Source organism: Anastrepha obliqua, chromosome 2 (genome assembly GCF_027943255.1).
Source record: "Anastrepha obliqua isolate idAnaObli1 chromosome 2, idAnaObli1_1.0, whole genome shotgun sequence".
Classification (NCBI taxonomy): domain Eukaryota; kingdom Metazoa; phylum Arthropoda; class Insecta; order Diptera; family Tephritidae; genus Anastrepha; species Anastrepha obliqua.
The window spans coordinates 61,730,600-61,802,688 of record NC_072893.1 but is presented as its reverse complement, the minus strand read 5'-3'; the positions used below and the strand labels follow the sequence as shown (position 1 = coordinate 61,802,688).

At 35.6% G+C, this 72,089-nt stretch overlaps 1 protein-coding gene across 2 annotated transcripts; it reads left to right on the top strand.

Moving 5' to 3' along the window:
* Positions 1-12,359: 12,359 nt before the first annotated feature.
* On the top strand, positions 12,360-63,401 carry LOC129239356 (trithorax group protein osa). 2 transcript variants are annotated; one of them, XM_054874806.1, is made up of 4 exons: positions 12,360-12,967; positions 59,693-60,916; positions 60,985-61,629; positions 61,819-63,401. In XM_054874806.1, exons 1-4 carry the CDS (start codon positions 12,965-12,967, stop codon positions 62,896-62,898), a joined length of 2,952 nt encoding a protein of 983 aa, XP_054730781.1. In that variant the 5' UTR covers positions 12,360-12,964; the 3' UTR covers positions 62,899-63,401. The 2 variants fall into 2 exon arrangements, with proteins under 2 accessions (XP_054730781.1, XP_054730780.1); XM_054874805.1 differs by having other exon boundaries at positions 60,985-63,401.
* Positions 63,402-72,089: the final 8,688 nt, after the last annotated feature.

The window sequence follows — 72,089 nt, the reverse complement described above, 5'->3', positions numbered from 1 at the left end:
TGTTTTGGTAAATATTGCACAGCTGCTGGAAATAGACAAACTCTACAGTCATGAAGGAGACTCGCAGGAAGAAGCCTGGCAAAATGGTACGCAAAAGAAGCAGGTTGACAGAGAAAACATGCAGAGGCAGCACAAAAGTTTACAAGAGCGTTGGATGAAGCAATACTTACACTCGCACGTAGCCAAGTTGGCTGAGCTGAGTCGTAACCACAAAATTTAATAACTTCCAGTGGTGGTCAACTCTATTTTCATTTCCAGATGAAGTAGCAGCACCTAACAACAAAAAGCGCAAATTCATAGCGCATAACGGCAACCAGCTACCGAAAGTAACCGCAACAAAAATACCAATTGCAACAAAATCAACCACAAGCGGGTGAGCCGAACGAAAAGCTGGTCAATGGTTAGAGCAACTTGAAAATTGTGCAGTGTCGCAAGCGCAAAATGAAATTACTAATGAAAACGACAAGCCAGTAGCAGGGACTTCAAAACAATGATGATGATGATATAACAACAAAATATGCTGACCAAACCACATTGGCAAATGGAGGCGCTACCGATGGCACGCCACTGCATACGCATACATATGTACACACATTGTTTGCAGGTGAAAATGCCAAACTGCATAATGGCACCAACAATAAGAAGAATACAAAATACAAAAACATTCCACTTGCTACATCCTGTTGAGTGTTACCACAAAAGCTGCAACCAAGCCGCAGGCTAGTAATCGAAAGCAAAAGTGATCCGCATATGAAACCTGTCGAAGTAAGAGAACTGTGCAGAGCAAAGAGCGCAGCCAAAGTTTATTAATAAAATAACAAAATAATGAAAAAATAATTACACTCAGAGCCGCCCTGAATGCCACAAAACAAATGAAGCATCATCACTGCAATGTTGCAAGCTTCAACGACGATTCAACTAGCATCAGCGGATGCTGCGGATATTTCGGTGAAGATGGCAAAACCTGTTCGTGATTATATGTTGCAACTAAAAGTCACACAATGCAACGAAATAGAAGAGTGAGGCAAGCCTCTGGGTAAACTACGAACCTCGGAGCAGAGCTTGCCCGCTTCACTTTACTGCGCGGCCTTCATGCAAATGAAAGCGAAATTTCATCCCGCTTGCCAGTAAGAAACCACAATAATGGGTATACAAAAACAAACAAAAAATAACACAAAAGCAAATAACAACAAAAGCCAAAACGCAAATAAAAAGTCCAGTAAACATCACAAACTTGTTTTTCCGTGTACCGTTATATTTCAGTGACTTAACAAAAGCCCCAACGAAGTAAAGTCGAAAAAAGAAATATCAAAACAATCATCATCGTTTGCCGGTTTCTTTCCTAGTCATGAACTGGTTGGCGCTCACGCACCAAACGCTCTCTTAACCAGCACTCGTATTCCCACTAGCGCATACAAGTATGTATGTGTGTGTGTACATATGCATGTGCTCATTTAACTTGCTTTGCCTTTATCTTGCTATGGCGCATGCGTGCGCGCTGTCAGCCAAGTGATACATGTAAATTGCGAGAAATTTGCATATTACGAAGCAGCCACGTTAAGTGAAATATTTCACCTTTTCGGAGAAAAAATGTTGCAAAACTGGTAGTGGCTGCGTGCTTACTCATCTCTTTGCGCTCTTCGCGCACGCCCCATAGCTCCAGCCGTTGTCATTGCTGTCTCTACTAACATTGTTGGCATTATTGCCGTTTTTGTGGTTTCGTTTATGTGGCCGCTATTTTGTTATGTTGTTGGCTCACGTTTCTCATTTGACTGTGCTGCTATGCGAGCGTCACCTGCGATGTAGCGCTGCACAGTGTAACGCAATTGAATTATCTACCTATAATTACAGTTGAACGCTTCTATGCCAAGTGGTCTACCTAATCAAAGGGGTTTTCAATAAGTGTGAACTGGTTTATTTATAATTTAAAACCATACTAATTTTGATAAAACTCAAATATTTTTTTACTCAATGTGAAGGAGAACCGATACAATTAAATGTTGAATATAATATCATTCAAATGGCATACGGGAACGAATCCGAACACGTTTTCTTTTAAATCGGGTATTATTATTATTATAGTATGTTCCTAGATGGGACATAGGGCCTCATGTTTGTAGGTGCATTACGTTTTTTGATGTTATGTTTTATTATGTAGAGTTATGTTTTTGAAGATGTGTTATGTTTCAAAATATTATGTGAAGTCATTTTATGTTATGTTGTGTTACGTTAATTATCCTTATGTTATATTATTTATGTTATGCTATGTTGCATTATTTTTTTTTTTTTTTGTGTGTTATGCTAAGTTACAATCTTTTTCTATTTATATGTTGTATTGTATTAAATTATGTTTTGTTATTCTACTATTTTCTGTTATGTTAAGATATGTTCCGTTATGTTACATTATTTTTTGTTATGTTGTGCTATGTATATTATAATAGTTATCATTAAAAAAAAATATTTTTGGCTGTACACCGGTTCTTAAACAATCTCGAGTTGTAATGACACGTAAAAAGAGGTTGTCTGTAAAGTCGGTTTACTGACGATAGTTTAACGTGACAACGTCATACGAAAATATTGATGGAATGGTTGCAATTTTCAAAACAAAATTTTAATTTTATTTGTTTGATAGATATTTTGTATGGATATAGAGAAGGAGATAAATGGAATTGCAATGGAATAGGTCAAGTTACATTTACACAAACGTGAAAAATGACGAAAAATTTATCAAATTCCTGAAAGATACCTTCAATTTCGATTGTGTATCAGACGTTAATAAGTCAACAACACTAAGAGGCACCATCATCGATGTGCCTTTTTCAAGACACTTTACACTCGAAACACTCCCTTTCATTTCCTACTTTTTCTATCATCGTCCTATTCCCAACAGAGAAATGGTTCATTATTATGCACACAGGAAGAAGGCATATGCAAATACAAGTATGTGAATTTATATACCTATATATGCGCATATACATACATATACATACATATATATGCTCACTCAAGTAGGACAGAGCCAGATGTCGAACGTTGCCGAAAGCGGGGACCGATTGTGCTCTTTGTCGTTCGTTCCGCGCTCTCGCTTACAGTTCAAGCACATTAGCTTACATTTGCTTGCGTACGGAATAGATTCGTATATTTGATATGTCCATATGACTTGTATGCATCTTTACATATAGATTTGTTCTTTTTGAAAATTGCGCGAAATTGTATATGTATACGCATGTTTATATACATATATTAGTATACAACATATCTTATAAGGTATGTGGTAAATATTTCATTTACATTTTTTCCTTCATATATGTATAATAAAAAAATTAATAATAATAACATTAAGACAACAGGTATTATTAACAAACTTGGTTTTATTTTAAATTCTTCAAGTAAATCAAATTAGTAATAATCAATAAGAAGGCATATGCAAATACAAATACGTGAATTTATATATGTACATATGCGCATATACATACATATATACGCTCACTTAAGTAGGAGAGAGCAAGATGTCGAACGTTGCCGTTCGTTTGCTTTGTTCGTTCCGCGCTTTCGCTTGCAGTTCATTCAAGGTAACGACAATGAGCAAGGTAACGACAAATGAGCAAGGTAACACTAATGAGCAAGGTAACGACACATTTTTTCTTGCGTGCAGCCGGCTAAATCGAATTATAAGACGTTATCACGTCAAAAATATACGAAAACGCTATTTTATGTCTGAGCTTTATTTTGGCTAAGCTGGGACTTAAAGTTAGACCACAAATGTACGTAGGTGTCATTAGACTGATTGAAACTTTAAGCCCTAAAATTTAGGGCTTTAAATTTGGTTTTTTTTTATTCTGTTGTCATTCATCAATTTATTGGTTATTGTTATGATACGTCACATTAGTTTTCTTTGTGTTCTATTATGATTCAAAATGTTATGTTATATTATGTTCTGTTATGATATATTGCATATCTTTTATTGTGTTATGCTACATCATATATCCTTATGTTATATTGTGCTATGTGTACTAAAATCGTTATCAATCAAACAACTTTTTTATCGGTACATAGGCTCTTAAGCAATCTTAGGTTGTACCCTCTTTAAAAAAAAAAAGACTACACTACCACACTAATAAGCTGCTGCCTAACGTCTAGCGATAGCATCGAAGAATTCTGAAAAAAACTAGATGACATTGAGGATATGACTGGTGAAATCAGAGCATCGGTAATTGCGGCTGGCGATTTCAACTCCAAAGCCATCGAGTGGGAACGCCAACTTCAAATTCAAGAAGCTGAAGGCTTCTGAATATGGCGCCCAGAATAATGAGATGAATATTGATTTTATAGCACGAAGTTTGCTGATTTTTCCCATAGACCAATGACTACAAATAATCTCACGAAAAGTGTTGAATCACAAATTCTTTGAAGCCGCCCATTTTCACATTTTTTTTTAATTATCAAATCGCCAAACTTTTAGAACAACAATTCAGTTGTTTCATGTGATATGTGACAGGTAGCCCTTCCAGCTGAAACCAGATGTATGTAGTTAAGATCGACTTCTCCCAATTTCGACCATAAAAAGTTGGTCATCGATTGTATTGATTATAGATCTATATCGTTCTCCATTGACAGAGCTACATTTTGGAAGTAATCATCTTCTTATTGATAAAAATCCGCAGTCTTGGTTATTGTAATGATTGTTAGTGAAAAATTTGTGGAAGCAGTTGGATGAAAATAAGCGGAAAGGATTATTTTCTAAAAATACAATTGGTTTAATTTTCAACCGAAAGGAGTTTTTTTTTAAATATAATTTAATGACTTGTAAACGTTGTTGAGGCGTAGATATTTCCTTGTTGAAATAAAAATTGCTTAATGCTTTAAAAACAAATGGCAGATCGTGCTTTAATGAACATCTCCGAAACGTCATGGAGAATCATAACATAGCCTAATGAAAGCCCTTCTATTTGAACGTTATCCAAAAACTTGGGATTTATTTTAAATTATGATTTCAAAATTTTAACATTATTTTAAATTGATTTTTTGTAGATTTTACTTCAAAGGAGGCCGGCATGGCCGAATTGGTTGGTGCGTAAATACCATTTGGAATTTACAGAGAGAATGTAGGTTCGAATCTTGGTGAAACAGAATCTTATTGACTATGCTGCCCTGAAAATAGGTCCAGATCAAAATTAGGAATGTTTCTTTACTTAGTTAAGGTTCTTCTTTTGTGAACATAACTGGCGTAGTTTGATTAAGCAAACCCAGCATAAAAGAAAGTAATACGTCTCAGGCTGCTTTTAGAGACATTCAAATGCAATCTTTCTAAGAGATTGAGACACTCCACTGATCTATTTTTTTGTTTGAGGTGGTATTCCTGTCTTGGTTTTTATTTTTTTATTTTGCAAGCTCAAGGCGGGTTTAACGATAAAATGACAAATTAAAATATTGCTTTTATTTTTTTCTTCGATATTTCAATTAGAAGTCATCTCCAGCAAATCTTGGCTACCCTGATCGACCTACATCAAGTATAGGGACTTAAAGTTGTCTGCACTTAAGCAATAAATAAAATGATGAAGGAGATGACTATGATAAATAAGGTGATTGATTACCTCTCCACACAACCTCATCTGTGAATACTAATACACTCCTTGTTTCTTCAAATTTTTCATGTTTCTTCTAAAAAGAATAAGTTGAAAAATACTTTCACGTATTGCAGAGTTTACCCATTACTCAATTATTTATACAACAACCCCTGATATCTAGTACTAGTTAAGCCCGCCGAACAAAAAATATTATCTCATCCTCTTCAAGGTAGATAGAAAATCTAACTACACTCCACACAGCTACGATAAAAAGTATGCGACGCCCAAAGTAATTCCCATCTGCTGTTGTTCTATAAGTTTATCATCGGGCTGCAGGTGGCATGCTTTAGAACTGTTCTCATTCGATAGAAGAATACGCTTTTCAATTTTGGGCGCAGCTCTAGAACGACCTGGCACTTCGATAATATTAAAATAATAATTTCTTGTAATTATAATATAATAATAAAATATATTAATTTCCGAATCAAAATGTTCATCAGTTTTTGTTATTTTTTATTTATTTAGTGATTTCGAAAGCATACTCTTAATCTTAAAATCATTTAATAACATATGTATCCAAATCTACTTTTAAATTTTTCATCAGCTTTTGCTAGATTTCAGGCCTTATGATAAGCATACCACCATTAGCTTCAACAAAATTTTCAAGTTTAAAGTCTCGAAGGCATGCAAACAATTTTAACTGGGCTTACAAAGACCTCCATCTGAAAGGCAATTAACAAATGTCTACATAATTTGATCCGTTTCTTCGAGTGCAGTGAAACCCAATTTTAGCAACCCTATTTTTAAAATGATGCGTCCAGCTAAATTTTCAAGTCCGGCAATTCCACTTCTTTGAGTGAGCAGATAAAATATTCAGCTTCATATGTTTTCTGTAAGCTAAATTTAAAATTTAGATAAAAATAATGGAGAAGAAGTATGCTACGAGTTACAAAAAACGAATAACAAGGGGCATTCACGTAATTCCCAGGTTGTTCGCTTGCATTACGGTTACCACCGACTTTTACGACTCGGTGGATTTACACCTTAACAGACGTTATGCGATCAAATTTCCATTTAGAGAGGACAGGGAAAATGGCTTAGTATTTTATTAAAATGGAGTCAGTATACATATCGACGGATCTAAACTCAACAACCAAGTACAAGGCGGTGTCTATTCGAATACTATAGCCATTCTAAGCTGAAGTTTTGGCGTTTAAAGATGGTTTTATAGCACTAAATAAAAACGCAATTAGAGTCAGAAATATCTACATATAAATATTTCGATAGTCAGGCAGCTCTGAAATCACTTGAATCAAGGAAACACTCTGCGAAAACAGTAGTGGAGTGTTATGAACAATTGAATGAGTGAAGAGAAACAGACAGTCTCCGGGTGCATGGCTCTGTGTAGAAGAAGGTTGAATTTGCTCAGAATCGCCCTTCTAGACAGCATCGCGGCTGTTGCATATATAAAATTAACCAGGCTAACCCGATTTATGAAGTCCATGAGATGGATGGATGGATGGATGAGTAAGGATGGGATAGTTCCGGTGGTATCACAAGTGGCCTCTATTTGGCGTAGGTACTTAGTAAGACAGCCACTTTTCATAACCTAATCTATACCACAAGTTGTTCATCTGTGGATATTTCAATTTAATTTAGTGGCGTTAAAATATTTTCACTCAGCGCCGAATTCCAATTAGGAAATCCACAACTCATTTTTTTTTTTTGTTTTGGGAATTTTTTCTCAAAATATTAAAAAAAAGTTATATGGACCCCAGTACCCAGTGTGCTAATTAAGTTAGGGTTAGATTGTATATATCTCGTATAAATAGTAATAATAAATTATATTGAATTTATGTTTAATGATATCTTCTGAACTTCACTCATTTTCATTTATTTTTTTTTTTTTTTACAGAACAAAAAAAAACCAAAAAGAAATAACACCTCTAGGGAATCAGGTAGCCTAACAACAACAACGATTATCATGAAACGGAACTACCTTCTTTCTCGTGCCATGGGTCAAATCTATAACAAAAAATGTATAAGAGAAATAAATCTGGGGAGATGATGTTCACGAATTATAAATTTCAGTTATTATTATTATTAATTTAAAAAAATTTGAGAATTTTGAGCAAATTAAATACCTATAAATGTTTCTTATACCATACATTTTTTCAAGGTAAATAAAAAAAAAACTTACAAAAATATTAAAAATATTATAAAACATTTTAAATACTTTACTTAAAAAATATATTATATATATCAGCTGTTTTTTTAGCTGTATGAGAAATATCAGCACTCATAATAATGGTTGGACAGCTGAGAATGGCAAACTGTGATGATATTTCGGTTGAGTAGAGTATTATGATAATATTGGCATGGCTCAATTACGTATGGAACAAAATATCGGCCAAATGGGCGCCGCAGGCTCGGCGGCACACCTCCATCCGATGGTCCAAATTTTCACAGACGTTGAGGCATAATTGAGGTTCTATTCCGTTAATGTGCCGAATTATCTCATCTTTTAGCTCTTGACTTATCGACGTACACCTTTTCTTTCAAATAGCCTCAAAGAAAGAAATCCAACGGTGTCAAATCGCATGATCTTGGCGGCCAATTGACATCGCCGCGACGTGAGATTATTCGGCCATCAAATTTTTCGCGCAAAAGAGCCATTGTTTCGTTAACTGTGTGACAAGTGGCACCGTTCTGTTGAAACCACATATCGTCCACATCCATATCTTCCAATTCGGACCATAAAAAGTTCGTTATCATCTCACGATAGCGAAAACTATTCACAGTAACTGCCTGATCGGCCTCATTTTGGAAAAAATAAGGCCCAATGATGCCGCCGGCCCATAAACCGCACCAAACAGTCACTCTTTGTGGGTGCATTGGTTTTTCGGCTATCACTTATGGACTATCATTCACCCAAATGCGCCAATTCTGCTTATTGACGAATCCACTGAGGTGAAAATGTGACTCATCACTGAAGATGATTTTCTGCGAAAATTCACTGTTGCCATTTCCTGCCACCATTCTGACCATTGACGACGTTTGAAATGGTCAAGAGGCTTTAATTCTTGAGTCAATTGCACCTTGTAAGCCTGTAAATGAAAGTCTTTATGCATAGTGTTCATCAACGACAATTGTTGGGCACGACGACGAGTTGAGGTGGACGGCTCTTCAACCACACTATCGCGAGCACCAGCAATATTTTCTGCAGTACGAGCTGTACGAGCATGCATTGGTATTTTCACATCTCCTACATACCCAGTTTGCTCAAACTTTTGCACAATTTTTCTGATTATACGCACATTTGGACGATTAAATTGACCGAAAAAATCATGAAGTGCGTTATATGCATTTGGATTTGAACGCCCGTTTTCATAATAAGCCTGAATAACTTTAAGGGGTTAGGGGTAGTCAGAGGCCCGAAAAAATGATGATTTTCACGAATTTTTTTTTGCTACTTAATTAATTTATTTAACAAAAATAAAAACATAGCATAAAAACATCATGTTTTAACTTGACTTCACCAAAATTTCAACAAAAAAAAATTAATAATTGCAAAAGTTATCGCGGTTTGTGTGAAGCCCGTTTCTCCAGAAGTCCCTTGCGGTGAACATCACAAGTCCTTGCAGATTCATCTAAAACCAATCGGACAAGAAAAATTAGTTTTATTAATAGATAATCTTGTGCCTGATCGAAGCTTTTTTTTTGTTTCAAAATGAACTTAATGGTGGCCTCAGAAAATTTTTTCCAGATTTTAGAAAAAAAACCAACAGTTAATTGTTAAAAAAAAATCGAAATTTTTGAAAAAAAAAAAATCCTTCGATCAGGCACAAGTTTTTTATGTTTTTCAAAAGCTGTATAAATTTTATTGAAAGCTACGTAGCGGTTTTTAAGTTAGAGTGTTCACCAGTTTGAAAAACATAGTTTTGAGAAAAACGCATTTAAAGTTTTGCTATCGGCTCCGGAGCGGCCGAGCGCCCTTTGTTAATTGTTGAATAACTTGAAAAGTATTTGTCGGATTCACTTCAAATTTTTACACAATATTTTTAAAACATTATACTTTAAGAAAATGCAAAAAAAAATCGATTTTTTGAAAATTCTGACTACCCCTAACCCCTTAACGCGTTGCTGAATTGTGTATCTTTCCATGATTCAAATTGAATTAGTCTGAAATTGAAAAATGTCAAACGAAATGCAGAAAAAAGCTTGACGTTTAGGTGTGGTTTACATTCAACATCAGCCCTTAAAATTTAACCACCCTTTATTTTGCCTATAAATGCATCTCGTGCACGAATTCAGGCCAAATGACCATCGTTTACGTCACATTTTGGCTGATTCGGCTCATTTAGATTTATTAGGTTAGGCAATAAGATGAGAAAAACCAATTATATGGTTTGAAATGAACTTTATTATTCAGTATAGTTTCCCTGAACATCAATACACTTGTTCGAATGAGATGCAAATTTATAAATTCCAACCCTGACTTGAAAATCTGGAAGGGCTGCAAAATACGCTTCCACAGCTGTTATGACCTCAGCATTTGATTGAAAATGGTTATTATGTCTGGAAACAGATGGAAGTTGGTGGATGCTCCAACAATTCAAACTTTAATTGATGGATTTTAGAATAGCTATCAAAATGCTTTTGTGACACGGTGCATTGGCCTGCTGAAAAACAACTTTTTTCTTTTACAAACTGGGTCTCTTTTCAAGAATTTTTTCCTTCAGCTGGTCTAAAAGGTTAAAATAATATTCAGAATTTCTTCTTTTACAAGTTTGAAAATAATGCACAAAAAAATTCCTTTGGCAACCCAAAAAACTGTTGCTAACACCTTCTTCGTCGGATTTTGGACACGAACTCGTTTCGGAGCCGAAGAACAAGTTTCACACCACTCTTAAGCCAAGTCTCAACCATAGATATGAATATCGACGCACAAAACCCACTTTATCCTTTCGAAAACGCTCTAAATGTTGCTGAAAAATCGCATTCGAATAAATTTTTTTCCATTGTTAGCGAATGCGGAACATGGCTTTCTGAAAACCAATACTTCAGTCATTAATACTATATTGCTTACACTACCCAAGGAGATACCTAGGGCATCTACTAAATCGCTTTCCGTCACTCGACGATTTTCGAATACGATATGCTGTATTTTTTCTACGACTTCTGGTATTGTTGCTGTTTCTAAACGTCCTTGATGTGGGTAGTCTTCAAGGCCTGTACGACCACATTTAACCCATCTTCCTACTGTATTAATTTATGGCGAAAACCCCTTATACACTTTCGACATTCATTCAAAATCTTCTTTGCTTTAAAACCTCCAAAAAAAATTCAATCACTGCGCGATTCCTGATTTTTTCCACAAAAGAACACTATAACACGTTGATACTAATGTAACTCGTAGTCGCGACGGTATACGTCCAGCATATTCAAAAAATAAATGCCATAAACTGTTTACCAGATTGTAATAAAAATCTTTTATTTATTTTTCCAACAATATTTTTGCTCTCAAACTCTTAAAAATGCACCGGATTTTCAATGCAGTATAACATCAAACTCTTCAGATATCTTTTTCAGTTTACTTCTTATTATACCCAAGCCTACAGGTAAAATAATTTTTAAAGTAATTGGCGCTTATGTCCAAACTACTCAGAAAACTCAGCATCAAAACGCTTGTACTCGTATTGCCCTTCGATCAAAAGTGAAACAAATTTACAAACCTCTCATGCTTTCATTATAAGAACTGAACTTGCTCCACTGTCTTGTGTTGTAAGCCACGTTATCATCAGCCGCCTTTTGACTTTTTGACTAGTGTAACTTGACTATTGTATGTACGGAACAACGGCAGCGTTAGCAGCCACATCAGCCGGCAATCGCTGTTGGTCAGAGTTGGTGAAGCGATGTCAGTGTCATGAACGACGGCTAAGCGACGGTGGCAGAAGCGAACGCTCTCCTGAGCACTTTGCTCTTAGCATTGTATTTCAAAACAAACCTACATACATACATACAGAAACATACTTATGTAGTTGGCTTAGTCGCTAGCCCATCAAAAATGCGGGACCGCAATTTGTACGAACAGCTGCTGCTGGTGTTTTGACTGCTTGACTGAGTGACTGAGTGACGTATGTGACAGTGCGACTGATTGTTTGGTCAACAGCGTGGCTTATACTTATATATTTGTTAGCGAGCATTGTGTCTGCGACGGAGATTCGTTTACTCTGCTCTTTTATTATTGATTTTTATGCGCATCGCATCTTTTATGTTTTTTGGGTTTAAATACTGATAGTTTTTTGATATTACGAATTTCCAAAGAAGTGTCGTGTTTTTTGTTTTTGTTTTGTAACACTTTCAATTTCTTTTGAGCTTCCTTTCTTCTCTTCACTTAGGTTTCGATGTTGGCCTTTACACAATACACAGCACACAGCCGAGTTGAAGGTGAAGGTGGAGCAAGGAAGTTTCACAATGCAGCCAGTTAGCCAAGAGTCTGAGTCAGTGAGAGAAGTCGTCGCCGCAATGGTCGGTCGATGAGTTGCATTTTGGAATGCCAACAGCGCCTATGAGCTCATGACAATAACAAAGCAATGTAAATTGTGCGATCTTCTGTAAGTAGACTGCGCTCTGCGACTGATCTGAAGCGTCGTATGTCATCTCTGCTACTGTTGCTGCTTCTTGCTACCTTTATCCGCATTTGCTGCTTGCCTCTGTAATTTTTGGCTTTTCTTACGGTTCGCTTCTCAGACTTATATTAGTAACTGATATCATCGCTTGGCAGCATTTTTAAATTGAAAGTGAAAAGCGACGGTCGTCGGCGCTTAAAACACGCTCGCACATCGAGCAAACGAAAAATACGCATACAGACGTAGTAGTAGGTCGCTGGTGGTTCGCGCTTCCAGGAAGTAATCGAAATACGTTTTTTGTTTTTTAATAAAAAAAAATAAAATAAAAATAAAAACTTTTAAATTCAAAATTCGGGCCAAAATTGGTGACCTAAAATATTTATAAAATATTCACAAATAACCTAAGTACAACAGCACAAAGTTGTTGCACAGGAAACACAAGTGATTGAGCCGTTTGTGTTGCGCGCATCCGTTTCCGTTTTCGTCGTCATTGCCATTGTCGCTGTCGCTGTCAACGGGCACCGCTTTGTTAGCTCCTGTTAACTGGCTTACCACTCGCGCGCTTTACACCGTAACTTAGACGTAGCCGCGTTCGGTTTACCAACGGAAGTTGTTAGTCCTTTCATCCAACGAATTCGCTTTTAAGCCGACTAGAAATAGGATACAACCACTACAACAAGTAAAACAAAGTAATACCAAGGATTACGTCAGAAATTCTGTTCGTGCTAAATTGCAAAGAGGAAAACACTACAATTTTCAACACAAATGGTAGGCTTAAAAAAATATAAATATATTAGATTTCCTTTTTCACAAAGACGTGCATGAATATATTAAAGAAAACAGACAAAACATCAAAAAGAACAGAACAGAAAATCAAAATGCAAATAAATCGCACAAATCTAAACAAGCAGGAAACGCAAAACATCAACTGCCTGTCAAAATGTACAAAAAGTATAGCAAGCACATAAATGGAAATCCTTGAGAGAATTCGCTTGTCAATCAAGCTATGCGGCAGCGAAAGAGTTGTGTGTGTGTGTGAGAGTGAGTGTACTTGTGAATATACTCGTATATTTGAAGAGTGAGTGTTTTTTTATTTTGTTATCCTTATTTATGTGTTGACAGGGAAAGCGCGAAATGTTTTTCAAATAAATTTTGTTACCCAAAAGGATTGAAACGTTTGTGTTAGTGGTTTAGTGGCCGAGAGCAGCCAACAAATAGAAAGCGCAGCCTGCGCAAAATGAATAAAGTCTTTAAAATGGCAAAGAGGTAGATTTTAGAAAAAGTTTTGATGAAAAATAATACAGAAAAACGTAAAAAAATTACAAATAATATAAAATAAATAAATAAATTGCTCATTAAAGACAAATGTTTAAATTGATATGGCTAGTGCAGTTTTTTTATTTTTACTGCATGCAAAAAAAAAATTATATATACATAAAAAAATTGAAAATGCCTTAATTATAAAAACTCTCAAAACTGATAAAACAAAAATAGTAATAATACAAAACAAAACAATAAAATATAAATACATAAAAAAATTGAAAATGCCTTAACTATAAAAACTCTCAAAACTGATAAAACAAAAATACTAATAATGAAAAAACAATAAAAAAACATTAATAAATTAAAATGAATAACTAAATTTTTTGATAATATAAAATAAAATTTCCGAATATAGCTTGGATACTAGTATTTTAATTTTAATGAGGATGAGTAAAAAATATGGAAATTTATGAAAAAATTAAAAGCAATGGCAGCTGATAAAATATGAATAATATAGAAAACCATAAAATATTAAAAAGAGAAATCTGTTGCCAAAATAAAATTTTCAAATATAGCTTAGAAACTAATTTCGAAAATTTACTGCAGATGAATTAAAAAATTAGAAAAATATAAAATATTTGAAAATGCAAATTAAAAATTATTAAAACTGATAAAATAAAAATATTAGTGAAAAAGGATTAAATGAAAAAACAAAAAATATTTTTAAAATAGTACATTTGAATACAGCTAATTTTTAATACATAAATAAATTCATAATTTTATAAATTATAGCTAATAATTTGAGTATAGATAATAAAAATATTAGTAGAAAGAAAAAGAATTAAATAACTAAAACAAATTTTTTAAATAATATAATATATTTGAATATAATTTGGGAATTAAATAATTTTGAGTATATACACAGATGAATAAAATACGTTAAAATAAATAAAAAATTTAGAAATCTCTTAGCTTTAAAAATTATCAAAACCAATAAAATAAAAATATTAAATAGTAAAAATAAAAAGCATAAAATAATAAACAAATAAATAATTGTTTTTTTAAATTTACTGTGGATGAATAAAAAACTTAAATCCCTAAAGTTTTTAATTTGAGGATTTTTGTAGCTCATAAAATAAAAATTTTATTAATAAAAAAACCATAAAATACCCAAAAAAAATATTTTTTAAAATAACATATTTAAATATAAGTTGGGAATAAGTTTTGAATATATGCTCCAGATGAATAAATCAATGAATGAATTTAAGAATAATAGTAATAATAATAATTTAAGGGAAAAATATTAATAATAAATCCATAAATCCGTAATATAATAAATAAGTAAGTAAACTCAGAATTTTTTTTAATTTTTTTAAAATGATTAAAAAAATTGTATTTACAAAATTCTAAATTCGAGGATTTTCGAAACTATTAAAATAAAATTAATAATAATAAATAAAAAAATATATATATGTTTCAAAAATATTTTGGAAGTTAATTTTTTAAATTAAATACAAATGAAATTAGGAAGATATTAAATATTTCGAATTAAAAATTATGAAAACTCTTAAAAGAAAAATAATAAAAAAATATTAAACAAAATTTAATTTTTAATTAATAATTTTGACTGTAACTGCAGATTAATAAAATAAATCAAAATTAATAAACTACTCAAAAAAAAAATTAAAAAAAAAAAAAAACATTTAAAAACTATCGAAAAACATAAAAGAAGAAGAAATATTAATAATAAGAAAAGTCATATTAAAAAATTAAATAAAGTTACAAAACTATTTTTCTTTAATTTGATGCAGATAAAGTGAAAATCTCAATTTATAAAATTTTTAAAGGTTTTCTGCTCTTCAAATAATATTTTTAGCTAGAGCCTGTAATCTATTTTTAAATTTAATTTAATTTAATTTAATTTAATTTAATTTAATTTAATTTAATTTAATTTTTAATTCATTTTAATAATTTTATACGTTCGTACGCGTGAATAGTTCAATGCACTAGTGACGAAATTCTAGTCAACTGCTGTTGGCATACCTGGGAATGGTTCATGAGATCGTGGGTCAAGGAATTCCGAAAAATTTTGCTGTAATGAAGTACAGCTTTAAATGAACAGTGCAGCAATTACATGGATTGTATGAAGTAAATAATATAATACTTTCACAAAAAATTGACCCGATAGGTGGCGCTAGGCTCAAGATATTTATAGTAAACTGGCATGAATTATTTAGAAAAGTGGTGTTTATGGTAAGGTTTATCGAAGCAAATGTTTTCCATTCGCAAGTATTCTATAGGATCCCAAGAAGCTATATTATAAGTACAACACTTTGCCAAATTTCGGCCAAAATTAGTCACTTAATATATTTTTGGAAATGAAGGGCTAGGGATATATCCGGTTCGGTTGTAATATTTTTTATGCAAGCACCTAACAATAGCTTAAATTTACTAAACTAAAAAGGCTAAAAGTAATTGACCTTAGGAAATTATACTTCCAATTTTGATGAAAGGATACCTTGTTGAATTCAAGCGAAAATATGGAAGCAGAATCATTGTATTCTTATTATTATTATTCAGATTTCACAAATTTAGCCTCTGAATAAATGGAGTTCTGCCCATTTGGGTGTAGCGCAAGTAATATTGCTGGCATTATATACTTTACGTACCTCTAAACGAAGAGAACTCCAATTATGATTAAATAATTGTACATACATCGATGAATTTATTAACTGTTACTCTTAGATTGAAATGAAATTGAAAGTTTTTAAAATAAATTTAATACATCGATTTAAAAAGTATCATACTTCAGTCTGGACTAGAGAGAAGCACTCTTTATAAATTCAAAACCTATTAGTTTCAATTGCTGCCATACAACATGCAAATTGAGATATATAAATTTTTCCTATGCAAAGTTACCTAAATTCAGTAAAAAATATTTGGGAAGCATATCCCGAAATGTCCCGAAAATTTTCGCGATGGCGGGAAATCCCGAAATCCCAAAACTTACAAAACTTACAAAGCAATTGAATGTCTTAATTGTAAAATTTTAAAATTAAAATCTTCGCCGGGCCAAAAGATATTAAGGCTGAAGTGCAAACCTCCTTTTATGCCATCCTTAACCTCTTGGTCGATGGGATTTTTTTAATGTGCATCAAGTCGTCTCAGTTTGAATGGAATAATACATAGAAAATACTAAATTTAACAATTTTCAATCCTTATTTTTTTCACAACCTAGAGTAATTGTAGGAAATATATTAAATAAAAAAATGTGTAAAACGCAATTAACCTTTATGAAAAAGCAAAAACAAATCTGTATTTATTGTTTTTATTAATACATGTATTTTTTTGATATTTCTAGTGCTCATTAAAAAATTCTGTATTTTTTTTTTTTATTAATATATGTATTTTTTTTTTTTTGATTTTTTTAGTGCTCGCTAATTTATAGCATAAAATTGTGCTATTGTACTTTTCCTAAAAAACAGTCCACCAAATCGAAAAAGTTATATTCTGTTCTAATAGAAGCAAAAAATTTTCAACAAAGCGCAATATTAACATACAGAGCATCCAAATATTTTCAAGAAACCAGTACAAAAGAGGTAAAAAACTTACTGTTTCACGCCTGAAAAAAAAAAATATATAAAATTCAAGTCAATAATCAATAAGTGAGCAATTTTTTATTTACATTTATATTCGAAAAATCCCTCAACAATTTCAATTCCATTCATGGAACCGTTTAGTTTTACATACTTCCCCCTTTGGTAGTTATTGCATTTAGCATTTTTTTTTTTTGCTTTTTTGGAACCGTTCACGCAACGCTAGAAGCAAATATTTGCGTCGAAAAATAGCAAAATCGAAAAATAAAGAACGCATAAATTGAAATTCAAAGTACAGCGAAAAAAGTGATGTAGTTTGCTTTTCTTTTTCAACGCAGCTTGGGAAAATTATCCGTTTGTAGACTTAATAGAGCGCATTGTAGTATGCGCACTCATACACACAAATAAACTGGTGTGTATGAAGGTCCTGCAGGGAAATTCGCTAGCAGCAAACTCACGTGCTTTTAGTAAACTCAGAATTGTGACAAACTCGCGTTGCTTGTCTTTTCCATATAAGGAACGGATGAGTATGACTAAGAAATAGGAAATATATACGACTCTGTGACTTTCTTGCTGCTTTACTACTAGTAGATTTTTACGTAATTATTTGAAGGAAAAATAAGGAAACATCTGGAGGGGGCATATTTATCAAAAATGACAAGAAAGCATATTTTCCCAAAATTAAAAAAGCGTTATAAAAATGTTAAAAACGGAATATATTTTTCTTCTTTATATAAATTTTCAACATTGAATAAATTCCAAAATTGAAAACATAAAGTTTAAGTTTTTTATTTCACTTCTTATCGCTCACTTCTTAACGCTCACTTCTTAATAAACCATATTTTAGAAGAGTTGACGGCAATGTCCAGATTACTTAGATCAATTGACATCGAATTGCTCAGATACTACTCTGAATACTTTCATCGATAGCTTCGAAGCTATAATTTAATTAAACAGATGCGACCTACTAGACGCTGCACCTCTTTTCCTATAGTTCCGTTAAGTAGGTAGGTCAAATGGTTTAAGTGCCACTCTGGAACTCCCGCCGTTTTGATACCATTATGAGACTTCCAACGGGCAGATATCTACAACCACCCAGAGCTGTTGATGTAATGGAAAAGATTGCTGGGATTTAGAAGAAAGGAGCACCCAGTAACCTTAATCGTTTAGCTGGCAAACCCGCAAGTTTACAGACATCTCAACAGTCTCCTTCTCGGATGCCGATGACCGGGTAGGAAGTCTCTGAGAGTAGTTCAGTCCCCTTCCAGGCAAGCTCATCAGCAGAGAGAACCAGTGTAAAAAGTAACGAATTATTTCTGTCATAGAAGTATGTTTAAAATCGCGCTCATCCTCCTCTTCACAAGCTGGGCAGAGTACACTGTCTGAGATGCCCAACCTTTCCATGTGATTCGCCCACAGAAAGTGGCCCGTCATCTGTGCAACCAGCTGTCTGCACTCCCCTCTGCTTAATGACGGAAGGGTTTGCGACACTCTATCAGACATGACAGGTAACATCAGTTTAGTCCATCTGCAACCTCTCTCAGCCTGCCAAGCTCACTTGTGGGTTGCAGCTACCCATTTGTTAACCGTGGCTATGATGGCCGCAGAAGGGAGTGGCAAAATGGGCTCTGGGCCAAAGAAGTTGGCCTCAGAGCCCATCTTAGCTAAGGAGTCAGAGGTCTCGTTACCCACGATACCCACGTGCCCCGGGACCCATGTTAGCATCAGGCTATTATGTCTACCGACAAAGTTCAGCCTGGATTTACAGGACTCGACTGCCCCTGAAGTAATTGGGGGGGCTGTCTAAGGCCATAAGCGCAGCTTGTCTGTCGCTGCAGACACATATAGATCTACCTCTCCATCGGTTTTCCACAACAAAGGTTATCGCTTCTTGAACTGCATACACGAATCGCGGCACCACTATCCCGCTTGACATAGTCAGCTGTTGATAAACGTATTTGTAGAATTTTATTTAAGGTTTTTCTACAAAGAGCTTCCTTCGTTCCATTCTCTTATCTAGCATCTTCCCTGTTTCCATTAGCGCAACCAGGTGTTTATTTATTATTTATCAAAACTGACTATCTTAATTCGTTAACGCAGTTAATGTAAAAATGCGTTATGCTCAATTACTTTAATTTTTCCATCTTATTCCGACTATGCGCCCAGTGGTCATCGCTATTAATCATCAGCATCATTCGGAGTAAACTTGTACTCAATAATTCTTGAAATTAAATCTAGAAACCACATAAGTGTTCAGCTCGATTTAAATCAGCAGCTTATCAGTAGTCATGTACCAAATTTCCACCAAAGCGAGTAAGATTTAAATATTTAAGATATTAAATTTAAGAATAAGTAGTAATGAATCCAAATTTGAAATGCCTAGCTTTAAAATTTACTATAAGTAAATTTCATACTTATTGCCTTTATGGCATTCCTCCAACGGCTTAATTTATTAACTCTTGAATGAGGTGCTCCGTTTTTTACACTATATCTGAAATCAGCTGATCTCAGCTATCAAAAATTGCGGCAAACAGCTGATGGATATTTTCTTTAAAAATTTGTCTAATGATAAGAAGTCCCAGCCATCACACAGTGCCACGAATACTTGGGCTTTTCGAATTTGATGTTGCCATACTCTACATATAGACAGATGTCGGTACTCGTTACTCGTTCTAAGCAAGCAATATAATTTAATACTTTTCCCTATTGGGTACATAAACACACTGAAACACAAATCCACAAAGAGATTTATAAATAAAAAGAATGTGAAAAAATGGAAACTAACAACTAAATTTGGCAAATGCAGCGCAAACAAGCCGCAATAACAAAAAACAAATCTAAAAATTGTTTTCTCGCCATTTCGTTTGAAATTTGAATAATACTCGAAATTCCTTGTTCCGGGTTTGACTGCCCGCTCGTCTATCTACGTCCAGTTAGCTGCATCTATTCGACACCCCACCACGTCACACATGCACTAACCACATACTTACATAACATGAAGTTGATTCGTAGTCAGTTCATCTGTACAATTTTTTTTGCACACAAATTTTAGTTGCTTGCAATGCTGCTGCCTGTGTTTTACTATTGTAACACTTTGCATTTCTGTGGATTTTGCGGTGGGTTTATCAATTTTTTTATGTCTATTTTAAACAGCGGGTTTATTTTTCCCTATCAAATTTGCCATACTTCAATTTCGTTACATTGTTTTCGTTTTCAGTTTTTAACTGTTTTCTTTTTTTATTCTTTTTTTTTTTTGAATTCCCGCTTTTGGCTTTTGTATTGCTTTAATTTTTCGAGGCACTTTTTGCTATATTTGTTGCAAAAGTTCTGCAGTTTACGTATGCGTATATGTTTGTACATTCTTTGTTGCATGCAACATATGAAGAAATCCATTTCCATTTTACGTTCAGAATTCACTATTCGGATAAATGTTTCGACAAATACTTGCAATGTTTAAAAAAAAGATTATATAAAAAGTTTATCGAAGTGAAATATTATAATGCATTTGTAGAAATGAAAAATAAATATATGCAGGTGTACATTAGAGATGTCCAAATTTGTGTGGATAATTGTAAATCTTGAAACTGTAAATCTTTCAGTTTTTATTCGAGAGCATTTCATTCTTTGAATATAAAATTTGCGTGCGATTGGTTTGGGTTTGGTGCTTTCGATGTGATATTTCATTTAAGAAAAAGATGTAAATTTTTAATTTTGGTTTTTTAACCAAGCAAACTTTAATGATTTTTCTTTAGCTCAGTAGCAGCCGAGTGCACCTTCTTCGTCTAAGACTCTTACTCGGCTACATTAAACATTAACTGTCTTCACCATTGAACTAAATAATTGCCATTCTGGACAACGATTTTTTTTGTGTAGAAAATCTGCAGTGCCTTTCATGAAAAAATTTTACAGAAATCAGCGAGAATTTCAAACCACTTTGAACGTGCATTTTATTATACCAAATTTTACTGCCTATAACAACTGCATACGCGCATTTTTCCAATAAAGTTGGAATAAAAAGTGTGTATTTTTGATTGAAATTTTCCAAAAAAATTTTTAACTTGGATTTACGTGACTTTTGTTATAGAATAAAATATATTTACAAAAAAAGTATCATTGATACTCTTAATTATGAAAATTAATTAAATTTTTTTTCTTCTTTTTAACTTCTTAATATGTGGTGGCCTCATCATTATGTCACTCGCCATAGGAAAGTTATGAGTGCAAATTTATATTTTTCTTTTTTGTTCTTGGGTCCTGTATGATGCCAGGCTACTTGGTATTGTTAATTGCCCTCAAATGAAAAAATGATTCAATGGGGTGTCTGCCTCTAAGGACAAATAATTTTTTGTATTTTCAAGGTTTTCTGAAATTTACTCAGAGATGTGGAATATATCATTATCACAAAGAAAATACTTTTACCACTTTCGAACAAAAAAAAATGAATTTTTATAACTAAATTCCGGCTTCAAAAGTATATGACCATTTTGGTCCAAAGTGATACCAGATCAGAGTAGGTATAAAAGCAAAGGAATTTGCAAATGCATATTTTTGGCTGACTGACTTAAAGAACGCGCAGATTCTTTGCGAGGCATTTCCAATTTTCCCGAGAAAATACTGAAATGTATATAAAAAAATAAAGGTACCACAATGGTCCTCAGGGCCACCAAGTGTCTTGCCCTAGGCAAGCGACCTGGCTAACCTAACCTAACCTTTAACAAACAGCGATACATAATTACTTCGAAGGAAGCAATTTCAACCATTTATTAAAAATGTATATATGGTATGTAGTTGCAAGGTGATCTACTTGCCTCAACATGTTTGTTCTGGAGAAACTTGAGAACGAGGTCAGAAGTTTGGTTCTCCGCATAAACGAATCAGGAAATAAATTTTTGTTCTCCGGAAAAGTTCCAAATGAATGTAAATCTGCCATATCGTTTGGCAATTGCACTTTTGGGCGGGTGGCGTCTTTCAAAAATCTTGGATCTATCATCTCCGGGGAGGCAACATTCAAACCAGAACATAGAGTGCGGCCGGGAGCGTGGGGTTTCTTTCGAATTGCAAGGCTCTAGGTTTCTGGCCTCTTTATAAGCTAACGAAACTGCAGCTCCATAAAAGAATAATTAAGCCTTGCGTTACTTATACCTTTGAAACCTACGAGATGAGTAAAGCGGATGAAGAAAAGCTTCACATATTTGAGAAAAAAATTCCACATCGGACTGGTGCGAATAGATCACGTCAACTATCAGCTATGTTACAATGATGGATGCTGAGCTGAGCTGAATGACTTCCAAATCGCCGGTTACATTAAGCTTCAGCATCTTAAGTGGACTGAACACTTCCTGAGATTGGAATCCAACAAAATTGCAAAAAAGATCCACAATAGCAAGCTGTAAGGGCCTTATAAAAGGGGTCGCCCAAGGGAAATCGGGTTTGACACAGTTGATGACGACTCCAAGACCTTTGCACGGGAAAACTGGAAGATATCTGCAAAGAAGCGAGATTCTCCGTCGAAGCTATTGAGGGAGACTAAGTCACGCCAACAATGATGATGATGAAATATGCAGTTTTATGACAAACTCCGATTTCATAACTTGCATAGTTAATGCAAAAATTTGTCGCAAGACCCGATTTTATCCTTTTATATTTTGCAAATGCGCATTTGCGGTCAGTTTTTAAACTAATTCTGACTGCTCACAAATGTGCTTCATACTTAACATCGCCATTGTCACCTTTCCGTTAACTTTTTGCTTAGCCATTAGCTAATTGCAGTTTTTGTCCAACGCTTCATTTCCACGCCATTAAATCTAGTACTTTCTTCAGTGACTGCAATTTTTTAATCTTTTTTGTTTTTGTCTTTAGTTCTACTTATTTTTTGTCTTTAGTTTGCCCTTTTTTTCAGCACAGTTTGTATTCCGTGCACGTGCAAATAAACGTATTTTTTTAGTGTTCGCAAATCGCTATTTACTGCTTCTTTAGCTGCACTCTCGGCTTACTTGAGATTATTTGCACACCTACTTCTTAATTTCCAAGCAACTGGTCGCTTATAAGTAGTTTGCTTTTTCTTAACTTTTTACAGCTAACTTTTTCGCGCTAATCACTTACGCTAAATTAAATACAAATGCGTGCTGGCAATTTCTTCTTTGTGTTTATTTTTAAATTTGTAAAGATGCATGCGGTTGGTGGTAGGCTTTAAAGTTGGGACTCAGCAACAGCAAGTGTTGAACCTCCTATATTTCTGAATGGTCAATTGTACTTCGGAATACGCTGAATGAAAGAAAAAAAATACACCTCGAGATCCTAGTCTTTCGTGCTCCCTACTCATCGCAGTACCTTATCCAAATCCAATTCTCCTAGTAAACTTTAGAGCTGGCATAGGCTGCGCCTATGTCATGTCTTATCCTTCCTTGCGCTATAGCATCACATTTGCGGGGACTGATCATGAAAACGACAGGAGTCAGTGGACCATATCTCATTCCTGTGCAGATGGTTACGTAAACCAATTTTCCGATGCACTCAAGAACTATAAGCACTTAACCTCAAAGCTAGACAACAGGTCCCTTGAAAGGTTTGAGAGAAAGATTATGCGGAAGATTTTCTGACCTTTGCACGTTAGTGAGGGCGAATATCGTAGGCGATGGAACAATAAGCTGTATGAGATTTACGACAGCATAGACATAGTATAGCGAATAAACATCTAGCGGGCCTCTTGTCAGGGTAATGTCGTCCGAATGGAGACAAATTCTTCAGCTCAGGAAGTATCATACTTGAGGATATAACAGCAGGTGGTAGCAGAAGAAGAGGAAGGCCTCCTCTATGTTGGATCAGGTAGAGTAGGACTTGGCCTCAGTCGGTGTGTCCAACTGGTGCCAGTTAGCACGAGAACGAAACGACTGGCGCACTTTGTTAAACTCGACAAAAACCACTTAAATGATTATCGCGCCAATCAAGAAAAGAAGAAGTTTGTCGAGGGAAAGAGAATATAGCTCGTTTATTTCCAGCACATTCGACCCAAAAATGTACCATCAAGGTCTGGGGAAGGACGGACACCTACAGAGATAAGGTTTTGTATTATCCTAATCTTCCATGGTGAGCTAGTGTCATTTCCATATTTTATACATCATAATTAGCCCTGTATGTCCCCGCAGCTCACTCTTACTCTGTATGAGAAGGAATTTTGCTACCACACTGGAGGTTTTTTGAAGATATACTTGTTTTGTAAGTGTCATACTGTATTGTTGGCTTTCATAAGCTTTATCAATGAAAACTTTGATATATCCGACTGTTCCCGATACGATTGGTTCTTTAAATAGGCTCCAAAGAACCAATTCATCTGCCAGTTCATTGCCTTGAATATCACATCATCCCGGCAGCCACATAATTGCGAGCTCATTCCACTTTGCAACGAAGTAGTTTAGCTCAGCTTACATTTCTGAACTATTTTTGAGGAGATGCGAACGGTTTCTAAAACCTTTAGAGCGGCTTAGTTGCTACTTGGTTGCCACAAACGCTGATTTTCACCTTCCGCCACGCTCTGCTACTCAAACCTTGGTATATCTCTACCTTTTTATTTAGCTGACAAAATTGTTCGATAGCTGAAAAGTTTTGGATCTCGACACTTAACAAATTGCTGCCTTTTCTTGTACAAAGCCAACAGAGCCGAGTAACCATTTGGTTTATGAAATCATCAACATCTGTAGACAGTCTATGTTAAGCGCCCCTTTCCAGAATAATAATAAAGTCTACACAGCATTAATACATCCATAAATAAGTAGTAAATAAGTTACGTGAAGCTTCTCTTCCAATTCGTGATCTTAGTCTTGATGTTGGAACAGTAAGACTACGTATGAGAAAAAACCCCATAGTGCTCTTACAGCCAGGGATCTACTGCCGCTAACTACGTAGGTTCAAACTCTCTATCATGAGGCTGATAAAATAGGCCGGATGCGTTATTTCTGGGTCCACCTATGTTGCTCAACTCTTATCTCTACAGTGGAGATAGAAAAATATTATGAAGCAACCAGTTAGCTTTTGCCACAGCAATAATGTAGAAATGCTTTAACATCAAATCATATAAGAGCACACCGTTGGAAAATTATACAAATTATTTATTGATAAGTTTTGACTATTATTTGTTAATTATTAAATTAAATTTTTTTTTAATAAAAATACAGTTGCTTTTATAACAAACTCTATATTGATCCGAGTTTCAAACTTGTAAAATTCAGGATTTGTAAAAATTCGACAGACTTTCCTCAAAATTTTAAAATTTTAACTCAGAATTTAAAAAGAAGAATCGAGTATTCATAGCCCACTAAATTTTAATATAATAAACTGCATGTTTGAAGTCGTTCAAAATTATAGTTGACTTTTGATAATTTTTCCCCTGAAGATGTTTCGCCTTACCTGCGTATACAAAAAAAAATGTCGTGCATTCGTTGTATGACAGCCTGAAAACCGCATTACTTTACTAGAAATGAAGATTAGCACAACAGATATGCTGGATATAGAATTTTGAAAAAGGTTCTTTTAGTTTGAATATTTTATGTTAAATAATAAATTTATTATTGCCATAGAAATTAGTGTCCTTCTGAATTGATTTCGTCTAATTAACTGCCAAATAATGTTTGATTCATCCGGTATATGTAGGTATATATGTAAATTGCAAGCACATCCACCAACCCAGCAGCATTCCAACCAATTTGAGCACACAAAAAAAGTAAATAAATACAAAATTTGGGTAGTTGCAGTCAACTTATTTTTAACAGACTTCCGCGTTGAGCAAATAGATTCGATGATTCCAGCTATCCAGTTAAATAAGGCAGAGCAAGAAGAGCGTTGAATTATGAATTGCTAAAGCAGCAATAATCGTAGAAAATTCAAATAAAAAATAATCAACGTGCAAACCCGTTGTGCTGGCTGCTCAATTGCAAATGTGCAGAGTTGCATTTGGCGGAGAACAGGAATTTACGCAAGCAAATAGAGCAGCACGAATGTAACTGCAGTTTCTTAATGTGTACGTACGTACATACATTTATCTGTATTTACATATGTACATACTCAGCACACTTTTTTGTAAGCGCAACTCACGAAAAATATACTTGAATCTTCTACGTCTGCCATTCTCCATGAACGGAACGGAAACGGAAAACGCCAATAGATAGGCAAGTGGATATATATATAAGTACGTATATAAGCATAGGTAGAGATACAGACACCAAGGACATCGGCACTCTTCCATTCAATATCTATGTATGTGTGAATGTGTATCTAAAAGCATAGCTGAATAGCTTTATTAAGCAGTCAATATCCCAGGTTTGTCATTCAGACAATCACGGCAAGACTTTCATTTCCGGCCACCGGACTAAGTACATCACGGCTGCAGTTGGCTAGAAAAGTATCACAAAGTTCCGTTCAATGCCGGCATTAATGAAGACAGAAACTGGCGACGAGTGGATGGCGGGTGTAAACCTTTTTAATTGAAATTAATTTTCACAGTTATCAGTTTGTTTTGCCAACGATGGCAGTGGAGAAATTTAATGGCTGCAGGCAGCTTAAAATAAGGCTGGGAATAAAGTGCACAGCACGGTGAATACCAAGCAGAAGCAATTGTGCGATTGCAATTAACGAAATAAATACAGACGAGTGGGTGAGCGCGCTATTAAGAAGAGATCTCGGAGTTCAGGCAAGTGCGCCTGGCAGGCGACAAATGTAAATAAACACTCCTGCAATTGCGGAACAAAACGGATGTGGAAGAGATTGGAAGGAGCGAAGTAGATGGCAAACGCCTGAAAGTAGACTTAGCGTTGGACTTTGAGCAAGAACTTTGAAAATTTATTTCCTTTGGTGGCAATTCTACAATGCTGTAAATTAGCATTGCCATAAGGAGTGGTGGGTGCATTGAAATAGTAAAAAAAAACTGGAGACAGGAAGGAGAGAATTTATTTTGCATATATTCCTTTCTTTGCATTTTTACAGTTTGGTATTTGTTTAATCACTTGAAATGTTTACACTTGCCAGCAGCTGTTCATTGACCCAAGAAAGTTGCGCAGTAGAAACGTAAAAGCAAAAATAGGAAGAATATAAAGCGCATGAAAAATAAGAAGAAGTAGAAGCACCCTAAAAAATGTAGGAGACCAAAATAGCGTGGAAAGAAATTAAAAAGTCAACGCTGGCTCCCTCAATTGGCTTACACTTGCAATTAACGCTTAAAGAAAATTGCAACAAACTACTGGAAGGGAATGAGCGACAAATTAAGAAATATATCTTAAATTGTAAATTTAAATTTAGTGATAATGGATATACACTGTAGACGCCAATAATAGCAAAGATTTTCGAACGCGGGATTTCGGGATATTTTCAAAGCAATTTCAGGATACCGAAATTCATCACCGGATTCGCCACAGAAGTGTTGTTAGGTGTTCGGCCAAGGTTAGGTTAGGTTGCAGCAGTTGTCCATTGTAGGACACACTCAGGTTCATGGCCCATTGGGATGCCGCGTGGGGAACTAGCCCTTATCCCTCCTGAAACCAATGTGTACTATTCAAATTAAGAGGGTGTTTGGCCAAGCTCCTCCATCTATTTGTGACGTGCGCCTTGATGTTGTTTTACAAATGGAGGGGCAGTTTTAAGTAGACTCTGAACGGCTGATTTTTTTTATTTTTTTTATGAGGAGCTGTTCAATAGCAGAAATACACTCGGACGTTTGCCATTGCCTGCCCAGGAGCGACCGCTATTCGAAAATACGTTTTCTTCCTTTTGGTGTTTCACGGAGATTCAAACCTACGTATTCCGAATGGTATTAAATTATGTTAAAAAAACAACCATGCAAAGAATGCAAATAAGAGGCACAATGTGGTAGTTACAAGTTTTATGTGATTTTATTTTGCTACGAAATCGATTTCAGGATAAATGAATTAATGATGCAGTTTTGAAATCAGCTCAATGTATCAAACTAAATCAAATTTCTTGGAAATGGAAAACCCTTTATTGAACTCTTACCTACTTTCAATTCGATAGTTAAAATTTTTCGTGAACCCGAGATCACACAGGAAACCGCGTATCTCAGCAATTGGCACCAGTGGTAGATTATTTTCAAAAATTCCATATCCAAAATGATTTGCGGTATTCTGTGAGCTGTATAAACATTTTTTCCTCATAATATTTCTGAATTTTTATGAGCGTTATATATTTTTTTTCTGCATAAAAATATTTGAGTTCAATAAGAATTAATGAGAATGATTCAAACACAAAAAAATTTAGTGCATTATGAAATGAAACTAAGTGATGTGGAAACACATTTCCGCACAGCTACTCCAATCAAAAAAAAAAAAAGGTGGATTCTTTGCATTGTGTTTTTGCTGTTTCATTTCTGGTGGACTCATTTTGAAATCTCCAAGCAAGAAAATCGCCTACGTGAAGATGTATCAACATCAATGGCTCTGCGTAGTCTAATATGACCTAATGAGACTTTATCAAAAATTTTAAGAAGCTTGCTGTGGAATGCAGACTTTTGAGCCGAGCCTGGTAGCAAAGTACATGGAGAGTGACGAAAAAGTTCGACCATCTACTCAATCGTATGAACTATTCTGAATGTTAACCTAAAGAACGAACGATACTAGAGTGACTACTACAAGGTGAGGCAAAACTAATCATCCAATTTTGCTTTGCATAACTTTTTTACTGAATACAAAATGATTTTGCGTGATGAAAATCATTATTTTGCCTTTTATAAACTCTATTGCTTGTCTGTTTGTATACTCTAGCTCCGTAGTTCACAGAAAGTCAGAGCAAAAATTACAAATTTTCGATAGGGTGATTAATTTTGCGCCACTTTGTATGGGCTATATTTTCTAAACGAATCCCTACATACTTTTTAAAGTTAGAAAGTAATATATTAAACGCTTTCCACTTATAGGTGCATATATACATTTTTATTTCATTTTACTTGAGTTTTATGAGCGGCTTTGAGATCGTAAGTATTAAGTACAAATATTCAAAAGCTGCAATTTGTGATTTTTGAGCTACTGATATTTATCTGTCAACTCAACTATTACGCCATCATAAGCTTCCACCAACATCCCTGTACACCCCCACCCACTAAATTTCTCAAAGGATTTGAAACTCTCTTATTATTATTTGCTAACGCGCCGGCTGGGGGCGCAAAGTGTCGAAACAAATAAATTCCATTCGGATCGATTCCTGGCTTTAAGCTTAATTTGCGATCATGTTTGCGAGGCGTGAGCTGTCAGGAATTCATCGTATATGCTTCGTCTCCAAGATCCTCTGGGTTGCCCTCTACGGCGTGTGCCTTGTGGATTCCAGTCTAAGGACATTCTACTAATACCAGTCGAAAATTTTCGCAAAGTATGACCAATCCATCTCCACTTACGCTCTCGAATCTCAATTCCAATTTGCTTTTGTTTACCTCGCGTGAAGAGCTCATCATTTGACACCCATTTATCGGTCCACCAAATGCGCAGTATGACTCTAAGGCAGCGATTTATCAGAGTCTGAACCTTTTTTGTTGTTTCACAACCATTGATTTTACGTCAGAATTAAATATCTTTGTTTCCGTGGTAAACTGTTTGGAGTAACATATACTTCTGACTGAGGCAAAAGATGCTTTGGCTTAATTATTCCGCTTTGAAACTCTGCTAAATGAGAATAAAATCCACTAAACCGAGTTTAGCATATCAAAATGCTTCAGCATCGCTCTAATGAAGCATATTTGGCTACAAAATAGAGGCACTCATTTAAGGGTACAGGCTGAATTGCTCTCCACCACCGACGTAGGCAGAGCGAAATTTCTCCACCGAGCCTGCTCCTAGAAGATATTGTACACCAAAGCTTGCACTTCACTCCAGCTCAGGTTCACGGAACATAGGTATTTCCAGTTCTAGAAGTCGTCTCCAGGCATTAGCTGGTCTCCTTCGTCTACGGCTATCTTAAGTGTTCCAGGCAATGCCAGTTTTTTTAGTTCTAGGTTAGTTTCTGTGCTCCTAATACCCCCCTAAATATTATAGCATTGCTTTAGGAAACTCATTTAGCCTGCAGATAGTCGAAATTTTTGAAATCTTCAATTTTATTTGTATTTTTACCAGCTCCAACACTAGTTTTCAAGTAAATTATTTAATGGCTATCCTACTAAGGTTACGCGAACATAAACTTCAAAAAAATCAACACAGGAAGTCCAGTATTCACAGCTTCAAAGATAAGTCACTCTGGAAGCCAGTCTACAAACTAGCCACATTCGGCGCTTCTTTCTACACTCACTTCCATATTCGTGAAGCGTGAAGTGCAAGGTGCATTACAAAACAGAGGCATGAAAATAGCATAGCAAATGCAAAAGTATACCGTTACATGCCCAAAAAATGAACAGGTTTTGAGTGCTATGTAGTTGTTGCACAAGCATGTATGTATGTATGTATTTAGGTATTGTTGATGCTACAATATATTTATACCGGTTTTGGAGCTCTTCAAATGTAGCTGCAATGCTTGTAGTTTGAGATGACCGACTCGACGGACAAAACTTTAATAATAATAACAATAATAAATACAATATATTACATAAGTATCGGAGTATGATGACAATGATGATATTGACTCGGCTGTGCAAAGCGAGATAATGGGAAAATGTCCAAGTGGAAGTCAAGCCAAAGGAGATGCCTTGGTTGCTGGAGCAATAAATACAGCTAATGCCGAAAAATAAATGTGGGAAAGATTCGTATTTTCCGGAAAGTAATTACTGAAATATTCAATGAGAAGAAGTGGCAGAGAGCAAGCTTGACGAAGAAGCAGAAGAAGTAGCGGAAGAAGAGGCAGAAAGACAAACATAGTTGCATATAAATGAAAGGAAGAGTTCATTAAATATTATTGGTGCCATATATGTATGTAATGGTATACAAATATTTATATGTAAGCAGACTTGTGGACGCCAACGAGCAAAGTATTGAAAACCAAAAATTGCTTTCAACAGCCGATATCAGCAACAACTCAGCCACAATAATATCATACATACCGACACAGTTGTATTGCCATGAAGATGCTCGTTAGTTGAGGGTGCACGAATTCGAAGATGCTGGCAAGGAAGAGCGCCGTGGCCGCGTGTATTGTGTTGCTCGTGATTGCTGTGCAAGCAAGTTGATACATTCGTACATATATTTGTATGTGCAAATATGCGAATGGCGAAAAGAAACTTTTACTTTCAGTGGATGTAGTTGTACGCAGATAAACATACCTCATTGCATAAATTTGTATGCTGATAAGTATTGGTCTATGTATATATGTATGTGTGTGCTTTTGACTGGCGTATCTGAGCATGTACGGGATGGCATTCAGAAACTTCAAATTGTTTGTGGTCGCAAGGCGTAGTATTGCTCTTGATGGGAAGATCTTTTAAAATTTCCATATTTTCTTCAACTGTGTTATTTGTTTTACGTGCGTACATATATACGTACCTATGTACGAGTATATATATGCATAAATAAATATGTCAGGTAGATAAATATGACTGCACGCATCACTATTTTTTCTTGAATTATGTTGCTTGTAGCTTTTGATGCTACATAACGTGTGCACCCTCTTTAAAAATTTCTTAATTGCAAGCACTAATGAAAGTTCCATTAAATTCACGTTTCCATTTACGTGGTCTCCAAATTGTCAGATTTTTTTGAAATCACTCAATGTTTTTTTAAAGATATTAAAATTTTAGTGAAAATACATTGCCTTTGTTGTTTTAGCTCCACTGCTACTATCTGTTCAAAGTGAATTGAGTTCAATGATTTCCTTAAACATTTATTTTCAGTAGAGAAAATTCCCTACTTTTGCACTGCATTGTTTCTTAATTGAGCAATAGATTTGATCTATTATTTCGAGAGCTTAAATATTTCAGTTTCTTTGTTTGGTTTATAAACCGCAGGAAAAAATTATAAGACCACGATGATTATGATATCTACTAAGGTAATAGTGGAAAAATAGTCCCAATATCGTTTCGCTGATTTTATGCAGAAAATTTTCCGCAATGCGCAAATTCTTGCTCTGCGCAAAACGAAATAATTATATCACCTAAAGCATTTTATTTTAATTTAAAAGTTTACAATGTAAGTTATTACAATAAAATTAATATAATATAAATGCTTTTGATAGCTTTAACTCGTTCTTATATTTATGTTGTGGCTTAGAAACAAAAATTATGCCCCGTGGAATAACTTTGTCTGAATTTAAGCAGAGAAAAATTTTAGCATGGAGAGAGAGAGAAATGCCAGAAATTGCTTCAAAATAAAAAAGAAGCAATACTGGGGTTTTACATTACTTCTACTTACAAGAAAAGTACCGATGTACCAAGGGAAGTGTTAAAAGCCCAAAACCTAGCGCTAAAAATGTTCGGGAAGTCAAACGTTTAGCAATAAATAAATCGAATAGCCTTGCTGAATTTAAATACACACCTAATTTGGAAGATGCTACTCTGTGGAATAATACTATCCAGTGTGCAACAAGCAAGCGGATTCTAGTCTAAAACATGTAAAACGAGTACCTAAGCCTAAGTTAACCGCACGACATAAATAGACCAGATGGTCATTTGCAAAAAAGTACCAATTTTTAGGAAGATGAAAAGGATTGAGTATTTTTTTTCCGATGAATAAATATTCAATTTTGACATATCAGAGATTTCCAAATGCATTGGCATGATAAACGGAAGAAAAATTAGGACAGAATCGCCTTTCGATAAATGGATGAAAATTGAGAAAAGAATTGCTCTTCATTTCGGAGGGTGTTCTATCAAGGTTTGGGTAGCCATTAGTGTCAAAAGCAAAACGCCCATATGTTTCATATTCTCAAAAATGAATATTGTTAAGTATACAGCGCTTCTAGATGAAGTACTTATTACTTTTTTTGATGATAATTTCGATGAAAAGTGGATTTTTCAACTGGATAACGCCAACATCCATGCTTCCAAAGCAACAGAGGAGGGTTTCACAACGAAAAAATGATAATTTTAGAATGCCTTGACTGCAGCCTTAACCTTAATCCAATCGAAAATGTGTGGGCAATACTTACTTAGTCGGTTTTCAAAGATTTGATAGCGCTAAAACTTTTAGAAGTGCGATTACTGTCGGATGGTCAAAAATTTATCAAAATATTATGAAAAACATAATCAAATCGATACCTCGACGACTTCAACAAATTACAATATAAACAAAGGAGGATCCAATACAAATTACCAAGCCGAAAAATATAAACTAACTCTAAAATTATATTTGTTTATTTTAAAAATCACATTGGTCTGATACTTTTTTCGTTCTATAGATTTTACTTTTCTTAATAATTAATTTAAGTTTCGAGTAATGTGTGCTTAGTTCTGAATATTTTTAAAATTTAAATAAATTTAGCATTAACAGTTTAAAATCAAAAGCATAAATTGTTAGCCCTAAGCTAATAATAAAAATATAAGAAATTTATTTGGTCTTATAATTTTTCCGTGTGGTGTATTTATCATTTACTTTCCTCTCATTTCTTCATTTCTGATAGTTTTAGCAAATTTTATTTTTTGCACAAAATTTCAACTTTCTATCGATTCTAATCATTTTGCGTAAAAGTCGTAGCAATTAAACTTTTCCTTACAAATTCTTCCTAATAGCGTTCTAATTTAATTGTTTGTGGCTTAAGATAAGTATCAAAGGCAGTAAAGAAGCGATACCTGCATACAAAAATGTCTGCTGAATACTAAACCGAAAATTGTGTCAGATTTTATAAATTTTCACACAATCAAATTCACACTTCTTAATAGTTGCAAATAATTGATTGAAGGTACAAATGTAGTTAAGGCATACTGTGTATGCGTGTATTTATGTAAGTAAGGGCATGTATGATATTATGCCCTGCGCGAAATGCGGGTAGTAGTAGACTGCATTTCGAATAAACTACCAGTGAGTGGTCTTATTCTGTAACTCGACTCAAAAATAAATTTACCCAAATTCGGAATTTTTGTACTCGATAACTCAACTTTCGCATTTTCAATAGTATTTGCTAATTAATAGTTTATTCCAAGGCGAATCTATTAAAGGTGGTACCGGTAATTGAGCTGATTTTAATTTTTCGCCTTGAGTGAAGCAAGGCGAATTCGTTATTTGTTCTCTACTTTGTCAATACTTTTCTTTGACAATCAAAAGTACAAAATATTGTTGTTGGCCTAGTGTCTCCACCTTTAATGAATGCACCTTGGTTTATTCGAAAAACAAAACTGGCAATGTTACTTGAATTTGTACGTCAAATTCATTCGAACTTCGCAAATAGCACTCGTTAGCTTTTGAGTTATTGAAATCAAGGCACAGTTATTGAAGGTGGTGGCTCTAGACCAACAACAATGTTTTGTACATTTGATTGTCACGGCAAGCTATAGGCGAGCTCGAAAACAAAAAATTAATTTGCCTTGTTTCATTCTGTGCCGACAGCTACATGAACATAGCGAAAGAAAAAAACAAATCAGCTCATTTACCAACACCATCTTTAAAAGATTCGCCTTGGTTGAAAGAGAAAAGAAGTAGAAAAATGCAATGTTTTAATATTTTTTTTATTAAATATTAACAAGTTTTGTCATAAAATACTTGTGCATAGGGATTTAGTAAGCAAAACCCAGCACATAAAACAAAGCGAATTCGGAATTATGGTGGAATTCATGGAATGGCAATCCAAATTTGTCCCAAGGCTACATAAAATGCGCGAAATGTCAAGCAAACATGAACAAATTTGTAAAGGAGGTTAAGTGTAGAGTTAAATGGAGATAGCCCTTCCGCGCGGCATGTAACCTCAAGGAAAAACGTAACCTTTGGTGTGGTTGTGCTAACCCTGCAAACCGGCCTTGCCCTACGCTTTCTACTAGCCTCTTTGTCCAAGGAATTTTAGAGTAGCTGTTGGAACAACTGCTGTAGATCTTAAAAAAAATCCATATCTCGTGAGCTATGCTTCTCAGTACATAATGAAAGTCTTACTTGGAAAGCCGCAAATTTTGCATGAATGTGTGAAGCTATGAAGTTCAAAAGCTTAAACATTAAAAAGTCTATACCCGGTCATATTGCATACATCATCATCATTCATTCATCTCCGTTGCGGAGCATAGGGCCAAAGTAAAATTGTTCCATTTTGTGCGATTCCCATTGTCAGGTCATTGTTTTGTTCACGGCTTTGTATTTCTCTTCGATGCAGGTCTGCCTCTTCTGCGCTGTCCGTGGGGCTTCTAGTCCAGTGCTTATCTACTGATTTCAGTGTCACCTTTCCGTAGGATATGGCCAAGCCATCTCCATTTACGTTCTCTTATTTCAGTTGCGATTGGTTCTTGATGGCACCGTCGATGCAATTCATTGTTAAATATCCAGTTGTCTGGCCACTAGATACGTAGAATGCATCGCAATGCGTATTTATCTTCTCTGCAATAATTCCAAGCTATTTAAATGATCCCTAATGACCCTTTTCGGTTTTCTTTCTTCTTTAATTTCTCCGTCTATCCACAATGCAACAGAATCCATTCTCTGTTTTGTAAATTACTTTTTTGATTAGTAAATTACGGAGAAATAAGTTAATTATTTATTCTATGTATTTTGACGTTTAGCACTCGAAAGCTTTGGCAACAGGGTGGCACAATGTTCGCAAAATTATTAACTCGATCCGAAACTCTTACAGAATGATTAAACAAATTCGAGTAAATAAGAAATAATTAGTAAATATAAATTCGAATAGAATAGATTAAAATCGTTAAATCAACTTTGGAATTGAGTTACAGAATGGGTTTCCAATTGGAAATCGCCAATCGCTAGCCATTTTTTGTTTTTATTTTCACATACAAAATAAAGAAAATTGCCTTCAAATGGTGGCAGTATCGAAGTGGAGGCGTTAAGGCACACAATTTCCTGAATAATAAGTCCTCTTTATTGCTCTACTATTACACAGTGCGACAAATTTCACTTTATTCTCACATATGAGAAAATCTATAGGTGCGCGTTACTCCAATTGAATGGTAATAAACATGCGTCTTGGTTCCGCCATCATGTCCGGATTTTTTTTAAAGGGTTAAAAATTTTAGTTGGATCCAGCATTAAAAATCATCTTAATTCCATAAAATTATATGGCATAGGCATATAGGTGGCAATTGAAACAAGAAGAGAATTCAAAAATGTTCTTTTTTTCATAATAATCCTTGCCAAAAAAGCGATAAATAAGCATGGGTATTTTCCTCATGGACAAATGGGTATCGAATGAAAGAAGAATGCTGAGAAAGTTCAGATATTCTTTTTTTTATGATAATCTTTGCCAAATGTGTGAAAAAAGTGATGTTTGTTTTTGTTTTTTTGTACCTTTCATCCTTCAATAGCCAGCTATTTTCACTTTTTGGCCACCTAATGGCCAACCATTTGTTTATTTGATACTGTTAAATAAAAATAGTTGATTAACACAAATATATTAGTTAACTTATGACTGTGAAAATGATGCATAATGAACTTTATCACATATATTTTATGGGAATTAGTCCCATGAAAATCTTCGAGATTGTTAAAGGACGAAAATTTCAGAACCAAATTGAACTAATTTTTTTGTGGTAATAATGGAATGAAAAGGAGGTTTTGTAATTAATTTTTGTTATATGTAAATATATAAACTATATAAAAACTATATATATATAAACTATATATTTATATAACTGCCACCTTTAACAAAACTCCTTCTCCTATTTATGGTGTGCGCGTCTTGATGTTTTTCCACATATGAAGGGAACAATTTTATGCCGTCTCCGAATGGCAGATATTTTTATTTTATATAAGGTGCCTTTTCATAGCAAAAGTACATTCAGAGGTCTGCCAAAGGCCTGCCGAAAAACTTTCTCTATCATTTGGTGTTTCATGCCCGGATAGTGGAGCCACGTCTACTACCGAATCGAGGTCACGCACCAACCCATTCGGCTATGGCGGTCGCCATGATAACATGTTAATTTCCATACTGATCCAAATTTGCTCTCAATAGAATTAGTTGTTCAGTACAGATACATATCTTAAGCTCAAAGCTCGCTGGCAGGCTATTAAAGAGCGACATGCGACCAAGTTTCACAGTTTAAAAAAATGTAAAGGCCCATTTGTTGGAAAATATTGTACTGAAACGCTTCTGTGGTCTATTCATTAATATTTGTTTTTCCCTTTTTTATCTTGGCTTTATATTTTTTTATTTATTAATTTTCTGATTAAAGCTTTTTTGTTGTGTTTTCTCTTTTATCGCTAAATAAATTTTGTCAGGCTCTCCCTATTAAGCCAACTCGGTGCGTAAATAAAAAGTTTTGTGAATTATTTACTGACCTATCTTCACAAATTGAAAAAAAATTAAAAAACAATAGAAAATAATTATAAATGTCAGTCAATATCTGATGTGATTATTTTGAGCGCGAATTTATTTTTTTTGTTTTTTCCCCCACTGCTTAATATGAATTAACTGATAACAGTTATGCTCAGATAGAAATGTATTTATATGCAGGTTTTACGTCACTCATTAAGAGTTTTTTCATGTTTTCATCTTTTAGTTTATTACCTACCCTTTTTCAAAATATTTCAAAATTAATACCACACAAATTTGCCTATTGCTTCAATCGAAAAATTACTCATAGATAAAATCATTAATTAATTCAAACATTTCATCCTCCATGGCTTGAGGGCTATTTCGAGACAAGAATGAGTTATAAAAAAAGAGTAATTTTCAAGAAATTTATTTATGTATGTACATAGAAATAGTGTAAATTGCAAAATAGATTACATTCCATAGAAATAAATATATATGTGTGCCTATGCTTCGTATTTTGTTCCATAATTGCTTTGATCAATGCCTTATGGGAATATGTTATATGCCACAAAGTGTGGAGTTCACGGCAAATGAATTTTATTGTTGTAGTCTTAATTTCGAAGAAAATGTAAAGCATCGAAGAGCAGCTTTGTTACTTGCCATGTAATATAAGTAGATAGGACCTGACAAATGGTATTTTCTTCCTTCAATACTTCTCTAAATGCTTTGAATGCCTCAGTAAATGCCCTTAACTTTTAATGATTCCAAACACATATTGCGTTTAGATTATAGAAAAAGCAACGCTATGAAAGGAGGCCTTCAAAATCTTGTATCGCAATGTACCACAGGAACTATAGCATAGGGACTTGTGAACAAGTATTGACAATTAAATTGCTGCTTACCACCATTTTTTTGACTAAACTTTAATCAATATTAATACTGAAAAATTACCTTAACTAACTCATATAAGAATTTTTTCAAAAACTTTAGAAGGTTTGACTCTTTGTATATATACTGCCAAACCAAGCAAAAAAGTGTAGAACTAGAAGGAAATACTTGCCCAAGAATATTCAAATCTTTCTAAATTTCTTAGGAAGATTTTAGAAAGGATTTGTTTTTCTTCTTTTTTTTAACAAAATTCAAAAAATTATCGGTAGTAAGTAATTCAGTAAGCTTTGCCGATAAAACAACTTTTTTGCTTTTAAAAGAAGCTATCCCCATTTCAGAGTGAGACCTAACTATTTGCAGTTCCATTTCTATTAGCTGCAATGCAATCTTTGCGCTTACTTACTTTAAAAATTCCAAGCATTCACATCCGCATAATCAAACCTTAACGAGTAAACTTCAGAAGCGCAAGACACAAACGCACAAAAAATTTGTTTACTTTAAACGAACGTAAATTAAAGCTAATTAGCATAGCAAATGCAGAAACACCAAAGTCGGAGTGGATGTAAGAAAAAGTGTTTGGATAGCAAAAACGAACAGCGCGCCTAGCAACAAGAAAATGTGGAAAAAAGAGCAACATAAAACTAAACTATGGAAAATATTTGAACAAAATCTCTGTAGCGACTTTTCACAAAATAACTTAACTCGATTTAACAGTTACCAGTTAATAGGCAATAAATTTTTATATTACACTGCAATATTTGAACTGCACTGCACTTGGATCATTGTACAAAATTACAAGTAAAAACACGCCCCTTCTTTATATTTTTTTTGACAGGCACCTAGGCGTATGATAATGTCAGTGCTTGGACTCCAAATTAGAATTTTTATGGTAGCATTAAAAACGATAGAATTTCGACCAAAAAATATTGAAAATAATATGTTTGACTTGGAACGTTTACAATAAGAAAAACTTTTAATATATTTCTTAGCGTGTTAAGTAATATATAAATTTATACGGTATTTTTTAGACTTTTTGATACGATTTTAAATAAAAATTTTATAATTTTGTATGCATTGAAGAGCATAAAGGACCTTTTTGGAATCAGGTGCTCGCAGTTGTGGCCATTTTTTGGTGACCAGCTGAGAATGTGTTTACTTATGGATCTGTACAATGGCTAGGACTTATTGACAAGACAAGTGACTATTTGTTTCTCATTTAATTTTAGTAATTTGTTTTTTGAAAATATGTTTCATTCTCTTTGAAAAGCTGCAAGCTTTGTGTAAGTAATAGAAAAATTTAGAAAATTATCATTAAAATTACATTTTTTAAGTACAATTTTTAAAAAACTTTCGAGTACGCACTGTTATTTCCCATTCAATGTTGTTCTAATAAAGTACAAATATCAGGTAGCTCAAACATTTTATTGATTTTTGGCGATTTTTTGCTGACGCTATTTGTAGTTTTCTCCACTAGCATTTCTTATATGGAAAAAATGCAAAAGACCAGTAGCAAAAAAAAATTTAAAAAATCAACGCGAAATTTGAGCCACTTCAAATGTACACTGTGTGACATCAAAATTCAATGACCTATAAAACTGCGTACTCGATATTGTCTTTTTAAATTCTGATTAAAAAAGTTTGAGGTTAAAATGAAAATTTGTGAAGATTTTTTTTAAGATAAATTTACACAACGTTTGAAACTAAGATTTATATGATTTTTGTAGGAGAATAAAATATATTTTTATTAAAAAATTATTAAAATGAAATAAAAAGCAAATAAATTGTTAAAACTAGGTTATTTGAGTATTCATAGCCTTAGATTTGAAATTCATCTTAGGAAGGCTGAATAAAAATTTTAGATTTGGCTGTGAAGAGTCGTGCATTGTTTGCTTAAAATTCGTCTTTATAAGGTTTGAGTAAAAAATGTAAATTTCGTCTGCGAAGGGTCATGAGTTACTGGCTCAAAAGCAAAACCTACTAAAATCAGATAAGTGGTTTTGTCAAAAATTCACAAATATGGACTTACAAAATATGTAAATAAATACGTTGTATGTAGATAAATAACAAAAAGACGACAAATAATAAAACACGAAAACAATTTATATTTGGTTTTTTTATTTGCCACTAGCAAGGAGAGTGAAAGTTTTTTTGTTTGCCTAACGATTGAGTGTCGCTTTGACGAATCGATCAATAGATGACTGATGATTATGACGGTGAAGTGAGTTTCAAGCGAAAACAAATAATTTGATTGGAAATAAGCAAAAAATAACATACCTGTAGTGTAACTAGTGAAAAAACCTACACTACGTTTGCCTACGCGCCTAAGTACGAGATTGTTAAATAATTTCACAATCACACACACATACATATACATTATAATGGCTTTTTTAGGGCTAAAAATGAAGCGGATAAATATCATACAGATGAGCGTTGGGTGGCTGCGTTGATTTAAGATGATCACGATGGGTATTGGCAATTTAAAAGCGAGGCAAATAAAAAAAGGAGCAATAATATGAAGCGATTAGCCGGCGATAGTGCAATAATAATCTCTATTTTTTATGTTTAAAATATTTAACATTTTTTATGAAAAACAAACACTAGATAAATATTTCCTTTAATAGCGCAATAATTCAGATCACCTCACAATCTGCTCGCATGCAAACTAATTACCGCTGGTGCGCATGCGCCCACTTAACGAATTAATGCATGTAATTACAACAAACACCGCTTTAGTATCGATCGTGCGAATAATTAACGCGTGAATTATGTGGCGCCACATATGGTTTGTATGTATGTACGTGTATGCCACTACCCCGGTTCACACAAGTGCTCGCATTTGAATTGTTTGCTATGCCCCCTGAGCTTTAACTCAGCCTGGTTGGATTGCTGGTATCTGTGTTGGCCCCAGTTTCTCTTTGGCATATTTGAGCATGCGTTCACGTCAAATAAACTGTTGTACGCGGTACTTAATTTCCACTATTGTCTTCATTTAATATGCTTAACACTTTTTCATTTCATGCATATGATCAGCAGTTACGCGCTTCGCTGGGAATCGCGATGTGAAGCGTAAAATACGATAAGTGACCTGGTTGACTTAAACAAAACAAAAAACAAAAAAAGTTGGTTTGTTTTGCCAATTTGCATAAATAATGACTTCATTAGGCAAAAAGTGGCATTTGAACAATTTAAATTGCATGCATATTTAGAGTAAGTTAGATGAGTGCGATTGTGTGTGTTAAAACGAGCAATGCAAAACATAAAAACAAAAAATCTATGTTAATATTTTGAAATATATCACTTTAATATATCCTAGGCACCTGAAGAAGAAGCTTGGTCTCATCCATAAAGGGTATATGCACCAAACTAGATGTTGCCTTATTATGCGGCCCACAGCAATGCGGTGCAAGTGCACTGGTCGGCTGCCCACAAGAGTTTCATTTATTTATCATCGCTGTAGTTTTCTTTAACAAATATTGCATCCCCGGTTTGTTGATCATATAAAATTATAAATCAAGTAAATATATTTAATTCATATCTAATTAAATCAGCTTAAATGTTTAGTTTAAATTTTCATCCTTATAAACGTTTTAGAATTTCCCCTAATTTTCCGTTGTCTTATTTGCGAGCACTACAAAAACAGCTCTCGGCCGTTAAGGGTTAAAGACGAACAGGTCAAAGAGATATTCACGTAATTTGCACGCACATCCCTTATTAGATGTTCGGCAACTTCAAGTAGGCGCCGGTTAGTAGATGGTTCAGTAGACAATTAAGCTATACCAACCGTAAAATTCAAAAATGTTTGTGGGTACAAATAGTCCCTATAATAACAGCATGCAACACTCACAAATGCTTGCCAAGTGATGATATTTCTCTTGTGAGTCTTAACGCCTGAAGCAAGTATAGAAATCTGACTTACCGATTTTTCACAGCTTTGTATACCTACAAGTGTAAGCCTCTAGCGAAGTTGATGATCAACCGATTTTCAGTTTTTATTAGTTTTCACTTAAAACGTTGAATAACTCAGTCAATTTCTAACCGATTTCTGAAAATAAAACCAAAATTACCCCTGTCATAGAATTAACTGTATTTTTTTATAGAGTGTAATTAAACAATTAATAATTAAATGATCAAAACTTCTCAATTTTTACGCTTCTACAATTTTGCAACAGGTTACATTGATTGAGCTGGGGTTTTATCCAAATCAACCAAATTATCTATTTCCTTAAAACTGCTGAATGCTGCTAGTGTTTTTCAGGTAGAAGTCATTGCGATCCTACAGGCATGCATAATGCTTAGGGTGATATTGAAATTTTTGCACAATTTATGTTTCAGGAAAGCGCAGAACAGATGGAGCTACATTTCTTCGTGTGCTATTTTGAAAACAAAGTTCGCAAAACTCCTCGCTATTTAAATTCCAAGCTCGTAGTTGTGATACCAACATTGGACTTTCGGCACACATGCGAAAAGCTAGACTTGCCATTTAATCTCCATTGAACAGAACATGTGGGGACTTTTCAGAGAAGAAGACTGTATAGCACTTTCTCTGTAAATTTCCGAGTTTGGCAGCTAGACGATTAAGGTCAATCCTTTTTCCACCAGCCTTCTTCACTACATCAACAGCTCTGGTTGGCTGTAGATATCTGCCCGTTGGTAGCCTTAAAATGGTATTTTTTTTTTTGTCGGGACAGACTAGCAAGTACACCACTCAGACACAATTAAGTCCATTGTACTGCACTCGGGTTGCCTTTTTAACTTTCTTTAAGTCTACTCGACCTCCAAAGAAATTTGAGTAGATCTTGTGGAGCCAAGCTGGTCGCTTCTCAGTGCCAAAGACTTCAAGCCTGATTCGAGCGAAGGCCGGGTAGACGCACATAAAGTGTTCCGCCGTCTCATCCTCCTCTCCATATGCTGGGCAGAGTGCAGTGTATGAGATGCCCACCGTTTCCATGTGCTTTGCCAGTAGAAAGAGGCCCCTACTCAGTCCAACCAGCTACCTACAGTCCCCTCTGCTTAGAGGTAGGAGGAACTGCAAGAGTCGGTTAGACATGACAGGTAACATCAGTTTTGTCCATCTGCAGTCTCTCTCAGTCTGCCAAGCTTGCGTATTGATTTGAGTAACCCGTTTGCTAACCGTGTCTTCGATGGCTGCAGAAGGGAGTGGCAAAAATATAAAATTGAAACGGCACTTGAATGCTGCTTGAAGAACCCTTTCAACCATTTCATCTATCTACTTAAGAATGTTTAGTAATTGGTAATAAATCGCTGTACTGATATGAAGGACTTGAAATTATAGAATATTGTAAATGACTGATAAGATTGCAGCGTTACTACTAACAGAAAAATATTAGCGGAACAAGAAAGTACACTCAGTTTTGGAAAGCTCTTTGGACAAAAAATCTGCTCACTCTCTGGGACCAAGTTTACAATTGATAACACTTATTGGTACTTTATACGAGGCACCCCTCGTACCATTGTAATAAATGTATTTTGGAGCACTCAATTGTAGCTCAATACTATTGAATTGGAGAGCCATTCCAATAGGCCCTATCCTCATTACTTTCAAACGTAGAGAAACAGCAAATGTTAGAATCAATTGTGATACCAAAGCCTAAAACTAGGACTCCACAAACCGGTATACAACTGGCGCTTACACTCCTTTATTGGACATTTGGGCTGAGTTCACTGAGCCTCCTATTGGTGGTGTTCTCCTTTAAGTTTTCTACAAATGGCCTTTCTGCATTTGTAGTCAATAAGTCGAAAAATAGCTCAAACATCAATTTAGAGCAAGAAATGGCAGCAGCTCTCCGATTCGATTTAAAAAAGAGGTTGTCTGTAAAGTCAGTTTACTGACGATAGTTTAACGTGACAACGTCATAAGAAAATATTGATGGAATGGTTGCAATTTTCAAAACAAAATTTTAATTTTATTTGTTTGATAGATATTTTGTATGGATATAGAGGAGGAGGTAAATGGAATTACAATGGAATAGGTCAAGTTACATTTACACAAACGTGAAAAATGACGAAACACTTATCAAATTCATGAAAGATATCTTCAATTTCGATTGTGCATCAGACGTTAATAAGTCAACAACACTAAGAGGCACCTCATCGATTTGCCTTTTTCAAGACACTTTACACTCGAAACACTCCCTTTCATATTTCGTACTTTTTCTATCATCGTCCTATTCTCAACAGAGAAATGGTTCATTACCATGCACACAGCAAGAAGGCATATGTAAATACAAGTATGTGAATTTATATACAAAATGCGCATATACATACATATACATACATATATATGCTCACTCAAGTAGGACAGAGCCAGATGTCGAACTTTGCCGAACGCGGGGGCCGATTGTGCTCTTTGTCGTTCGTTCCGCGCTCTCGCTTGCAGTTCAAGCACATTAGCTTACATTTGCTTGCATACGGAATAGATTCGTATATTTGATATGTCCATATGACTTGCATGCATCTTTACATATAGATTTGTTCTTTTTGAAAATTGCGCGAAATTGTATATGCATATGCATGTTTATATACATATATTAGTATACAGCATATCTTATAAGTATATGGTAAATATTACCATACATTTTTTCCTTCATATATAATAAAAAAATTAATAATAATAACATTAAAACAACAGGTATTATTAACAAACTTGGTTTTATTTTAAATTCTTTAAGTAAATCAAATTAATAATAATCAATAAGAAGACATATGCAAATACAAATACGTGAATTTATATATGTACATATGGGCATATACATACATATATACGCTCACTTAAGTAGGAGAGAGCAAGATGTCGAACGTTGCCGTTCGTTTGCTTTGTTTGTTTTGTCGTTCGTTCCGCGCTTTCGCTTGCAGTTCATTCAATGCAATGAGCAAGGTAACGACATATGAGCAAGGTAACTACATATGAGCAAGGTAACACTAATGAGCAAGGTAACGACAAATGAGCAAGGTAGCACTAATGAGCAAGGTAACACTAATGAGCAAGGTAACGACACATTTTTTCGTGCGTGCAGCCGGCTAAATCGAATTATAAGACGTTATCACGTCAAAATTGTGCTACTACTGCGTTTTCAAATAGCTCATAATAATAAAAAATCTGTTAGGACAAGACGCAGTTGTCGGTTTTATCTGTACCACAGTGGCGACCATCAATGGGCATTCCCTTCGATTCTCCCTTCTGAGCAAAACACTATTCAATTCACAATTATTGTTGTAGTCACAATGCAATAAACTGCTTGATAGCTACCCATAACCTCATGCAAATATTTTGATACTTAGTGCATCCAAATCTAAACCAACGCCATTTATGGCCTGGTATTTTAACTGCCGTAGCCGAAAGGCTTTGTGCTGGACAGCCACTTGGCAGGGGCCGTGTTCGAAAGCCACTATTTGCTAGAAATCCCAAATGATAAAAATGTGTTTTCTAATAGTGGCCACCCGTCGTAGGCAGTGGCAAACCTCCGAGCGTATTTCTGCCACGAAAATACTTTTTTTAAAAAATCAACTAACGTTTGGAGGTGGCACAAAATTGCAAGTCCCTCCAAAACTTGGAGAAGGAGCACGGTCGAACACATAATAAAGGATGAATATAATAATATATGTATAAGTACATCTTTGGGGCAAACTTTACATATGATTTATGATTAAAATTGAAAGACAAATCAATAATTGGCACGGACTCGGGAGATCGCATATTCAGTTGTTTTGCATAGATTTCACCGAATTTCAGCATTTAACTTAGTTATATTTGCTTTGAGAACGTCAGCCGATTGTTTTTATTGAGATAGGCTTGCAACTTCAGATTTCCTCTAGCGATGTCAAATCGGTAGTCAGTCTAGTGCAGTGAATTTGCACAATATTGGCGACTAATTCGCGTCACCTCCGGAAGAGCTAACCAAAGCCTGGAATAGTTAATACAGAATGTCCATTACGAAATTCGTTAACTGGCACGTAGCGCTGTCGAGCAACTACATGTCATTCATATCCCTATCGTTCCATTTGAGCCAAAAGAAATTGGTTACCGTCGATATATAGGGCACGCCGTTCACGGTGATGGCTTCGCCAAAGTCGTTTTTGAAGAGATACGCGCCCTTAACGCCACTGGCCTGAAATCCGCATCAAACAGTCATTTTCGGTGAATACGTTGCTACCTACTGACTTTCATCTAGCTTCCAATTGTCCTGAATAGAAAACTTTTGGTCCCTAATATAGCCATTCATCGAAAAAATTCTCGTCTTGCCATAAAATATTATACAGCCAAAATTTGGGTCTTCTTCCAAACGCTCCACAGCCCAGTAATCGTGCAAACGTGATGATGTCTATGGTAATCAGATTTAAGCTCCTGAACAGTTTCAATCAATTTGAAGTTTGCCCTGGCCACGGAATTAACTATCTATGGTTCTTCTGCCCAGTTTCGCTGGCAATTGGCGTTCTTTTAATTTACGGTTGCATCGAATTGGCCACCAAAAGTTGAACTGTTTGAAACGTCACCGTGGCTGTCATAGAATTGGCGCAACAATCACAATGTCTTCCCTAATAATACTCATTTTGATAATTTGGCATCAACCACTGGGTAACAAATAATAGATTTAACAGCAACTACTGAAACAACATGACCGCCACGGCTTGGTAGCGTCGACTCGTTTGCATTAGAAAAATTGTATCTGTTTTACGAGAAAAATAGCGAAATACTTTCCTAAGAACCTTATTTGCACAGTACACAGAAACATTGCACAGCAGCTATAATCTGAAATGAAGTTTTGCGTAATCACCCCACAACAATGAAAAAAAAAAAAAAAAAAAATTGTGGCCAAATATTACATCACGTCACAGCAATTCAAAATGCGCCCAAATGAAATCAAAGAAGAGTAACGAAACGGAAGCATGAACGTGAAATTGTGGTCAATAAAGCAAAAAGCAGCGTAGCCCTAAGCTATCACAATTATTGCTCATTAACATTGTTGCAAAGCAGAGCTGGTAAACAATATTTACGAGTGACTTTGCAAATCAAGTCGTTTCAGTAGATTTTGCGACAATATCAAACCAACTAAAGCAGAGCACAGAAAACCAAGCGACGAGGAAAGGGAGTTTCCATAAAGATGCGAAATACAAAATATTCGAACAAACAAGATTGCGTAACCACTAATAAGTGTACATACCGCGCATTGAAACGAAAGTGATTGCCAGCGCTGAAAAGGTGTGTGGGTCGGGCCGAACAAAAGGCATTAAATAGGCATTTTTTGCAAATATTTGACTGTGGCAGAAACTCTCTTCGCATATAAATAGTAACTCAAATAAAGTATGTTCACTAGACGTCGTCTTCGACGCCAGCGCCTGAGCCAAAGCCACCATCCTCAGTAGGTACACCCGCAACTAAGCAGCAACAACACGAGCAATGACAACTGCACAACGTGACTGATAAAATTAATGAAGGCTACGTCATAATCGCTAAATATACAAACAACTTTCACCGCGCAAGCTGACGATAAATTGTTTTGTTTATTTGTATGTATGTATGTATAGGCACGTCGAAGTTATGCGCTTGTATGTACATACATGTATATTTACATTTGCAAAGTTATTCGAAAACAACAATAAAGTAGCGGCGCTCAAAATGTAAATGCGCTATAAAATGTGGAACGAAAATGAGTGGCTCCCACAAAATGACATAAAATGCAGATGCAGTAATAGCAGCAATAATTAGATGTGTAGGTGTGTAATATTGCTGTTGCTGCCAGCTGTTGGTGTTGCTTTTGCTGTTGTTAATGCCGCGAAATAACAGCAATCATGCGAATAGTTCAAAACAAATGGATTCCCAGTGCAAATGTCAAGCTGTAAATGGATTTGAGTGTGGATAGTGAATATAAATTGCATACATACAAATATACAGGGTGTTTTTTTAGAGACTAAAAACACTTTAAGGTTACATTCTGTGTTTAATTACATGACGAAAGATACTTTAAAGTGGGGTTTCAACTCGAGCGCGCTAGACCTTGCAGCCTGTTTTAATTGTATCTTGACCCATTAAGAATATGTATCTAAAAAAAACTTTATATTTTAATACAGAAGTCTTATGCCTACAATTAGAGGTTTATTGAAAAGCCAAATAAAAGTGATTTTATTATTATTTCTTACAAGACACTTAAAACCAGTGAGCTAAGTTAAAAAAAAAAAATGATTTTATTATTATTTTTTTATTAGCCATTTAAAACGTGCGAGCGAAGTTAAAAAATTATTTGATTATTATTTTTTTATTAAACATTTAAAACCAACTTAGCGAGCGAAATTAAAAAATTAAAATTAAAATTATTTTCCGGTTACGCCATTTATTGAAAAAGCGCCAACTAAAGTGCCAACCTTCAACTACATTATTTTGGCATTTATTGTCAGCCGGTTATTTGTTTACTATTTTAGTATTTTTTATTATTTTGTTTATTATTTTAGAAACTAGATTTTTTTGAACCTTCTCACAGAATAAGTCAAACTTTAATGGATAGAGAAAAAATTAGCCCGGCAATTAAGTCACAAAGACTAAAAAGGGCGGTGTGAAGCTTTATCTTTAAGCGGATTTTATTAATGCATAACTTATAAGACGCACTGTATATAAATGGCTATGCATATATGTATGTATATCTTATTTTAATTGTGGACTTCAAGGACTGAGATAATGTCGTTTATTCCTGCTTACTACAAGAAACTGATCAACTAAGATTCTTTTAAATTTGTGTGGTAATGCAGAGCATTTTCCAATACGTGCCTTAGAATTTCGTTCCGCGCTGTTTAGAATCTGCAGATTTTACACGAAAAAATTCCGAATTTAGTCTAACTTGAGCTCTTTAAAAAAGCTATACCCTTCTTCACTGTTAGTTTAAGAATTTCAAACTAAATAAATATATAAATATAATCTTTAATTAGTTGATAGTTCAGCCTGCAATGGCCTGCTGGAATCGCCCGTGATAGCTTTTGGGTTGTTCTTATTCAAGCATAGGACTAAGTTCGCGTTTGACGAGAAATTACTATGCAATTATATTGCCGTGATATATGTGTAAAATTTCGTACATATCCCTCGGCAAAGTAGTACTCATTTCACGCCGTGAAAACACCGTTCAATATACTGGCAACATTTTTTCACGCCTATTCAAAATAAATCATTTTAAGTTGTACGCAAACTGATAGTTCATTTGCGAGCGAAGTGTCTGAGTAGGATATGGCATTTTTAAGCGAAACGTCTTCTCGAAGATATAAGTATGTAAATGGCTATATTTTTCTGTGTCAATATACGTAATTCAATACATTAAGGGGGTAGTATGGTATTTTTTTTTTTTTTTTTCATTTTTTTTTTTTTTTTAATTATTCTATAACATCTTAAGATTATTGTGTGAAAGTTTGAAGTGCATTAGAGTAAAATTGACAAAGACACAAAGGATTAAGTATTTACCTCTCCAACCGGATTTCACGCTGCCGAAAATCTTTAAACGCGTTTTTCTCACACTTGCCTTTTTTACGGTCGGTGTCCACTGTAGATTCATATCTACTGCACCGATTCTTTTCAAATTTGGTTTTTTTGTTTCTTTACTTTATTCACGAGGTAATGACGTCGAGTTTTTTTTTTTTAATTTTGTCATATTTTAAAACAACAAAGTTTTCAAGTTTTTTTTATGAAAAATCGGTGTTTTGACTTCAAAGCGCTTTAAAAAATTTAAAAAAAAAAAAAAAAAAAAAAATTCGACGTTGTTACCTGCGAAACTTTATTAGCTGATGAAATCAATTTGGTTTTTTGATTTTAGTTGATCCAGTAATGAGTTCTGAGGGACACCGCAATAAAACTTTTTTATGAGACGTCCGCGAAGATTCGCTGCCACCAACTCATTTCTTCATAAAAATCAATGAAAATTTCACACAATATTCTTTAAATATGAGTTTATAATGAAGTAATTTTAAAATTTTGAATAAATCAACTGTGTCGACAAAAAAAAATTTCGAAAAATATGCTTGTTTTACACCGAATTAACCATACTACCCCCTTAATTCGTTTAAAAACACTTTTCTTACCAAAATTTGCCATTACCTTGTGGGGCGATGCTCATAAATTTTGCCTTTCTTCACATTTCACAATCAATGATGCCAGCTTTTACGGCTTTGAAGTTAGTAGAAGCCTAAACTTCATGCATCTCTCATAGTTTCTGGTTGTAAAACCCCAAAAGTGTTTAAGAGAACATCAAGCCAACTACCTGTCGTACGACCCTGCATCTCAACATCCTCCCATCTTCAACAGCTTATTTTTTGCTTCTTTTGCTAGGTCAGACAATACTTGTTTGCCTAAGCCGAGACGTGCTCTGAACCTGAAGAAAATTGATACTCCCTTCTTTACCAGTTTGTTAGCAAACTCTTCTCATTCAGCGCCAATGTGTGCCGGTACCCAGAGAATACAAATTAACTTGAATGGGTATGTGAAGTATGGTCAGCTTCACTCAGGCCTGCCATCACCTGCGTATTTAAAAAACATAAGTTTCAATATAGAAATGGCAAGTATGAGTCAAAATTAAATCATGAGCGACGCATACTATATATGAAAAAAAAATTAAAAATGACTTGGGAGTTCAGAATTCATATGCAAAATGTTTTGGTTTTTTTATGTGAAGAAATTTTAAAATTTAGCAGATTTTCAGAAAACAAAATGCCGAAATATGTATAAATGTTTGCATATAAAAGGTGGCGTATAAAGTTAATCAACAACGAAATTGGATGATACGATGATGACGATATGCCTATAAAAAATGTCATATATGAGACCAATAAGTATCTAAGAATAGTCTTATTGGAACCAAAGAAGAGTCACATGGGAATGAGAAATGAGTCATATCTGCTGAGGTTCATAGGTAGGCAGGTAAGCTGACTGTCGCAACGACACACTTAGACCTTTCGTAGGCCCATTGTAATACCACTGAGGCTTATCCTTACCCTATGGGCTCCTTTTCAAATCATCCGGTAGCTTTAATAAGCGAGCAAAGCTTCGTTAGGTTTAGATGCGCTATGTCCGCTACATTACTCAAAAATGCTGTTACAAATGACCCTCCATAAGAAGGTAATCATCACCTTCATTTTGGAGGCCAAATTGAGCTCATTGTGAAGGCAAATGTTCAAAGCTAGGACTTCTCAGTGAACCTTAAGTGGAAAATTATATTTTCCTAGAAAAAATACTTTAAAAAATACGTTAAACAGTCAGCGTCAAAATAAGGTGTACACCAGATATTGAAAAGTGTTGACTCTTTATTTATTTATTTTGTAATTTCAATTATTTTTGTACAAAAATATAGTTCATCCAACAACAAAAAACCATAAAAAAATTAAGTTTCAAACTTTGCATAAAATTTGTAAAAATTCATAAACTTTTAATCGAAATTTCTAACTTCTTACTCTGAATTTCTGAAAAAAATTCAAGTACGAAATTTTATATTTCATTACATTTTGTGTAAAGTAAAAGTTTTCAGTAGGTCAAAAGTCACACTGATTTAAAAAAAAAATTTCCATGCGCCTTTTTGCTCATTTTCTCAATTTAACGCCTATTGCACATTTGTTTTAATGGAAGAAAACACCCAACACAGTCAGCAGAAAAAAATTTCAAAAATCAACCACTTGAAACGTGGAAATTCAATGATCTATACAACTGCATACCGTGAATTTTTTTTAAATTCTGAGTAAAAAGCTTAAAATTTTGATGGAAATTCGCCGAATTTTGTCTTGTGTGCAACATATATAATACAAGTACTAGGAACTAGGAGATGCAGTAATGGTATCAAAGGCCCTAAAATAGGCCCTAACACCATAAAATTATTGACCGGCTCAAATGTCGGTATTTTCACACTCCAACTTTGAAAACCGAATTTTCGGAATTTTTTCCAAAAACTATTGTTTTTGTTTTAAAGGGCATAACTAAAGTTATTATACAGTTTTATAGGGTAATTAACAGAAAAGTTGGTATCTTAGAACTCCTATAAGCCAGTTTTAAAGCCCTTTCTTAATGTTTGGTGACCTCTTAAATATTAATACACTGAAGTTGGTAATAAACTGGATAAAATAAAAAAATTCAAATTGAAAAACTTAACTAAAAAGTTCATGCTGGAATATAAATATATTATAAGAGAAAAAGGCACATTGCACCAATAAAGTTATTAGAGCAGCAATGAGTTGCGCATAATAATTATGAGAATTCTGATTACATTTATATGTATGTATGTGTATATACTCATATGCGCATATTTTGAATGGTAGGCAAATAAAAATGTATTAATGCATGAGAAAAATTGTGGCTCCCAACAAAGCGCGTGGCAACCTACTGTGACAGCCAACAACACTCACCACCATGCAGGTACACAAAACAAAAGCAAAGCAACAACACCACGAGCATGTAACCATGGCAGTGGGACTTCTCACACTGACATAGTACATATTTAACAAGGCTGCGCGTGGCCAATAGCTGTCACTGCAAACTGGCATATCACCAACAATACGAATATCAAAGTGAGCTGTTGAAAATTTAATAAAATCAATGGGCCGCAACAGTAAACCGCCCGCCAGTCGGCATTAAATGCCAAAAGTCAGCCGCAAACCATGTGGTAAACAATAAATAAAAACTGCCACAACGCGAATGACAGACAAACAACACAGAACAAGTGGCCGTAAAATTCTGCTGCGAAACAAGTTTAATTCGATAGCAACCTCTGCTGTTGATATGAATAAGCATGTATTCAATTAGATATGCATGTGTGTGTGTAAATGCCCGCATTGACAGCAGCAACGCACAAAGTCAATGTGACCAACCGATCCGCTGCCATGACAAATAAAAACAACAAAATCAACAAACATTAGCACCACCACAATCAGTGACCCCAAAATTTGTTGGCGGTTAGGCGCACGGTACTCACTGTGCTGATTGAGTGTGCCACACAGCGGTGCGCATTAGTTTGTTGGCACTGCTACTGTCTCTTTGAAGTGCCAATTTATTTTCCACCCACTCGGGAAGCCACTATGAATCAGCAACCAGTCAAACCGCCAGTCAACTAATGCCGCGCTGAAGCACCTGCATTTTCCATTTGTTGTCGTGGTTTTATTTTTTTTTTTCTTGCAAATTTCAGTTTCATAATTAAATTGCATTTCAAATTCGGTTTGCGGCGCGACCTAACAGCCGGGGTTGTACCTAGTATACTGCGGCGTCACATAACGGACCACCAGCATCAATGGGCCACAATAGCGTGCAGCATGCCATGGTAGAGCGATAGGTGAAAGTGCGCTGCTGCTAGTGCTTCATATATTTTTTGTTTTTATTTTCGTTTTACGCGGCAAATCCCAACTATGCACACGTACGTGCATACATACAAATGTGCATATATGTATTGGTAAATATATGTGAGTAATAAAATAAATAACTACGCACATCACACATCTTTTATAAATATATGCAAGCGTAGTGGTATGAATGTGTGCGTGAGTGTGTGGAGACTTTGTGTGATACTGCACACCGTCCACATTACAGTGGACCGTCGAAAATTTAGCGAAATTTTCTATTGAAATTAATTTGATTGTAATTAACCAGTGATATCATTAAACAACTCAGCTCAACTTTGAGGCAGGCAGCGTAGCGCACCAGCTCGCTCAACTGTATGGGTATCAACTGAACGCTTCAGTAAGTCGACAATGCGATTTACACCTCCCTTTAATGAATACGAACAAATATAGCAGCATTTTGATGAGAGAAATTTTAGTTTAACTTTAATATAAAAGTAATTTTATATTTTTATTTTTTAATGAGTGTCACTTGCAATACCTTCAATTCGATTTTGTAACTTTTAATGGTTAAGTTTTCTATATACACCCTTTAAAAAAATAATAGCTACACTTCAAAACTCATTGCTCTTATTAATCTACATAACTTTTTTTATACTACGATGTAAAATCTGCTATTGATTTACGGAGTTAGGCTGCTATAGAAATGAAAAAAAAACAAATCGGTTTTTATTTTAAAGATGGAGCCAGAACTTCAAAACTGCTACTCTATCCGTGCACTCTAGAAAACTAGGCTTCTTCAAAGAAACCATCACCAGTATTCGCTTTTAATATAATTTAAAACAAATTGCTTATACCTTTTATGCCACATATGAATGGATAAATTAGTTTGAAGAAAAGGAAATCCATTATAAAAATATTTGCGCAAACTGTTATGGTCCATCCTTCGCTTCTGGGCTATGCTGCGACTACTAAGATGCCGATCGACTTTGAATATTTTTGTGATTTTATCTACATTTTCATCATTACAGACATTTTCTTTAACATCAAAAATTGCCTGAACGGAATCGACGAAATCAAAATTGCAGTATCGGCACCATAAACACTATTCATAGTTTCAGCGGCTAGCTTGCATTTTCGCCTTTATCAAAGAAAAACCGTGAAATGGAATGCATTTTCTCTGTCTTGATTTCGATGGATAAAACCCTGTGACACAGAACTGAATAGAACAAACAAAAACCAGCAAAAGAAACTTTTTTAGTGTGAAATGTCAGCTTGGCAACGAGCATAAACTTTACAAGATATCGATCACTACGGTTATCTACCGATAAAATTGTGGATTAATTTTTTCCCCCCAAACTAAAATTTATTTCATTGTCCCGGTAGGAAACTGTGCCAAAATATCCTTTTTTCCGCCTCTAAAGTGGCTGCAGGTGCTAAGCTGGTTAAAAAATGTTTTGAGGACAACAACACTACTAAGTGCTGAAGCCACACGCCGAACTTAAATCTAATGAATTCGTTGATAAAATAAAAAGTGATGATGTATTTCGCTGCTTCTGCTAGTAGCATGCCGCCATGACTCCATACCTCCATGCGTCCATACGAACTGAACTTTTTCCACACCTTTTTTTGACAATTTTCGCGCACCTTCGTGTGCAAAGTCAGTTACTGATTTTTAGGGAAAATGGAATGAAAATAATTTTATTTAGCTTTTCCTTATATTTCGGGAAAAGAGTCAGCTGTATTTTTAGCGTATTTTTAAATAGAGATGTGTGTTACAATAAAATTCTTTAAATGGATTGAAATTTTAATTTTTTTTTTGAAAGGCATTTGATAGTAAAAGTTTAAAGGCTATAAATTTGATTTAGCTATAAAATTACCTTCTTAACCTATTCACTTACTTGCTTACGAGCTGACTTGTCTTTCCTGATTTGCTAAATTAAAAAAAATATCAATGAATTGCGCAAAATTGCTAATTTTTACAAAGAATCAACATTAATACTTCCCACTGCATGAAAAATAATTGTATAATAATTTGTACATCTACTAGCTGTAATCATGTCTACATTCTTATAGCACACACTGCTACTCACTAGTTGGAAGCTTTGTAAATTTACGTATATTCGATATTTCAGTTATTACAGCTAGACATTCTTTTATTAAATTTAAAATATCCAGCTAGAAAATTCAAATATTTCCAACGCAAAAATGTAAAGGCATAAATGTTTAAATAATTGCTAGAATATTTAATTACTATGTATATCGTCAGTGCAGCATTTTTCATTATTGGACATCTTAGCGACTCTTTGACATTAGTTTTAGTTTTTTCCCAGTAACCTTTCACACTGAACGCAATAAATAAAAGTTACAAAATTCATTGGTTTAGCAAATATATTTTCAAGGTGGAATAATTGAAATTGTCGCTTAAGTCAAAAAAGTAGAATATTTTCACATGCAATAACATTCCTTTGGGTTGTAAAATTTTGCAAAAAAGCAACAACATACATATGCACTTTTTATTCATATTTTAGCTGTGGATGGATGTGACGCCATTTATTTATTTTTTTTTTTATAGATATTACGCCCATGTTAGTGCAAACATAGATACAAATATCGATATTAAAAATGAGGAAATAGAAAACAAATTTATAGCGCAATATTGAAAAGTCAGTAGAAAACATGTTTCAATCTCGAAACTCGGTCAGAGAAGAAACAAAATAACTATACTAAATAGAATATAAAAATAATTTTTGGGAACTGAATGTGAAAGCAAATAAATCACCAACGCACATATGTTGAAGTCAATACCTACAAATATACATAAATAATTTGGTATTTCTTATTTGTTTAAATATAGTAAAAACAATAAAAATAATTTCCGTACTAAAGTACGGAGGCCAAGCCAAAAAAGCACATAAATATTGCAAGGAAATATAACTTTTTTTCCTTGACCAACTGTTGCCAATTAATTTGTAGGACAACTGTGCCAATGTCGTAGTATCCTCAAAGAAAATACAGCTCCTGTTGACAAATATTCGGTAGGCAGGTAGAGGCTACGCATACGAGTACACCTAACCCAAAAGAAAGTATATTATATTTTTGTTTTGGAATTGGAGCAAATTAGTTGGGTGCACATTAGTAAAGCTTCATGGTAGCATGGATAGCAACATATGGAAAGTTTATGTGTGTGTACAACTAGCAATATTGGGTAAGGAGAAGTGCTGTCAAGAAGAAAAATGTTATCATTATGACAGTAAATAAATAAAATGAAAAATGGCGTAGAACAACACGAAATGAATGAAAATGTTGCAAAACTAGCACGTAGTAATATTGGCAAAGGCAACTAGGCGACGAGGCCTGAATATACGAGTAAGAAAGTTATTATTGTTTTGTATAAAAAAAATTTGAAAAGTCATTAGCACGAATATTCTAAATATGCGAAAGCAGTTGGCGATACATTATAGAGAAAGAAATTAAGTGAGACAGAATAAAATGAAATCAATTCAAATGAAATGGAATCAAATATATATATATAAAAAAAAAAAAAAAAAAAACAATTTAACTAAATAAAAAAACAATGTATAAAAACAAAAACATTACTATTAAGTAAAAAATTCAAACGCATTGATATGTGTTACAATAAACTGCTATGATATGATATAATTGAAAAAGTGAATGCAAAATAAAAACTAATAAATAAAAAATAACCGAGAACTGATAATTGATTTATAGATTTTTAAATAAACCAAACAGGTGAAATTTATCAGAAAGTTAAATACGATTTGGTATATCTATATGTGGATATTAGTTTTTAATATGATGTGACACAATATCATGTGATATGGAAAGATGTGACATAATATCATATGACATGGTATGGTATGATGTGATATGATTTGATACGAGTATGATGCATGGCAGGATGAAATTTATCAGAAAGTTAAATACGATTTGGTATACCTACATATATGTGGATATTAGTTTTTAATATGATGTGACACAATATCATGTGATATGGAAAGATGTGACATAATATCATATGACATGGTATGGTATGATGTGATATGATTTGATACGAGTATGATGCATGGCAGGATGAAATTTATCAGAAAGTTAAATACGATTTGGTATGCCTATATGTGGATATTAGTTTTTAATATGATGTGACACAATATCATGTGATATGGAAAGATGTGACATAATATCATATGACATGGTAAGGTATGATGTGATATGATTTGATATGAGTATGATGCATGGCAGGATGAAATTTATCAGAAAGTTAAATACGATTTGGTATGCCTATATGTGGATATTACTTTGTAATACGAAGTGGCACAATAGCATGTGATGTGGAATGATGTGACATAATATCATATTACATGGTAAGGTATGATGTGATATGATTTGATATGATGCATGGCAGGCATGATATGCATATTTGGCATGATATCATATGTATATGTATATATGAAATGATATGATATGTTACGATATGGTTTCATATACGATATTTGTCATGATGTGATATGATATGGCGATGGTATGATTTGATTTCATGTATGACAGGTTGTGATATATTTGATATCATATATATGTGTGCTTTAATACGAAATTATGTATAATATAATAGAGGATTATTATAGTATATAAGGATATGAAACAAAAAAAATATATGGTTGGAATTTTGTGTTTTTTGGCATGATGTGATATCATATCACATGATATATTATGATATGATGTGGTATTATGCGATCTGATTTTATATCACATGATATGTGCTGACGAAATATGTTATAGACAAAACATACTTAAATAGATGAAGTGATATGTAGATGGAAAAATTAGGGTGCAGTCGCACTACAACCTGAAAAAGGTATTTTTAATCCTCGTAATTAGCCTCCGGCATTAGTTTTTAAGCGTTACACAGAAGTTGTATTTTCATTCTGTCTGGCCAAGGCTGTATGTTTCCAGAACATATCCATCAATCTACTTAATCGAACTAATCCGATCGATTCATGTGAAAACACAATCGTTTGCGACCAATTATGTAACTAGTAAAGCCTATAAGACTCTAATGGGTAACCAAACTGCATCGTTTTCAGAGGTCCCCTAATGTTTATTTCGTACTTAATTCGCTCTAAATACTAAATACCCATTTAAATATGGATAGCAATCAGCTCTGACGTCTTACAAAGTCGTTTCGCGATCTGCCTCCTTCCAGCTTGCGGCCGACCTCATTGCTTTCGATCTGCAGTGGGCGGTATGTAGCATAGCGCAACTGGTTTTTTTTAGAAAATTATATAAAATTGCCCTGGTTTAAATATTTCTTTTTTTTACATTTGTATGTAAATACATTATACATTTATATATAAATGTATACCTTTTTGCCTATTTGAAAAGATTATAAATAAAATTATAAATAAGTGCATACAGAAATAAATTATCTCATTTCCCCAAAGTTCTGCAACCTCCTGTTCATGCGTCTGGCAGGCTTTTGTTTGCTTGCTGCAATCAACAGCTAAGTGAACAAAGTCTTCATATCTGTATGTGAAATATCTATTAAAAAATAGTTAAATTTTTGCATGCCAAGCAGACACTCAAAATTTGTTCTACAACTTCAGAAAAGGTTGGATCACGAATAACGATGAAAAATTAAAACCTTGGCAAACGTCTGCACGACAATAATAAAAACGAAAATGTAGTTGTCTGAAACGTCAGAAGCTCATAAATGCCTAATATGCGTGACTCACGAGTGATGTTACAACAAGTTGCATACCAAATGGATTAGCCGCAGGGTTGCAGCAAATCGAGGTGCGACCGAGAAAGGAAATGTGACTCTTTAAGAAAAATATCTGTACTTGCAACAGTAACAATTTTAAATGGGAAAAACGTTTGATTGGGAAAAAAGCGTTAGAAAGCCTTTTTATATGCATTTTATTTTCTTGTCACGTAATTTAGCTATTTAGTAAGCAGCTTCTCTTAGCTGCATGCACGTGCATGGTGAAAATTTAAAGACACAAGAAAAGATACTACTTTAATTTAATTTAAAGTTAAATAATTCATTTTTTGTACGAGAAATTTTTGAACAAACTTACATTCAACTCTTTCGTTTCTCTCCCTCTTCCAGATGATTTTGCGGATAACAGCGCTAACGCTTTTGTTAGCTGCCTGCCTTAGCGATGGCGTTGTAGTAAAGACGCATCGAGATGGTTTCGATACATACGGCCCGCCTCCGCCATCACGGCCAGCACCACAATATGGTCCACCACCACAACGTCAGCCTCATCGCGAGTATGGTGTGCCACAGCAGATACCCTTCCGTGAGTATGGCCCACCAGCGCTCAAATATGGGCCACCCAAATTTATCAGCGTAGGTGGAGGTAGCGGTAGCAACAGCTTCTCTTCCAGTAGTAGCAACAGCTTTAGTAATGGCTTCCATGAGCAAATCAAATCGCATTTCGGTGTGCCCAAACCGTTCTATGGACCTCCACACATTCAGCATAAACCAGCATCCAACTATGGTCCACCACAAGCACAATACGGTCCACCACCACGACCCGCTCCACAATACGGCCCGCCACCACCAAAACCAGCACCGCAATATGGACCACCACCACGTCCCAGTTATGGTCCACCACCACAGTCCTTGCCCTCAACGCTACCCGCGCCTTTATTCAAACCAGAGCATTCACCGGCTAGCTCGTATGGACCACCACCCTCGGGCCCGTTGAATTTGCCACCAAAACCTGTCTATGGTCCGCCTAAACCTTCTTACGGTCCACCTTCAGGACCTGGTCCTGCTAATTTCAATAAAGTACCTGAAACAACGATTATATTAGCAAATACACTCGGCGGCGGCTCTTCCGGTGGACATCATCATGGCGGCGGTGGCATCATTAATGGTGGCCATGGCGGTGGTCCAGTGAAGCAGGTGCAAATTCAAATCGACGCTTCAGGTCATACACATAGTGTTAGTGGCTCACAAGCTCCCTTTCACACAGCGTGTGATGGTTGGAAACCAATACCAGCACCAGTGGGCACCTATGTAGAGGGTAATAATATTGAGACCCAATCCGGTTACAGTCACGTCGCGCAAGGTAGCTTCGGTACACAATACAGTGGTGGCGCAAGTCTTTCTGGTGGTTCCGCAGGCAATTTCGGTGGTGCTGTCGGTGCAACTGGCAGTGGTGGTAGCATCGTTGATGGACTGACTGACGAGCAGCTCGTAGCAGTAGCACTGCAATCAGGTGGCTTCGACACACACATACGTGGACCAGACCAGCCACCATCTGGACCGGCAAGCAACTTCAAGCAACAAAACATCAACTCCATTGAAACCGATGCCCTACAGGTGAGTGTAGAAAATTTGTAAATATAGTTGCAAGAATATGAGCAAAGCATTTCTCTCCATCTTCGCAGATTTCACTCGGTGTCGGCGATGATTCGTACAGCAAACCACCGCTTGACTCTTACGCGCCAGGCTCAATTCACGCACAAAAACACAATAACATAAATGGTAATGGAGCACTAGTTCCACCTTTAGACAGTTACGGACCACCGCCCAGCGGTAACTATTTGCCACCTCCAAGAGGAAACTACGGACCGCCGCCACCGCCACCACCGCCTAGCGATAACTATGGTCCTCCACCCCCACCACCTTCTGGAGATCTCTTTATACAAGAACAACATGCATCCTCATCATCCTCTTCCTCCTCTTCCGCCCAAGCTGGTCTGCAATATGGATCACAGTCTGGCAATGTATTAAATGTACCAACTCATGGTGCTTCACAACCCAGCCGTCCAGTGTCATTCCGCCCACCAGTGCCCCCAGGTCTACTCGAGTCCATTGGTGCTACAGTTCAGCATTTGGATCAGTTTGGTGTAAAACCACCTGCCCAGCCGCCCACATACATACCACCAGCTGCAAATGAAATTGCGGAACACGGTCCTGGTAATCTAGGTCCCAATTTCGGTCCTCCTCCACCGCCGCCGCAATTAAACGTGCCTATCGGCGTTATTGAGCAACAGCTTCCACAATTGCAACCGCCTCAGGGCTTCGCACAGGTAAATCAACAAAACCAACATCACGCACAAAACATACAACACTTCCACCATCATCAACAACAACAACAACAACAACATCAAATACAGCAACAATCACAGTTTCAACAACAGCAGGGCTCATTACAGCAATTTCCACCATTGCTTCCACCACCACCACAATCCCAATTTCAATTTCTACCACCTTTGCAGGAACTACATGGCAACTCGCTGAACCAGTACGGGCCACCCTTGCCGCCTCCACCACCACAAAAGCAATATCTACCCCCACCACCACAACATGAACGTCCCCTTCCACCACCACCATCCCTACAATACCTGCCACCTGCGCAAACAGGTCCAGTGACCTTCCAACAACAAAATAGTGCCACCTCGAGCTCTAGCTTCGAAAACTCCTACGCATCTTCGCAACACAACGAACAGTTCATTCATGCGCAGGCTTTGCCATCACTACAGGAACCCCGATTCACACAAGTACACGACTGCGGCCAAGGGCCAAATCTAGTTGGTGCCAGTTATCAATTGCAGCAGCAAAACCAGTATCAACAGCAACAACAGCATTCGCAACAATACTCGGCCTCGAACTCAGTCGCTAGCACTTCGGCGAATGCCTATAACGCTATCTCACAGAGTATTCCCGTTGCTGAGCAACATACGCAGTTCCTGGAACAAGACAGCTACGGAGTACCGCCAGCCGGTAACAATCTAGATCAAGACTATGACGGCTATGCTTCACAAAAATCAGCTGTAGCCACTTTGCCAGATGGTACCGATCCACACGATTTGCCCGGTTTAGATGGACTCAATGTGATATCAGCACAAAAGTCACAATCCTTTCGATTATCCCCAGAGGATGTAACTGGCGCTGCACATGCCCAACACGAGCCTATATTCGAGTTGGACATTGCGGGCAATGGGGCCAAGTCGATACAAACCGAGCAAACCGCCAATCATGAGGAAATACTCTCAGAGGGATTACTGCAATCTATATTGACGGCCATTGAAAAGCCACAGTCCAATAATGTACAACATCGGCATTCCGTGCAAGTGGTTAGCGATCAACACAATGAATTCTATGGTCACGGCGCGCAAAGCCGTTCCGATACGGCCATTCATGAGGATGCCACACCAGATGATGAAAACGAACCTGAAGTGGCTGAGTCTGATAAAGTTGAAGTGCAAGTAAATGCCGATGGAGAAGAAGTGGCGACTGTGAAAGAAATTAAACCAATAGTGGCAGCGGAAGTAGAAGAAGATGAAGCGAAGCATTAGCTAAAGATGCAAAGAACGAATTTCTATTAATGAGTACCTATTGATATGGAAACCAGTCACAATAGCAGCGCAAGTCCTATATGCGATATGACGCAAGGATGTTAGTACGATGCTACTTATCATTAATATTCTCACAAAACTAATTTATTTTAACGAAAAAGTAACTAAATTTCCAAGGGACACTATATCATGATAAATCACTCAAAAACTTTCTGTGCAACCAACCAAAAATGTTGCCTTTAGTTTTTAAGCTCTTACGACGCACAATTCTATTTATTGCATAAACGCGCCACTCATGCCTCATATTGCACCAGTCATCCATTATCAGTTTTCATTAAAGTTGCCATATGTTATTGTGTATAGCTTTGCCTTTGTCCTGCGAAAATCTAAAACCAAAGTCGTTTCTATATTTTCGTCATCATTGGGAATAAGGACATTTGGCAAAACGGAGAGAGCATCTTTTCATTGAATAAATAAATAAATAAAAAAGTAATGGTTTATGAGCAAAAATCATGTAAATGTATATGTATGTAAAATTAATTATGATAATTTATTTATAATAAAATTTCGAAAAAGTAAAATCTCAAAATGTTGTCTCTCTTTAGTAAACTAAAATCAGCAAATCCCTTGGGTGGATGTGCCACTATCAAGTCATACAAACAAAAAAGAACAAATTAAAAGCTAAATGAGCTGACATCAATACCATCAGCCAACAATTGTGCGCTCCTATAAAATATAGTGCCTGAGTGATTGAGTTCAGCGGCTCACAATATTTTCCTGCAGCAGGTCAAAGTAGCTATGCGACAGTGAGACACTCTGTCCCAGTTCTGGCAGAGTTGAGGGTATTGGTCACCATAAAATTATACACAGACGTATTAGTTTTTCGGTGATACCAAATTCATAAACTGGGGCATATAGACCAATTTAAATGTTATCGAAAGCAGCTTTAAAATAAGAAAGAAGATGGGCCATGCCGATTCTCCTTTCACAGGTATTTTCCAAGACTTAGCGTTTTCTGAATATTCGGTCGATAGTTGATGTTTCGGTTGAATTTATAGTTCTTCAATCGCATTACAGCTGGTCGCACTTCGGGTAATGGAAAGACAGTCCCGCCGTCAACGATTGGTAAATCGGGATATTCACCTTTTTTGTGACATCTACTGCTGTCACCAGTAGAAGGAAATAATGCTCCAAACATCAGTCAATGCTGCGATATTGAAGTTTCTGCAATGCGTAGAACTTTTTGTATCTTAAGCTCTTTGCACGCACGTATTTTCGCCTATCGGATAATAAAGTGACATTTCTCATAGTGTCAATTGTTTCTTCGAGCTCGCCAAATCCGGTTACTTCTTCGGCGGCGGTACGCGGAGACCGAGGACTTTGGCACCATTGCTCGGGCATACCGGCTTGTTCTGGAAAAATTTCACAGACAAAGAGTGACAAACTTTCTGGGTGTCTATTATGATTGCTACTTTTCGATATCGAACATTCTTTGCGTAGTTACACTTATGGATTTTATCGCACTAACGCGTGTGTGGATTTTGCCTGCAACAAGAAAATAGTCCGATCCGATATTTGGTTCTCGGGTCGTACGTAGGTACAACACTTAAAGTGTGTCTTCTGTTGTATCTATTGTGATATGATCGATAAGTTTTCGTGTTTTTCGTCAGGATTTTACTTTTTTTCTATTGAGGTCTGCTGCTGCAGGCTATCATGGTTCGTGCTCTACTAAAAGCATATTAACGCGTGTGCTGACTTGGCACCAAAGTTCCTTTCCGTACTCACCTTGGCATTAAAGTCGCCAAGCACGACTTTTGTGTCGTGGCGTAGGCAGTGCTCTTATAAACGTTCCGGGCACTCATAGAAGCGGTCTTTGGTCACATCATCCTTCTCTTCCACTGGGGCGTGAGGGGTGGAAGAATCTCGCTTTGATGCGGATTATGGCGAGACGTTCGTCCACTGGAGAGAAGATAAGTACTTGGTGACGCAATATCTTTCCACAAATCCTTCACTGAATTCACGCTTCTTTTGAATGACAGCATGGAGAAATGGTCGTATTCCTATTTGCCCCGACCACTCCATTACTTGAATAGCAGTGATGTCTGCTCTATCCACTGCTTTTATTAAGACATCAATCAACTAGGCAGGCAGAATCACCTTACCCAATAAATAACCGAAAATTCCAATTGCGTGCCCTCATATCTTAGTTCCTAAGATATTTTCCATAGTCGTCATCTATCGAGGGGGTATCATGCGAGGCTTTGTTCTAGTTTTCATGGGGAAGTAGTTTTACATGACGAGTCCTATGCTCAGCGCATTCTATAACGAGACGTTTTCTCTAATATCGACGCTCGCTTTCAGCTGTTGCTCCTGGACGTCAGACGCTGCTTACTTTAGACTCTTAGGCCACTTAACCGAATGTGTCAGAGTAACACCACTGAACCAGCCTCTGTGTCTGTCATGACAAGTGACTTCACGAGGGTTGGTTACGTTAGGTCAGGTCTCCCACAAGTTAGGCTAGGTTATGGTGGTAGTCTGTCTGTATGACCAACTCACAGGTCCGTTGTGATACCACTGTACGACACGAAAACCTTGTTTATTTACTTTAATGAAACCATTTTGAGGCTCTTACGAAGCGCAGGATTGGTCTAGTCCCCGCGCCAGATAGTTCTGTAAGAGAATTTAAAAAGTGTTTACCTAGACAACCTGCTCTGATTTTAGCTAAGGCTGGACAATTGCAAACGAAGTGCTCTACTGTTTCTTCCTCTTCATCATCTCTACAGCTTCTACAATATTCATGGGAGAATACTCCTAGCCTCAAGGAATGCCTTCCGAATAGCCAGTGGCCGGTGACACAAGCCACGACCTTCGAGATATCTTCTCTCGAGAGGCTAAGCAATTCCTTTCTCTCCTTTTCTTGTTTATTTGCGGCTGTTACGCATGTATCTTCATCTTCCCATGACCTATTAGCCTCTTCGGTAATGTTGTTTTTTATTATTAATTTAATCGTGGCCAAAGGTATTCCAAAGCTACTTCCAACACTAAGCAGTTGATGAGTAGGAGCTTTCGTCGCTAACTCATCGAATTTACAATTTCCTTGAATATCTCTGTGCACCGAAACACAAATAAGGCTGACCTTGAATACGACGCTAATATCACTTAGGGCTGTTCGGCATTCCTGTGCAACCTTTGATCTTAGTATAGCCGCATTCATTGATTTAATAGCCGCTTGGCTATCCGAGAACATATTTATAGTCGTTTTTGTTACGGCGTGCATATTTAGGTATGTAGCCACTTCTTTTATGGCTAGAACCTCTGTCTGATAGACGCTGCAGTAGCCTGGTAGTCGAACGGATAGTCCCAGTCCTAGTTCTTTCGAAAATACTCCATAGCCAACTTTATCGTCCAGCTTGGAACTATTTGTATAAAAATTTAATTCCCCCCTTCTCCATGGCCTTGGTGTCTGCTACTCCCTTCTTGATGGTATACTTGTCTTAAAGAGCTTGTCTAGGCGTATAATAGTCTATTTCTTGTTTGTGACTGTTCAGAGTGTGCAAAATACAGGCGTGGCCAAACCGCAGTTTTTTTCCATAGCGCCATACTTTTGAGTCTTAGCGCCGAGGCACCGGCCACGTTTTTCCCTACGAGATTTAGTGCAGGCAAATTGATTAGCATTTCTAGCGCTTTGTTTGGGGTAGTCCTTAAAGCACCAGAGATGCATAAAAGAGCTGTTCTTTAGACCTTACTCATGATTTTTAGAGTGATTTAGTCTTTAGAGTGGATGGCCACCATACAAGTATTCCATATATAATATTAAGATTGGTCTAACTACTGAAGTATATAGCCAATGAGTAACGCGAGGTGTTAACCCCCATTTAATACCGACCGCTCTTTTGCAAGTATATAATGCTACGTTGGCCCTTTTTACTCTTTCCTCAATATATGGTTTCCATGTGAGTTTCCTATCTAATATGAGTCCTAAGTAAAAACTCGTTTTTTATGATATGGTTTCCGGCGAATAATCATATGAGCTAAAAAAACTTCAATCACTTTAAAATCTCAGAAAGACAATTTCATTTATAAATGTACGCTTATTGATTATTTCAGAATTTATATTGGATAATCCCTGGAAGTTATTGTAACCTCGTATAATATAAAAAACATGCAGATATGTGCATATAAATATGAATATTTGTACGTATAATAGTTATATACATTAAGGTGGAACGATTGCACCGTGCCACAAAAATCAACTTTTTCGTTATGCGCGAAAAATTTAATACGCACGTTGAACTAAAGGTGTTATGTAGTAATGTGGCATACATCGTTTTTCATTTCCTTATCAACTTAAATTTTTAAAGGCTTTAAAGTGCCAAGAGGAAAACGTTAACAAAGGTAACCATTGCGTATACTTTATTTTATAGGACGAAATAGCAAGAAGAACGAAGATGAGGTATGATTTAATTCAATTAATATTCTAAAATGTAATAGACTATAAAATTATGTGTCGCATTATTTTTTTTTTACTTGTAGATAAACATCTTGATGAAAATTTGTCATTTGTTTTTAAATCTTGTACAAAGTTTGAAATTTCAAATAATATGGAATTTATTGTAGAGTGAGCTTTATATATATATTATATAGATAATATAAATAAATAAAAAGTCAGAACTTGTCTAAATATTCAGGATATATATTTTGTTCTGGGGCTTTATACATTGGATTGGGGAATAAGTTCGTTGAGTGTTGATACTTTCTTTTACACTGATTTGGTTGCTGTTTGGCAAGGGGAAAGTATTCATTCGATAGAACTCTTTCTGATCTACAAAACAATGTTAATTGTATTTTTGAGTTACTTAATTTTTTATTCGTTTTGACGCTTAGAAATGAAATACCCAGGAGGCAAAATAAACATTTTCGACACCTGAGCAGGTGTCATAGGCGAGTCTATAGCACAGCAATGGTTGGCAAAGTTCAAAAATGGTGACTTTGAAATCGGTGGCACATCTCGCAGCGGAAGGCCTTCTGAATTCGATGAAGAACAGCTCAAATCACTTTTTAAGGAGAACGGTCGCCAAACCGGTCATGAAGTAGCGGAAAAAATGAACTGCGATCACAAAGCAGGTCTCAATCACTTTTCACTCAGTCTCAATTCACTCACCGAAAAATTGGGAGCCTGGGTGCCATACGAGCTCAACGAAAAAAACAAAGAAAGTCGCCTACAATTGCTTCCCGCCATCGAGCAACAGGGGGTCACAAACAGCGCTCTTTGTACCGAACCGTCACGAAAGGTGAGAAATGGAAGCAAAGAAAGATGGCTACAGGAGATACGCCCGGATCTTCATGCGGTGGGACTGGGACCGCTCGTGCTCGCGGAAATGCTCGGAAAGAATGCCACAGTTAACAATAAGATCTACATTGCCCAGCTACACCGCGGGAATGAGGCTTTTCAACTGAAAAAAACTGATCGACATGGTCGATCCTCCTTCTGATGTTGAAGAAGTCGTTAAAGCCTCTCTTCAAGAGCTCGAATGGGAGGTCCTTCATCATCCGCCGTATTCAGCGGACCTTGCACCGACCGATTACCATCTTTTCCGCGCCCTGTCAAATCATATGAAGGGCGTTACCTTCGATAACAAAGAGGTCTTTAAAAACTGGCTCAACAAATGCTTTGACCCCCGACCAGGCGATTTTTGGCAGAACGGCATCAACAAATCGGTCGAGAGGTGGGAAGAGGTTGTAAGCAGCAACTGTGAAGATAAGTATTCACATAGTTATGGTTTTTTGTTAAAATAAAAGTCTTCGGTAAAAACGCTACCAACTTCTTCCCCAACCTAATACACATGTACGCAGGAATTTGTTGTAACAACAAATTTATTTGGTAAATTTTGATGTAGCACCCACAATCTCCAGAGCTTAACCTTATAGAAAAATTAACCAATTTTTCCAAAGAGTCCTTGAAGCGTGGAGAAATATATCTTGGACAATCACTGATAATTTGGTAGCGTCAATTCCGAGGTGGTGCGAGGCAGTTATTCAGAACCATAGATTCGCGACGAAATATTAAGTTTTTCTTTTAATTTATTAAAAAGTATGTTCTGCTTTCTTTAAGTTGCATTTGTTTTAGCTCATTGCATTCATTTTTATTTATACTTAAGATATGAACTTGCATCGTTTATAATAAAAAAAAGCAGTATACATAGATTTCCTAATGTTAGTACCTTACCTTTCTTACAAACTCATAGCTGTTAATCTTAGGTTATTGCATTCACTCGTTCTTCTGTCAACAGAAAATGCTTTATTAACAGAAAATGTTTTAATTAGCATTCGCTGCTATCAATCCCAACTTTACATAGATGCTTACCTTTGTTAATGCTAATGATTATGTCATACTCCTATGCATACACATGTATGTGCTTCTTTTTATACTAAAGTTAGTCGATACTTACACACATACATCAGTAGTTGCAGCCTCTTGAGACCTTGTTTAAGTTGTTCTCAGCTTTTAAGTGAGGGGTTACATTTGGATACTGACGAATAAAGTCCTTTCAGACAAAATATCCCCCACAACGTTATTACATGAATTTTTCTCTTTATAACTTTTACTGTAGAATGGTGTAAAATGTTTTTCGTTTTTGTAATGGTTTTTATTAATAAAAATCACAAAATATTTATTTACTAGGAAACCATTTTGATGTGCCCCAGCCGAAGAAAATGTGGATTAAGAGGTGTGTTCAAAAAGTTTCGCGAATTTTGAATTATCGAGTTTTGATTTTTTTGTGGCGATATTTTGGTACTCATGTCTCTCACTCATGCCGACGAGTTCACCCATTTTGAATGTTCAGTTAATTGTTGACAGCTGCTTTGCTTGCACGGGTTTCGGCTCGTCTTCGATTCTTGCCTATTCAAAAAGATTGATCAAAAAACCTGTATCAAATTTTGTGTGACATACGAAATTAAGTGCGTGGATGCATGCGCGATGAAAAGTGTACCGGACGCCCGAACACTTTGACAACAGGCGAACAAATTGATGATATGAAGAAAATGGTATTGGCCAATCGTCGAATCACCGTTAGAGAAGTTGCTTGTGCCATTCGATTTTTTTCAATGATTTGGGCACGAGATGGGCCGGCGTGAAACTCGTACCAAAACTGCTCAATTTCGACCAAGAGCTAATGAGATGTTGGACTCTGTCCGCAACGACCCAAATTTGCTCCTGAGGGTCATAACTGATGACGCATCGTGGATTTATGGTTATGACGTGGAAACCAAAACTCGATCATCTCAATAGAAGCTGATGCACGAACCAAGACCGAAAAAAGCGCGCCAAGTTCGGTCGAATGTAAAAGTTTTGCTTACCGTTTTCTTCGATTGCATGGGCGTTGTGCATCACGAGTTCTTGCCACAGGGTAAAACGGTCAATAAAGAATATTACCGGCAAGTTATGCGCAATTTGCCTGAATCAATCTGCCAGAAACGCACGGATTTGTGGGAGAACAAAAAATGGCTCTTGCAACACGATAACGCCCCTGTTCACACATCGTTGCTTGTGCGCGACTTTTTGGCCAAAAACAACACACGCATGATGCCACAGTCACCGTATTCCCCAGATCTGGCCCCTATGACTTTTTCTTGTTCCCGAAACTGAAGAGGCCTATGAAAGGACGACGCTACGCTACTTTTGACGAGATAAAGACGGCATCGAGGGAGGAGCTGAACAAGATAAAAAAAATGATTTTTTGATTCAGAAGATTCGAAGATTGAAAAAAATGTTGGCACAAGTGCATAATATCTCATGCGATATTTTCTGAACACACCTCGTATTTAGCAGTTTACCTCAACGGATGGCTGGGAGTTGAATGCAGCCTGAGTACCGCTGAAAATTACTATCTTTGTGCATAGACAGTGGGCATTTCTTCCATTAGACGAATGTCATCACCTTTTAAACTTGTATTCATATTTCCTGCATATTTGGTACATAACTGGGAGAAAAGGAAAGGAAAAGATAAAACTATAAAAGCTATAAGAACAGCGATGAGAAGTTTTGCTCATCTTAAAATTGCAGGGGAATATGAAAGGTAATTTTGCCTTAACTTTTGTCATAACTTTATAACGTTTGTCGGCGTATTTTAAGATAAGATGAGATAAAAAATATTTTAAGAGAGCTCTGTAAGCTCTCTCAATCGGATTTGCGTTCCACCCTATTATACATACCTCACTCAAAAAACTGTAAGGTTACACTCGATGTTCTCAAAAATTGCAGGAAATTGAATTTCAATCCGGTTGAATTGATGTCGTCAATTTTCGATGTGTATACAAGGATTTAAGAGTAAATTATTCTCTGTTTTGTGACTTTTTTTATTTTACATTTTTCCCAGAGCATATTTGGCTATTTGCCTCGTTTACCTTACACGGTTTGTTTGTTGGTGTTGAGCGAGAATATAAAAAATATTTGATTGTGATATTGTAGCATTTGCAGCTACAACAACGCTTATAGTACCTACCCCGTGTTTACTAAAACAACAACTGAAAATAATAAACAAGTGAAAAACACACTGCAAGAATATGACGAAATACGCAAATGAAAATGTTAAAATACGAAAATGTGCATTCAAAAAAAAGCAACACAATAAATAAGAGGTGCGTATAACCGAACAGAGCTCGTTAAAATAACAAAATGAAAAGCAGCATTGAGGTGATGTGTTACCAACAAAGTGAGGGAAAAATAACAAAAAAAAAGGAATATATTAATAAAATAAATATACACGCATACACACAAATAAATAAATAATAACTGCAAATGCAGGGGAAAAAAGTATGAACGAGTGAGTGGATTTGCAAAAACACGTAGCAGAAAAAACTTCCAGCAACAATGTTGCAAGCAACCGCCTCACTGGCCGCACAACAAAAACTGCACTACACTGTTGTTGGCACTGTTACTGTTTACTTTTATCCCTTCCATTTTGTTATTGGTGTTGCCATTTTGCCAGTCATTTAAACAAATGCAGCTGCCAGGCGCCAAAACATAAAATTAACAAAAAAATATTTGTTTTAACAAATAAATATGGCAAAAAGGAAAGCAAAATAATGCGCCTGCATTCATATATACATACACCTGTGTTCAAAATAATAGTAGCGCGACGGATTACCAAGTTTCAATATAGTTTTTTTTTTATTTTTTTATGTTTTTA

Excerpts from the sequence above, each read along its gene's own strand:
- LOC129239356 (XM_054874805.1), top strand. Across the intron at positions 60,917-60,984 it reads TTGAAACCGATGCCCTACAG|ATTTCACTCGGTGTCGGCGA; the intron begins GTGAGTGTAGAA and ends CCATCTTCGCAG.